The sequence below is a fragment of the Setaria viridis genome, chromosome 6 (genome assembly GCF_005286985.2).
Source record: "Setaria viridis chromosome 6, Setaria_viridis_v4.0, whole genome shotgun sequence".
Taxonomy (NCBI): domain Eukaryota; kingdom Viridiplantae; phylum Streptophyta; class Magnoliopsida; order Poales; family Poaceae; genus Setaria; species Setaria viridis.
Window position 1 is genome coordinate 30,482,475 of NC_048268.2, and position 51,578 is coordinate 30,534,052.

Here is a 51,578-nt window from a genome sequence, read left to right on the forward strand (position 1 = left end):
GTAGCCGGATAGTGAGAGATCTTTCATCGAGACTAGTTTCCTAATGTTGGATGAGAATCGACTTGGTACTCTAATCCGCCGTAACGATTGGCACACTACCTTCTTGTCATCTAGTGTCAAGGTGTAGCTAGCCGGGGGTAGTTCATATCTTCCACTCACCTTATCGATAGGGTGAAGGTCTTATCTTATATTCATGGTTACTAAGTCTTGTCGTGACTTCATGGTATCCTTTGTCTTGGATGATGTCTCCAAGAAGAGATCGATTGTGTTATCAAACACATTCTTCTTCTGGTGCATACCATTGATGGTATGGCAGACCTCAAGGTCCCGCCAATATGGCAAGTACTTGTAGAAGATCGACAGCTTCTTGAATGGCACACCATCGATATGTGGCTTATCTCTATTTCTCTTCTTCCCATCTTTTGTCATCTTCCCATAAGGAACTTGGATGACCCTGACCATGTTGAAAACATAGTGCCCAACTCGTTTTTCTTAAGCAGATTCTAGGTCAGGCTTGCCGCCAAAAATATTATAGAACTTCTTACTTGGGTACCTGTGTCCTTCCACCAAGAAGTGTTTGTACCCAAAGTAAAGTACCTTTCTAGAACCTTCTAGGAAAGACCATACGGTGTCATCAATGCACACAATGCATCCTATCTTACCTTTGACCTGTCCAAACAAGACAATCAACGCTTGGTAGTCATTGATGGTGATGAAGATAATAGCTCTTAGATTAAATTCCTGCCATGTAAAACTGTCAATGATGTCAATACCATTGTTCCATAAAGTTTCCATCTCTTGCATCAAAGGCTCAAGAAAAACATATATATCGATGCCAGGATGCTTTGGTCCTTGTATAAGGATGGATAGCAAAAGGTACTTTCTCTTTTGGCACAACCATGCTGGCAGGTTGTACATCATCAAGATCACTGGCCATGTGCTGTGAGTGCTGGTCCTTTCACCGAACGGATTCATTCCATCCGTACATAGTGCAAATCAAACATTTCTTGGATTGTTTCCAAATTGTGGATACCGCTCATCGAACTTCTTCCACCGGCGAGCATCAGATGGATGTCGAAGCTTTCCGTCATCCTTCTTGCGCTTATCTGAATCCTACCATCGCATCAATTCATCGTCCTTTGGGTTTGGGAAGAGATGCCTAAGGCGATCGGCAACAGTGAGGTACCACATGAACAAGGCAGGAATTCTACTCTGCTTCTCAGAAATGCCTAAAGTAGTATCTTCTGGCTCAATAGTGGCAACACTATTCCTTGCACCCTTCCTCTTCCTTTTATTCCCATTGGTTGGATCTTGCCTGTCATCATCACAATAACTGGAATTATTTTTGTACTGACTTGCAGAACATACAGGATATTTGTTCAAGCCTTTGAAAGTATCCCTGCGGTACAAGATACAATGATTTGGACATGCATGAATTCTTTCCACACCCATCGTGAACGGACTGACAAGCTTCTTTGCTCGATATGTGTTGGCGGGCACTCTATTTGGCTTTGGAAGCCACCAAGCCAAGATATGCAGCAGATCATTGAAACTATCGTCAGACCAGTCGTGCTTAGCCTTTAGAAGCAACAACTCAAGTATGAAACGAAGCACGGTCCAGTGTTTTGGACATCCCTTTCAACACTCGTACACATTCTCCTCCGTTGATTTCTTCACTGTCTCGAAGTTTCCTAATGCCTTTGCACCAACCAATAGTTCCGCTTTGGTTTGACGCAACAACTACCTCAGGAAATCACTGTCATCAAGTTTATCGTCGCCACTACTATCATAACCACCATTGTCACTACCACCACCATCGCCACCCTCGTCAACACCATCATCTCCATCGGAGCCACCACCACCATCATCGCCATCACCCTCATCAAAACAATCATAAGCATCAAACATTCTATCAAACTCGACATCTTCCATGATTTCGTCGAGCAGATTCTGAGGGGGTGCTTTCTCACCATGATATGTTGAGACCATGTAGTCTTCAACAAAACTTTGAACCGTCACATGCGATCTTATTGTAGTTGTCTCCCCAAATACTCTCATGTTCTTGCAGATTTTGCATGGACAATCCATCATTTTTGTCTTTTGAACCATTGCATTATTCTTCTCACCTTTAATGAATTTTTTAAGTTCTCCACATAAATAGGCATCCGTTCTTCATGCTTGGTACATCCATTTCCTATCCATCTCTCTGAACAGCAAAAAAAATTACACCATATATATATAATTACACACATGTAGTATTTCCTAATAAAAAAAAATGAAAATATAGAAATCTTGGAAAAAATGAAAAATAATTATTCATCATCCATGTCAACTTATTTTGTCCCACAAAATCTTGGAAAAAAAATGAAAATTATATCATGCATGGGTCAATATAGAAAAAACCAAATCTTCTTCTCTCTCCTCCATGAATATCTTGGAAATTCATCATTCATGAATGAGGCTAAACATCAAATTTGAGTACAAATGATTAGATAATCTTGTTCTCCTACCTAAATAACCTAGCTTCATCCAAAAGTTTGAGGTAAATGGAGCTCCAAATGGCTAATCCACACCTTGAAGATCTAGATCTATCTAGAGGTATATGGAACTCCATTTGAGCCTAAAACCTATGCAATAAGCTTCAACAATACAAGGAATTAGCAACAACTTACGTCCTATAAGCTCCAACTCCAAGGAAAAAAGTTGAAAACCTTCCCCCACCTTTTTCGCTTTTTCGATTTTCGAGTAGCACCTCCCCCGAGCAGTGATTGTACTGTTGGGAGGAGAAAGAAGCCCAGTTGGCTGCTTTGTCGCCCATTTCCAGGGGCGAGTGATGCCGTCACCCATCCCTGGAAAGATCATTTACGGGGGCGGGTGCTGTCAGTGTTTTATACCCGGCAACCTACCAATGGGTATCTCGAGGTAGTAGATTGTTTGGTGGGGGATCGCTGGATATGGAACTCGAAGGTAAAAGCGAGGACACAAGACACAGATTTATACAGGTTCAAGCTGCCAGAGTAGCGTAATACCCTACGTCCTGTTTGGGTGTTGTTTGGTATTAAGGATTTGGTTCTCTGTTGTGGTTCTATGAGGCCTTCTCCAACCGATCTAGGGACCCATGTCCTCCTTTATATACTCCAGGGGGCGGGATTACTTGTCGGTTACAAAGAGGAGTTATAGTAGGATTACATGGTATGAGTTCTAGTAGGATTACATAGGAATTCTAGTAGGATTCTGCCTTCTTCCTTCCTTGCGGGTACTGGGGATCTATCCCCGATAACCTCCCGAGCGCTTCATAGTCGAACGCAGCAGTCTTCGAGTACTTTTCAGATCCTCGCCGAGTAGTTTTGGTATTCTTCGAGAGTACTTTGTCTGGCTGAATCTTCAAAGTTCCTCAAAGCTACCATGAGACTATGGTGTGCTCAAGCCCTTGATCATCTTGATTTTTTAATCTTCATCTATGGAATGTGATATGGAGGGTAGCGGAAGTCACACTCTATATGGAGTAGCCCCTGAACCTTAGGTTGAATCGAAGAATCAGGCTGAGGGTCAAAAAAATCTTGAAAATAATCAATCCTTGGAATGATTAAATAATCAATCCGAGGGTCTAGCAAGCTTTAGTCTTCACACCAGTTGTCGTCTGAGTAGTTTTGCAGCGTCCAACCTCTGAGCTTATGCACCAGGTGAGCCGTAGGAGCCACGTCGAGTAGTTATTTGACACTTAGCCCCCAACTTGGAAGCTAGCTGAGCCATTGGAGATATTCCAAGTCATAATTGGCGCTTAGCCCCCCCAGCTTGGGAGCTAGCGGAGCCATTGGAGGTACACTGAGCGTCCTGGAGAGTTATCCCAAAGCTTGACTTGCAAAAAGAGATGCATACATGATGTAGCATATTTGTAGAATATTTAAACTACTGAAATTTATTCAGTGATGAATATAATGTAAATGTTGTGTGTCATGCTCTTGTTTTGGCCATATTTCTCCCGAGTAGTTATACGTTTAGGCTCTCAGTCCTTATTTAGCCATTGCCACTGCGTGTGAGATCTTTGTCTCATGTACGCGTACTGGTACTGCTGCTACGCACCTGAGGTCTTTGTCTCGTGTACGCGTCCTAGCGTTTAGTCATGATAGAAGATCCGAGGCTTTCACGCATTAAGGCGTATTCTGCCCGAGTAGATTAGTTGACATTATGACAAAAAGAGAGTGTGATTGCGCGTAAAGTAGTCAATGAGACTTTTCTGCCTTTTGGCGAGGAGTGCATGTGTTTGCCGCGCATAGGATTTGTGCCGCACTAGGGTGTAGCCACTGTGAGCCTCCAGCACTCAATGCACCAAACTTTGTGGTGGAGTTTGCTAATTCGGTGTAACAAGCCTGTGGTGGAGCTTTCGGAACTCAGTGCACCAAACCCGTGGTGATAGCATCCGTAATTCGGTGTACCAAGCCCATGACAGTCGGTCAATATGCCCCAGGAATAATTGGCAAAGTGTAGCTCTGGAGGGTAATTTCCGTTGAGAGGCGTACACAAAAACGTACTCAGCGTGTTGCCCTACATGCGGAAAACAAGCCGGAAAAATTATACAAAATAATTAAAAAAGTGACTTAGCTTGATTCATGGACGATTGTCGATGAAGCCGTGGCGGTCGTCATGAAGCCGCGACGGTTGTTGATGAAGCCGACTAGTCGGAGACGATTCCGACTAGTTGCTGATGGTGTGAAGTCTGCCCCGACTAGTTTTCTAATCGAGACGAGTAGTCAAAGTAGTTGAGGTTGTCGCTGGTGTGTCGGCTTGCTGATTGTAGGTTTTGCTGCGCGAGCTGAAATCCTGTTTGGTACGATTTTTGGTGTACATGGCAGCTTCCCTGGTACATCTTCCTTATCCGTGTAGTAATTTTACTTGAATTGAATTTCCAACCGCAATAGCAATTTGATGCTTTGTCCCATCTTGATACATGTGTTGTTACTTGATGTTTGCAATTCGGCTCTGATTCAGACTCTGCTTGCAGTTTGGCTCTGATTCGGACTCCTTGACTGGGGACACGGAGCACATGGAGACTCCGTTTTGGATTCCGTCTCAGCGTGACGCGCCCCGTGTTCACATGACACCGCAAAAGATTGACACACTGCCTGCCCGTCTTGTCGGATTCAACTTGGACAGGGACTTGGACAGGGACTCGTGGCTTCTGAGGATGGAATTGCCCGTGATCCAATTGTTTTCCCAAGCTTCTCACTTCGAATTGGAACTCAACGAATTGCTTCTCATGGAGTAGATCAATTTTGAAGATGAGGTCCTTCAAGCTCGTCCGATAGATCTCGACGATCACCCCTACCTAGCGCGCCAGATGTTGGTGTTTTATACCCGGCAACCTACCGAGGGGTATCCCGAGGTAGTAGATTGGTTGGTGGGGGATCGCTGGACTTGGAACTCAAAGGTAAAAGCGAGGACACAAGACACAGATTTATACAGGTTCGAGCCGCCAGAGTAGCGTAAAACCCTACGTCCTATTTGGGGTGTTGTATATTGCGCCCTATGCTTGGGTGTTGTTTGGTATTGAGGATTTGGTCCTCTTTTGTGGTTCTATGAGGTCCTCGCCTACCGATCTAGGGACCCCTGCCCTCCTTTATATACTCCAAGGGGCGCGATTACTAGTCGGTTACGAGGAGGAGTTCTAGTAGGATTACATGGTATGAGTCTTAGTAGGACTACATGAGAATTCTAGTAGGAATCCATCTTATTTCTTCCTTACGAGGACCGGGGATGCCGTCACCCTCCCCTGAAAATTGCCCCAATTTGCAGCGGCGGGTGGCACCATCACCCGCCCCTGCAAATGTTTCTCCAGGGATGGGCCACAGCTACAGTACCGCCCCCGTTTTGTTTTGTAGATTTCGACCTCCCTTATAAAAAACGAAGCGCCCTACGAATCGTTTTTAGTAGTGTGAACATAGACATGGTTTGCAGCGTAGACATCGAGCTACAGGACCCGTATTCAGTAAAGAAATTTGCCTGACTCCCTTCCTCCCTACGTTTGTTCATAAATGTGGCCTTGTTTAGTTACCAATTTGGGAGTGGCAAAATTGGCATTTTGCCATAAATGCGACACAGTAGCGTTTCGTTTGTATTTGTGAATTATTGTCTAAATATTAACTAATTAGGCTTAAAAGATTCGTCTCGCAAAGTAGAACAAAACTGTGCAATTAGTTTTTGATTTCGTCTACATTTAGTACTCCATACATGTACCGCAAGTTTGATGTGATGGGGAATCTTCTTTTTCATAGTGCCAAAGTTGGGAGTTGGGGGTGAAGTAAACAAGGCCACATGTGTTTCATTCACCTACGTTCGAGTAGGGGTTACATCCGTACGCCATAGATATTATTTAACTCGGGGCTCTGTTCGGCGCGTCTACAACATCTAATTTTGCTTCTGGCGTCTCGTGTTCGATCGCCCAAATGTGTATGATTTGGTTGGAGCCGATTCTCACAACACACTGGAAGTGCTCTAAGTAGTCAACCTGACTAGCATTTTTGCTCGTTTCCTAGCTGATATAAACACTTTATGTTGATCCTAAATACATCATTAGTGAAAATAAAATAATTAAAAAATGATTTCTTTTATTTATTTATTAGATGTTATTCAAAATAGCTTATCGTAGATTATGCCAATGTCATAAAATGCTTAAATTTACGTGTGGAGAGTGTAGAAGATTTGATATTACTCCCTCCATCCCAAATTACTCTTTGTTTTATTTTTTACATGTATGATTTTTGCTACGTATTTAGACATAGAATATATCCAAGTGCATCGCAAAAGTTATGAATCTAGAAATGCTAGAACCAACAATAATTTGGGATGAAGGGGTAGTTACTTCAAGCACCGTCATTACTAAAATACCGTTATTCACAATTTTAAAATTCTAATATTTGCTACAGATCGGTTTGTGTTATGATGGTCAACAAAGGAGGAATAGAATAAGAATAAGAAGATAGAGGACACAAGTGCCATTTCTAAGAATTTTGGCCAGGGGGTCGAATGTGTTCTTGGTGACGGTGGTTGCTACGCTGTTGCGGCCACACGAGATCAGCAATTCAGCGGGGGCCAATGCTTAACAGAGTTTAGATTATGAAAAGATATAGATGGTCAGTTGCCCACTTCCATGCTTAGACTCCAATTTAACCTTAATGCTTGATGCATAATAATACTCTTTAAAATAGCAAAACTGAGAGTTGCCATGGCCCATCCTAGCCCTCACTGAGCATAACCAGAAATAACAAATCAAAACCTCAAAAAATAAACTAACAAATCAAAATTCCCCATCAGCAAGGCCGGAACCGCAAGCCGATTGTGATCGGCAAGCCGTGGCTGTGATCTACCGCGCCGGGCCCAGGAGGCACGACGGATAGCGGAGGGGTGGATCCTCAAATCTCAATGATGCGCGGCCAGGCCCACCTGTCGGGGGGCGGTCCGACAGCGCGCCAGGCGCAATCATTCTGGCTGGCCGTCTGCACTCGCCACTTCCTCCAGCCGCGGCGACGCCGGCGAGGTGCGCGGGCGGGGCCACGCGCTGCCGCAGTAATAATTCCCCGGTGATTGGCCGTGGCACGCGGACGCGGCTCCCACGGCGACACAGGATGCTGGCCTGCTGGCCTGGGACTACAAGGCCGGGCCCGGGATTGTTTGCTCCGATCCCTCGCCTCCTGTTCGCGCGAGCGGCCCGCCGGGCGTTCGCTCTTCTTCGCTGAGATGGTCTCGTCTTCTACCATCGTTTTCGTTTTAACAACGGAGAGGGAGATCGGAGACGCGACGGGAAGGTAGAAGAAGACCGTGTTCTGATGCCAGAATACAGTGTTCGAGTGCCTGTCGCCAGCCGATGGAGTTCCAAAGCAAACCAGGCAGGGGGCATTGCGCTCGCAAGACGAGCCGACGGAGTCCCGAGCCAGGCTTGGGTGCTCTCAGCTGAGCGAGGGAGCGTTCTCACGTGTGAGAGCTGATGATTGACTGCTTTCTTTGCCATGATGACATATTGACAAGTAAATGCAATGGTCCCGATCATCGTCAGTAATAGCATGCATGCGACCAAGCCGGCACCAGGTTGCGCATCCCGCATTGCAAATTTGCAACACGCTCAACGAATGGTATGGTAGTCTCTGACGGTCCGACGCAGCAGCAATGCAGCATGGCCGCATGGGCTTGGGCGTGCATGCAGCTGGGGATGCATGTCGCCCTCTCCTCACCAGCACGTGGCCACTCACGTCTTGCCCACCAGCCCACCGACCTCCACTCTGGCCCTGGCGGCCACCCCTTCCTCGCCCACCAGCCCGCCGATCTCCACACCAGCCCAGGCGGCCACCACAACCCCCGTCGGCTGCCCTCCCTCCCCCTAGCCCCCCTTCCTTCCAAGCAGGGTTCCCAACAGCCTCCAAGCTCCTATGGTGGAGGGAGACGAGCGACTCCGACGACGATTTCAATGACTTCGCCGCGCTGCCGTAGTCCTACCGCGACGCACTTTGTTCGGACCCTGCCTCTGCCTCGACATCACGGGCCAAGCCGGATGCCCTTCTGATGCAGGCGGTGTCGGAGGAGGTCCCGCGCTGTGTGGACGTTGGTGTCTCTCCGCAACAGGATCTGCGGCGCCAGCTCCGCTCCACCATCATCCCCACCCCGAATAAGCGCCCAGTGGAGGGAGCTGCCCCTGGAAGTGACCGTGAGGCTGGCCACCAGCCTCCGCGCCGCCGCAACCGCCGCCCGCGGTCGCAGCTGGTTCACAGGCTGCCCCACCGCGCCCCGGAGGGCCGTCACCCGTCACCACCGCGTCGGCGCCGCACCGAGCGGCAACCATTCCCTTCCCACCATCATTCCGAGGCAGCCACCCCGATGACCTACGTCCCCGCCCATCTTCGGCTCGACCCGCGACCCTCTGGGAGAAGGCGCTTCTCCCCTCCAAACACCGAGGGGTGGTAGGAGATCCTAGGGCGGCAGGTCGCCCTGCCTCACGCTCCCCTAGGACATCTCGGTCCCCGAGGCTGCTGCCGTCGGAGCTTGCCGACAAATGCTTCAACTGCCTCTCACTACCCACCGTCGGGCGGACTGCAGATTACCGACGCACTGCTGCAGGCTACACCATCTTGCCCGGCACTGCAAGAGGCCACGTCGACTCCCCAATTGCGCCACCACCGTCACCGACGGCAGGTCCTCGCCGCGTCGCTTCGTTCGCGCACGGTGCGACCCGAGCAGCCCCGGAACTCCTAGGGGATCAAGAGATTCCACGCCGCCTTCCCTGGCCGGGGAAAGCCGCACCTCGGGAGGCACCGTGGCCGCTGCTGGTGCTGATGCCCATCAGACGCGCAGCTTCGCCCGCGCGGAGGCGGCCGGACAGCTTGGGGACACCACGCGGGTCGCAGGAGAGGACCCCACCTATGCCGGGTGACCACAGGGAGGCCTCACCATCACCGATGAACCTCAACTCTGACAGCGACCTTCCTCCGGGCCACCCCAGCCTCCGCCCACGAGGGAACCCCTTCTACCTTGACTGCGACGCCGACATCAACGTGGAGGAGGCGAGATTGCACCTGACCCTGGTGGCCCAGGTGAGGAACGCCACCTACACCCACTCCGTTAACGCTGCACATTCGATGATCTCTGCTGCCATCGGCGTCGAGGCTGGCGAGTTCCGGGACGCGCCTTTCTACCCGGAGAGCTTCATCATCACCTGCTCCACACAAGTAGCCAGGGATAGAAACCTCAACTCCGTCATCCCAATCGGCAGCACCGTTTTGGCAACTCGGCCATGGACCCGTGTGGTGCACGTGGCCTCTGCTACGCTAGAGTTCTAGGTGGTGCTCGAGCTCGAGGGGATCCCCCCCTCCCACACACACACCTGGAGCTTGAACACGACGCGTACACTACTGGGTCGAGCACACCGACGTGGCAATGCTGAACAAGACGAGCATGGATAGGTTCAGGGTTACTGCCTGGACGACTAACCCCAGTGCCATCACCACCAATGTGCCGCTGTTCATCACTTAGGATGAGGTGTCGGTCGTCTACGAGGACCCCAGCATGCAGCTCATCTTCGGCAACCTTCCACTGTACCTCAGGGAGAAGAAGGTGTCCACCTACTCAGTCATCATCCACCTCAGAAGCACTGCTGACTTTTCCTCGCGGACTACTTCCACCTTGCCATCGCCACCTCCTCCGACGGCGACAGCGGCCACGACAGCAACCCGGATCGCGGGTATGGCAAGACGCGAGGTGTCGGGACGCGCCTCCAGGGGTTCCCCTTCTTCTGCAGGGTCATCAATGGCAGCGGCGCTGCCGCATCGACCACTGCGCTTGGCAGTCACGGGGAGTGCGGCCACGCACGCAGCCTTTGTCAGCAAAAGCAAAAAGCGGAAGATGCCGCTACAACTGTCTCGAACCCTAGCGCAACGGACAGCCTCCCCACTTTCCAAAAGAAGCAAGACAACAAGATAGTTCCTGGCCCGAGTAGCCAGATGGCAGTTGAAGACCGGGTGCCACGGAAAGCAGTCTTCGTTGACAAGGTGGACCTGGCGGGCATCTGTTCGGTGGATCGCCACACGACCGGGGATCACTGCCTCACGCTGGATCCAATGTTGATGGAGTTCGAATTGTGCGTGCCGTCAGGACCACTTCAAGTCGTAGCTGCGCCGGCTCCCCCAGCCCTTCTGATCCTATCAGCCACCAACCATTCGATGGGTTCGGAGGAATTGACACAGGCCGACGCGACGGCGGTACTTCTGGCTGGTAGCACGGAGGTGGCTGTCCTAGCCTACAGCAACCAAATCCCAAAGGGACAGGTGGGACTGACAATAGTGGCGGATTCCACCTCTTCGCCAAGCTGAAAAAGACAGCACCTACCAGGTGGGGCACTTATAGTCAAGTGAGCCGCTTCACCCGTCTTCCCCTGGTTAAGCCCACCAGTCATGCAGCAGGTCGCAGACCTCCCAACTGATTCAGTAGCCAAACTGGGCCACTTGGGAGACAAGGTCGTGGCCCATTCTACGACCCAGCCTAAAAAGGTGATCAAGCTGTCGGTCGAGGAGGAGGCCCAGAAGCTCGACAGGTTTGCCGCTGCGATTCAAACCAGAGTCCCTTCCCCATTGGCTCCACTGGCGCCTAAATGCCCATCTACACAAGCGGCAACGGCCTCAACTGACCCCGTGAACAACCTCCCTCCAAGAAGACGATGCCTAGCAACCCAATCCATGGCGAACATCCCAGCCTCTAGAAGGGGAGAAGTTCTCATGATGAAGCGCTTCGGGGTCATGCAAGAGGGCACGACCATCACCGGTGATGCTAGAAAGGCATACGATGAGCTCTACAAGGCCAACCTTGCGCCAAAAGAGTTCTCAGCTATCCGTGAGCTGTTCCCGTCAGCTAGATCTACGGTTGGATTGAGGGGTCGCAAGGCGATCTTGGCGGCGGCATGATCTGTATGCCCATTTCTTCACTAGGCGGTTATTTTGGGTTCCAATGGATAATTTCTCTATCCTAGCTTGGAACGTGCGCGGCCTGAATTCGAGGGCATGGCGCGACACAATGCGCACCCTAGTAGATGAAACTAGGCCAGGACTTGTGTGTTTGCAGGAAACAAAGTTAGCCTCTGTAACTCCGGAACTCATGTTGTCAATGTTGGGTGTGCAAGTCGCCGATTTCGCTTATCTCCTGGCTGCACACACGTGTGGTGGTGTGTTGATTGTTGCAAGGTAGGGTGAGGACGCCCTATCCAATGTACACCTTGGTTGTTTCTCTATGACAGTACAATTTGAGTTGGGCACGGACCAGGGCAATACGGCACCTTGATGGCTTACTTCTGTCTACGGGCCACAGGAGGACAACGAGAAGCTGATATTCATGGAAGAAATGGAGGCAATCAGGGATGCCTGCCCTGGAGCTTGGTTGATCATTGGTGACTTCAATCTGATCCTGGAAGAAAGCAACAAGAACAATGCAAGGATAAACCGAAGGAACCTGAGAAATTTCCGCCACACAGTGGCTATGCTGGAGCTCCTTGACCTTCACCTACATGCTCGATCGTACACCTGGAGCAACGAGCAAGATTCTCCGATCCTCATAAAGCTTGATCATGCATTAGTGTCAGTGGATTGGGAGGAGCAATTCCCCAATTGCTTCTTGCAAGCGCTTTCATCTGATGCTTCAGACCACTGTCCGTTGCTTCTATGCACTAGTGCTGCATATCATCCTAAGCTTCATTTCCACTTCGACTGCTTCTGGCTGAAGCTGGAGGGTTATAAAGATGCAATCACCTGAGGGTGGCACTTCCCCCATGAGCATCATGGATCCGTACAAGCGCATTGACCAACTTTACATGAATCTCATCCGTGAGTTGTAAAGCTGGTCTGCGAAGAAGATTGGCAACATCCGTAATCAATTGCTCTCGGTCAAGGAGGTAGTTTTCAAACTTGATCAAGCACAAGATTTTAGAGTCTTGTCACCTGAGGAGATTGAGCTCCATCGAGAATTGAAACAAAAGTGCCTGGACCTCTCGTCTCTTGAACGGACTATTGCTCAGCAACAGTCCAGAGTTCTATAGCTGAAAGGCGATGCAAACACCAAGTATTTTCACGCGATGGCTAGGGATGGGCAGAGACGGAAGAGAATTGCATCGCTGAGGGGCGGTGACATCATGGTAGCACAACATGATGAAATGGAGCAGCTAGTCCATGACCATTTCTGCAATCTTTTCGGACAAGCTACAATAAGGTGGAATTCGGTGAACTTTGAGGCTCTCAACATACACCCGATGGATCTGCACCATCTAGATCTTGCCATTACTGTTGAGGAGGTATGGGCAGCCATAAGAGAGATGCCAGTTGACAAGGCATCCGGCCCTGATGGGTTTACCGTCGCGTTCTATCAGTCTGCGTGGTCAGTCATCAAAGATGACTTCATGAATGCAGTAAACGCCTTCGAAGAAGAAAAGGGTCAGCATCTGGAGCTCCTAAACAATGCGCTAGTTGTGCTCTTGCCTAAGAAACTTGATACTGAGGAACCGGGGGACTACAGGCCAATCACTTTGGTTCATAGTTTTGGGAAGATCGTATGCAAGATGCTGCCAATCACATTGGCGCTGCATCTTGATCAGCTCATCGCCAAGAACTAGAATGCGTTCATCAAGAAATGGTTCATACACGACAACTTCAAATATGTGCAACGCGTCACAATTCTCATTACAAAGAAGAAGATCCCCAAGATTCTCCTCAAATTGGACATCTCCAAAGCATTCGATACTCTCTCATGGCCTTTTCTACTTGAACTCTTGGAAGCACTAGGATTCAGTTGAAGATGGTGCAGGTGGATCTCAATCATATTCTCCTCCTCCTCATTTAGAGTTATGCTCAACGGCCGGCTAGGGAAAACAATACACCACATACGTGGAGTCAGATAAGGTGATTCTCTGTCCCCGATGCTATTCATCTTGGCAATGAATGTGCTCAACAGGCTGTTCATAGAAGCAGCCAGCGCCACAATCCTGCAGCCTCTGGAGTTGCTAGCAATCAAATTCCAGTGAGCTTTTATGCTGACGATGTCATCTTGTTCGTCAGCCCCTTAGCATAGGAAGCACGAGCAATCAAGTGCATCCTCAACATCTTTGGGGCAGCCTCCGGTCTACACACAAACATGTCCAAGTGCTCTATCACCCCAGTCTATGGAGTAGGGGTTGAACTTACTGCGTTCCAAGAGATCTTGGGATGCCTGGTAGTGGATTTTCCAGTTAGATACCTTGGCCTCCCCCTGAGCATCAAAAAGGTACCTAAAGCACACATGCAATCCTTGGTCAATTCGGTAGCAGCAAAGGTGCCGCAATGGCAAGGTCTGATGATGGCACGAAGTAGGCGCCTCATATGGGTTAAGTCAGTGCTCATGTCGGCACCTATCTATGCAATGATGGCAGAAATCTTACCACCAGGGGTGCTCAAAGAAATGGATACAATCTGCAGGAATTTCTATGGGTCGGGCGGGACAACAATGTTCATGGCAAATGTATGGTAGCTTGGCCGATAGTTTGCAGGCCAAAGGAACTAGGCGGCCTTAGTGTAACTTATTTGAAGCTCTCAGGCTATGCTCTGTAGGTCAGATGGTTGTGGCCACAACGCATAGATCAAGAACGAGCATGGGCGGAGTTGCCACTACATGTTGATCCAACAGTAAGACAATTCTTTGACTCCTCCATCATAATCCAAATCGATGATGGAAATAGGGCACTGTTCTGGATGGATAACTGGCTAGATGGACAGTCGATCAATGCAAGAGCACCAATCCTATGTAATGCAGTGGCCAAGAGGATACAATGAAGATAGATAGTTGGCGAAGCTCTACAAAACAACCGCTGGATCAGAGAAATTAGAGGCGCCCTTTTAGTACAGGTGATCGTTTAATATCTACATCTTTGGAACCGTTTCGAGTCGATCTCACTCCAGGATGGGGTGGAAGACAAAGTGATTTGGAAATGGATAGCCACGGGTGACTATACGGCCAAGTCTGCATATAGGATGCTACACCAAGGTTCTATTACCCTGCATGGACATGATCTGATTTGGAAAACTTGGTCTCCATTCAGGGTCAAGATCTTCCTTTGGTTGGCTTTCAAACAAAGGCATTGGACAACAGATCATCATCATCGTCATGGTCTAGATGCCATTGCAACATGCTCGCTCTGTGAATAGGAACCAAAATCGAATGATCACCTATTCATGCTATGTTCATTCACCAAGGAAGTCTGGTTGAAGATCTCACATGCTATTGGTGGACAATGACCCTCCCTACAAGGAAACACTATCCTACAGGATTGGTGGATTCAGGCTAGAAGGTTGTGGACCAGGCAAAGAAGAAAAGGATTAGATACCTTGATCGCCTTGGTCACTTAGGAAATATGGAAAGAAAGAAATGTGCGTGTGTTTAAAGGTGATCGCTTACAGATGGACCATCTACTCCAAGAGATCAAGGTAGTAGGAGAATTCTGGATCAGGGGAGGAGCATTGAACCCAGGTTGTCTTGTTCGCGAGTAATCAGCCTAAGTTTTCATAGACCTAGCATACCTTCTTAGGTCATCCATACAGTTTCTAATAGTCTGTCTTAACCGAACTTCGTTGGCACTCATGGCGTAGCGCATCATTGTAATTCTAAAATTCCTTCTAAATACAAAGATGCACAATTCTCTTCGATAAAAAGCTGGGGACGCTGCCAGCGGAAACAGCTAGCTGCGCAGGCTAGCTAGAGCCTAGAGCTGATGAGCAAGGCGAGGCGGTCCTTCTCTCTGTCATCCATCTTGTGTGGTCAATCATGGCACACGCTCCGAGTGATCATCTGTCTTCCCTATTTGTCTCTCCCTTCCCTCCAGTCTGGAGCCGGCCGATCAAAGCTTCGTGCTGTCGTACATGCGCTGTTGAACGGTCGGTGGCTCAGATCAATCATTGGCCTGCATGCAGCCAAGGGACACTGTCGCATGGCAGATTGAACGCGGACCGCGCCGGGCAACCACGAACCTCGGTCCACGGGACGAGACTGCGGGAGGCACCAACAATCTTCGTATTGACCCTTGTTTGTCATCGATCCATCATCAGTCCATTCGATCCAGCCGCTGCCAAACACAAAAGATGCATGAGAACTAAGAAATGACGTAGCCATACTTGATTGGCTCATACCTGCATCGCATGCTGGGAGAAGTGGAGAATCAAGAGTGGCAATGCACAATGCTCATGTTCAGTTCATGCCTTTGATTTCGTTGATGATTTCTACTTGCAACGAGTATGCTTGCGAGATGTGTGATGCTGATATCCCATTTCAGAGGGACGTGTCACGTGTAAGGGTGGTAAAGTGACCTCTAATTCACCCTAGCAAATTTAAGGATCGGGCTCAATAAGGGTTGGGCTATAATATTATATGATTTTGAACTAAAAATATATAGGGCTAAGTTAGATTGTGAAAAAGATATGAGGATCATGATCCATTACCACCCGTCACGTGAGGCCTTTTCCTACAAACTAGGACCGTGGAACACAAGCTCAACCCTTACAAAATTCAAAGAGTAAAATACACCGGCGGTCTGTGAACTTGTCTTGTGGTGTCATTCGAGTCTCAAAATAAATTTTCAGATCTCCAAACTTGTCAAGGTGCCATTTGGGTCCCTAAACTCTCGAAGTGCATATTTAGGCCTCCAAATGTCCTCTGTTTCATTTGGATCACTAAACTCTCAAAATACATTTTCAAATCTTAAAACTTCTCACCCATACACTTGAACTTTTTACTGTAAGATTTCTATTCAATAATGGATGGACCTCCTCCTTTCCCTAGCTAAATATCTTCTTTATTCTTTCCCCTACTTGAGCTCATCTCTAGCCGCAAATCGGCCCCGCCCAACCCTCCTATTGTGTCTTTGTCGGTTGCCGCTGCCATATCTAACCCACCACCACCGCTAAGACCCTTGTAACCCATTGATTCATGGCATCCTAGCCCCTACCCCCCGCCCAACCAACCTCCTTCATCGCCTAGTGCCCACGACCAGCCTCACAGCCCCATGCCTGCCACTTTCGCTAAGCCTGCCTTGTACCTATAGCCTTCCTAAATCTAGCAATGGAGAGTGTTGGAGTATAAGTGAATTGTCCACTTTTTTCTATCAGTTTAATCTTTTGGGTTGAACTAGTTAGTGCATTCAACTCAATATGGTATTAGAGCCAGATGTCTTGAGTTTGAATTCTGACGGGTGCGATTAAATAAAATAATTGCAACACATTTCAATCTCCACGTATGCGGCCTGAGGAAGCCTGTACGTGAGGAGGAGTGTTGGAGTGTAAGTGAATTGCTCATCTTTTCCTATAAGCTTAAGATTTTGAGTTGAACTGGTTGGTGCATGCAACTCAATAGAGATAAACCTAAGCACCAAAACCCCACCCTAGAACCCTAATCTCGACGGGGGTGGAGAAAAAGTTCGCATGTCCTTGGACTTGTAGGAGGATCGGATTATGAAGGAAACATTGGGTGTGAAAGAGAAAGGCAACACTCAAATAATATACGCCTTTCCTGATTCCGTATCAATTACTATAACTCATGCACACGTAATCTGCCACAGCTAAAATCATTAATATACTTTGAATGACACTAAATTAAACTTTTAATACTTAATGCCATTTTAGTGGCATATAAATAATTTGAAATAAAAATTAATCAGTTAGTATATGCCATCGGCATATAAATAATTTGAAACAAAAATTAATCAGTTAGTATATGCCATCGGAAATTGCATTGACAAGATTAAAAATTCAGTTTATAATGGTATTAAAGGGTTATTATCGGTTTTAGGAGTGGCATGGAGCATGGGCCCTTTAACGCATAGCCCATTTACTTAAAAACGCTGCGAAAAGGACGTTTTACTCCCGCGTGTTGTAACCCGTTCTGTCGTGAATGTTAGTTTCACGATGGGATCCGTTACTTATTGTCTTATGTGTCTGTATTCTTTTCTATGTGATTTTTTTTTGTTAAAAGCTGTCAGATACACCTGTCAGGGTGCTACCAGCCGCAGTAAAAAAGGTGTTTTCCTTAAGCTGCTTGACAAGTTAAAAGCTGACATAAAGTTACATGGAACATATCGCTATCATTTTATAGGGAAAACACATGGTGCAGAATCACTTAATTCAAATTTCAAAGTCGAACAGTTCGATGTGGCAGATGTAGAGTACAACTTCAACACTACGAGTACTACTTTTGTTCCAAATTGTACGTTATTCTAACTTTCTTGAAGAGTCAAACATTTTTATATTTGATCAAAGTTACAGAGAGGATTACAAAGAATTATAGCACCGAATAGATAGACTATGAAAATTTATTTAATGAAGAATCTAATAGTACTTATTTGGTATCATAAATATTAGTATTTTATTATATAAATTTGATAAAACTTGAGATACTTTAACTTTTCAAAAAAGTTAGAATGACTTATAATTTTGAAATGGAAAGAGTACCATTTATTCAAAATTCAAAACTAACCGTTATACATGGCTAGTACCGCTAGTCAAAATTTTAAATTGTATAAAATATCTATATTGCACGAGTACCGTATTACACCAAAATTGTACATATATATTAACAATCACAGAACACAAAAGATAAAGGTATAGAAAAAACTGATATTGCACACAATACATCTAAAGCTTGAGTACATCTTTATTCACTTCGTGTTTTTCTCGCAATTCAACTTCAGCAGCAGATTAATATTTTTAACTATTGCGCTCCCCCCCCCCCCCCCCCCATCCCTCACATAACATTAAGGTACACAACATGTACAACTCAAAAATTGCTTAAAATAAAAGTGGTTGAAAAATACAGAAAATTTACACAGAAGATTTACCAGACGTACCACTATGTACCCACCGTGTATAACTATCAAACTGCCCCTTAAAGATTAAACATATATTGCAATTTTTGGACTAGTGCAATTTGCTACCATGTAAACTAATTTCATATGCATCCCTCCCCTCTCTTAGACCATTAAGGAACATCTAAAACTTGGAATGCCCAAAATAAAATTTTACACATAAAAGGTTTACACGCAGACAAACCACTATGTACTCACCATGTATACATACAAACTGTCCATTAAAGATTAAACACATATTGCAATTTTTGAACTAGTGCAGTTTGCTAGCATGTCTAAGGTGCATCTCTCCCTCCTTCCCCCTCTCTCATTCCCCACAAACCATCTGGTATCTTGGCAATACACAGTTATGCAATGAGGTGATTGATTCCATGAATTTGATTTAGCATCCTGCAAGAATGTTACAAACATTAGTGGTTTCCACATAAATTAAAATTACTAGTATAGCACATTAGCAGCTCACGCAATGCAATTTCGTTGGGAAAGAATAGAACAGGCAAAGCAAAGGAGAGTTATGACAGTAAAATAACAAATGGCAAGCTACTATGAGACCGTTTGTTACTTTTGCTTATTTTTAGCACATATCACATCGAATGTTTAGATACTAATTAGGAGTATTAAATGTAGATTATTTACAAAACCTATTACATAAGTGGAGGCTAAACGACGAGACGAATCTATTAAGCCTAATTAGTCCATGATTTGACAATATGCTGCTACAGTAAACATTTGCTAATGATGGATTAATTAGGCTTAATAGATTTGTCTCACCGTTTAGCCTTCCTCTGTGTAATGAGTTTTGTAAATAGTCTATGTTTAATATCTTAATTTGTATCTAAACATTCGATATGACATGTGCTAAAAATATCTAAACATTCGATATGACATGTGCTAAAAATAAGCAAGGGAACCAAACGTCCCCTATATCACAACAATCTGCCTCCTGCTACCATAAACAACAAGGCTCCACATGGTACGTAGAAAAAAGAGATCGACTACACATATTTCATTTTATTTTCTTCCATACATTATTGACCCACAAATCAAATCTATTAGTATCTCCATCAGACCAGGCTAGTTCACCACTGCTTATGGCAGCGACGGAATGGACAAACATTAACAAACCGTAAATCTTTTCAAGAAAGGCAAATTGTATTATCAGTGAGACGTAGCATAAATCAATTGTATATATTGCACACTAAACATAATATTTGGCGCTCAGTTTAAATATTCAATTTATGCAAAAATGTCGTAACGTGCAAAATTTCTTTTCGGTGCATTGAACAAAACTATTCCAATTACCTATCTGAGAGGCATATGCTTTCAGAAGGATGGGATTAATAAAATTAGATGGTTGGTAGGATATATATTAGTACTAAAACAAGTCAAGTGGTACTTCTTTCATTGCTCCCAGATAATTTTCCTGAAATCTGAGATATATTGCGCACCAAGGAAGGCTCAAGGATTAAAAAACTAAGATGCACATATCTGGTGGAGCTATTATCTTGCCGCACGCCAAGAACTAGAGAAGCACGATCTTCAGAAATCCAAGACGCTCGCCAAGCATCAGGATAGCAAAACCGAGAAAAAAAGTGGATCGGAGTTACTCGTGGCTGTACCTGTCGAGTGATGCTTGAGGGAGCCTCTGCTCGAGGGAGGGAGACGCGGAGGTGACAGAGTGACAGAAGAACGCGGTGACGACCACATCTGCCATGGAAGGCTTGCCGATCCCTTGGACTGCCTGGACACGTCAACGGCACCAAAGGGACGGAGCTGTGTCGGGGAAGAAACCTCCGCCATCCATGTCGACGGAGCGCGAGGGACGGAGCTGTGTCGGGGAAGAAACCTCCGCCGTCCATTTCGACGGAGCGCGACGTTCCGTGACTGGAGCTGGCCGCGCAGGAGGTAAGCCCCGCCACACGCACGCGGCCGACTCCTCACTCAGATCTGGCGACGCCTGAGTCCTCACCTTGATCTGGCGCCTTCTTCGTCCTTTCTCAGATCCGGCGCCGTGCGGTTCGCTGCGTCGCCAGACCGGTACGGCTGGTGGCGCGGATGGCGCCGAGCATGCTACGGCCACGGCGGCGGACGGGAAGCAGTCAAAGGAGAGGCTGCAGCACCGCGGCAGGCTGCCGGCGCCGCTGGCCGAGCTGAGGCTGGAGTTGGGCGTCGTTGTCGACGACGCCGTCTCACCGTCCGACAGCCTCTTCTCCCCCGCCGCCGCCAGCATCGCGAGCCGCGGCAGCGGCGGGGGCTGCTTGCCTGAGAGCGCCGCGGCAGCGCACCACCAGCTTTAGGAAGAAGACAAGATATAGCCTGGGCGTTGTCGATCTGCTCCAGTCGCCGCCTCCTACGCAGCATCTTCTCGTCGAGCTCAGCCGCCCACCGTTGTGGCGCGGTCGATGGCGAACCAAGATGATGCGGATGGGGCAGGCCTGGCCCTGGTCGCCAGGTCGGACATGATAACGAGCCGTCCCTGATCCGCTGCCGCCTGGTCCTATTATGGGCCCTTCTGGGCTTCAGGCACCCGCTGGCATCACACGCTCCTTGCTTGAGCCGAGTGTTAGAGCGCACCGCTTGCTTCTTCCTTGCAAGGGCGTCTGAAAAAACTGACACCACCCAACCGGAAATCTAACGAAAAGTTCCATGCAAATTCCTGGTCCGTGTTGCTCGTGCTTCAGCGTCAATCGGTTATGCTCCGCTTCACCGAGCCCAAATCGAGTTCGGAAAACCCTGTGGTTCACGATCGAGAACCTGACCTTGCATATCTGTCCATGAGTTGGATTTCACACGAACGCCCTCTTGTGAGTTGTGACCCGTCCAACATGGTGCCATCATAAGAGAAAGGCCAGCAGTTTTGGCGTCACTGAAGATTCGAGAGTCTGGACTAGAGAGACCGTCCGCTCAAGGAGCGAACCGCAGCGCGCTAGAGGCTGCAGGACAAACAACGTTTCCTGATTTCCTCCATGCGGACTGCCCTGCCGGCCTCGGCTCCATGTGATCCCAATGGGTCATGGGACATAGTCACATAGGACAGAGAGCACGATGTGGAATTGGTTAGATGCAAGGGAGGATGCGTGGCTCTTGTGTAGAGAAACACCACCAAGTCTCCATATGACCACATCTTCCATGTCGCGACGTACGTTATTCGAATTGTCAAAAGCTGCTGCTCTAGGGCTTTGATCTTTCAAATTTCACACGAAATGGAAAACCAGCAGCTGCTGGCGCCCGGACGGCAGCACAGGCTGAGCTCTCAACTACAAATGGAGCTCTATCTCCCTTTGCAGTTCAGGTACACGGATCGGATGCTCTCTCCGGGGAAAGCTCGCGCACGCCACACAAATGGAGCACGCGCTCTGGCTGCTGTGGGCGGCGACGCTCGGCGTCACGTCACTCCTCTACTACTACCTGGCCAACACACGACGCCGCTTCGCCACCGGGCGACGGCGGCAACTACCGCCTGGCCCCAGCCCGCTGCCGCTCCTCGGAAACCTACTCGACCTCCGCGGCGGCGGCGGCGGCGGCGGCAACCTCCACCACACGCTCGCGCGCCTCGCGCGCACCCACGGCCCCATCATGCGCCTCAGGCTTGCACTCACTACAGCCGTGGTCGTCTCCTCGCGCGACGCGGCGAGGGAGGCGTTCACCGAGCACGACCGCGCCCTCTCCGCGCGCGCCGTCCCGGACATGGCCTGCGCGGCCGGGTTCGCCGACCGGTCCGTGATCTGGCTGCCGAGCTCCGACCCGCGGTGGAAGGCCATGCGCGGCGTCGTGGCCGCGCACGCCTTCTCCCCGCGCAGGCTCGCCGCGGCGCGCGGCGCCCGCGAGCGCAAGGTGCGGGAACTGGTCAGCTACCTCCGTGACCGCGCCGGGCAGGAGGTGGAAGTCGGCCGGGCCGTGTACGGCGGCGTGCTCAACCTCGTGTCGGGCGCCCTGTTCTCCGCCGACGTGGTCGACGTGGGCGCCGAGTCCGCGCAGGGGTTGCGGGAGCTCGTGGAGGAGATCATCGAGGCGATCGCGAAACCGAACGTGTCGGACCTGTTCCCTTTCCTCCGGCCGCTCGACCTGCAAGGATGGCGTCGCTGGACGGCCGGGCGCTTTCACAAAGTCTTTCGCGTCTTGGATGACATAGTTGACAGGCGGTTGGCCGATGCCTCCTCCTCGTCCGCGGATATGCAGGGTGACTTCCTGGACGCGCTCCTGGAGCTCGTGTCCACAGGCAAGATGACTCGTGACGACGTGACAACCATCATGTTCGACGTGTTCGCCGCCGGGAGCGACACCGTCGCGATTACCGTGGAGTGCGCGATGGCCGAGCTGCTGCGCAACCCGAGCATCATGGCCAAGCTTCGCGCCGAGATCAAGGGCGCCATCGGCAGCAAGGAGACCGTCGAGGAGCCCGACGCGGCGAGCCTGCCGTACCTTCAGGCTGTGGTGAAGGAGGCGATGCGGCTGCACCCGGTGGCGCCGCTGCTGTTACCCACCGGGCCACGGAGGACGGCTTCGAGATCGGGGGCTACGCCGTGCCCAAGGGCTGCACGGTGATATTCAATGCGTGGGCGATAATGCGGGATCCGGCGGCGTCGGAGAGGCCGGACGAGTTAGTCCCGGAGCGGTTCTTGGGTAGGGAGGACGGGACGGGCTTCAGAGGGAAGGAGCTCAAGTTCATCCCGTTCGGGTCCGGCCGGAGGCTGTGCCCCAGCCTACCCATGGCGGAGCGCGTGGTGCCGCTCATATTGGCGTCGCTGCTGCACGCGTTCGAGTGGCGACTGCCGGACGGCGTGTCCGCCGAGGAATTGGACGTGAACGAGAAGTTTACTACTGCAAATGTGCTCGCCGTCCCCCTGAGGGCCATGCCCGTTGTGATAACCTAGCGTGGTTATCTAATGCCCAATAATCTACGTATGAAGGATCAATAAGGAGTTGGACTCATCTTGAGTGGTTGCCTACACAAGCAATTGGTGAATCTTGCCGTCACAACACAATTTAGAGTCTGGACATACATGCACGCTCACCCTTATGAATATAGAACATTTAACTATAGATCAAGTGATACATTATTTGGCCATGCACGAACATATATCTATGCTTTGTCAGGATGAAGCAAGCCAAGTGATTGTAGTAAAAGACCTATAAGCCAAATGATCACCTATATTCACCTAAAAGTTCATCCTTTCACCAAAGCCAAAGATGTCAATCTTCAGAGCTTTGGATTACCGAAGAGGTGAATCTTGCCATCTATAAATGGAAAGGGCAGGGACCGACCTTAGAACACTCTAGCTGAGGTTCTGTCCATGAAGTGAGCGAGGTGCTATAGACTTGTCCTGTTGTCCAGGGAAGTGGTGCGGTGTGTTGGCCGAAGTGCTGCCGGGTACATATGCAAGTGGACCACCCTAGTAACACTAACACTTGCTCTTAATTTACATTAATTCTAGTATCCTTTATAGTATGCATTGTGTATTGGTCATTTGGTTTGCCTTTTTCTATGGAGAATATCTAGATTTTTCATGTGGAATGACACTCGTGCAGAGCAGAGTAGCCGGTCATGGATCCGGAGGAGCGACCTACTAGTAGCAGGTCAAGGTGTCATTACTTGCTGACTCAACAAGGGCTCAGCTCTTCTAAAACTTTTGTTCTAGTAGAGACAGTCAATGTCAGAGTACCTCTCTTAAGTGTGCAAAAATGTGAAATTATATTTCACCCAAGTGACTCCTAAGTTGGGAAAAGCTTGTGGTCATGTCTAACACCTAAATTTTAACTTTATTTTTTTCCTGTTTGTTGAGTGTATATTCACCCTGCTTTTTTATTTTTTTTAGTTCACAACAATGATATCCATACAAGGCGTAGGGGTTGGTGACAGGAGGGAAACCGCGTACAATACAAGTACAATGATCATAATAGTTTATAGCTGGAAGCAGCATGCTGCTTGCATTTTTATTTATATTTAATATCAAATGTAATGAACAAATAAGATTTAAAGTGGTTGCTGATGAAATAATGAATGCATATTTATAATTTCTTGGGTAAATTTATGGCGATTGTTATAAATGGGTTCTACGTTGGGCCTGACACTAGCTATCAACGTTAAGGCAACGATGTTTGAGAGAGATGCAAGCCAGCCAGCCATACCGGCCGGCACAGGAGGGCCAAATCATCTCGTCATCGTGGGCAAGGGAAATCTTGCTAAGGCGAGTGATATAACCAAGCCGAGCAAGTTTTCTTGTGCCATCCAACCGCCGACCTTACTAAGCATGACGAGATGAACAATTGCCCGAGAACCAAACACACCTTTACTGTTTGCTTCCCCGCAAGAGTCTGAAAAGCATTGTAGTGCTATTGTAAGTTCCTCATTTTGCCTTTATTCATTTTCTGTTTTCTTTCCTTGTGGTACTTTAGATGGCTAACTCGTGTAGCAATGCTCGGTGCTACTGGATCTGCGAAAACGTGGTAGTGATGATTGATGAAGCAGATAAACCTACTGATAGAAAGAAAATAAATCCTACATCAAAGATGTGTACTGTTCACTCTAGAACTAGTGACTGATCGGACTGTTGAACATTAGTGCCTTAACTATGCCTCTACCGACTTTGAGAGGGCTTGTTTGACTCTGTGGAGAACATGGCAAGAAGGGAAACGCACCACGGTAAAAAGCTGCAGGGAAGCGGGGTTTGCAAACCGGATTTCTTTGCAAGGGTTCGAAGCTGCGATAGTGAATGGCGCCAAGTGTTCGACGCTGTAAGGCAAACGTCCGTAGTTGGCATACTTTGACTTTGATGTGTCCATGATACAAAATTGTCAGAGATCGATCTTGATTGAACAGTGAAATGCAGTGAAGATGGTGAAGGCGCACGCCATATAGAGGAACTTTTTACACAAGATATTTTTCAATTTGAGTAGTACAAAAAATCTCTGTTGTAGATGAAATAAGTTCCACAGTTTCATTGGCATATCAAAATATATCTGGCCCAGACATGACCAACGTTTCCAGCCACGGCAGTCTTTCTCTACAATTTTGTCTCAAACACATGAAGAAATTCGAAGAATTCGGAAACCACATGATGGCACGGCATGTGTGCATATATAGGTTGATATAGACGGATGGATTCCTTCTCGTACAGGCTAGGCCGCACAAATGGAGAGCGAGCTCTGGCTGCTATGGGCGACGCTCGTCGTGTCTCTCCTCTACTACCTGAGCAGCCTGAGACGAGGCACGGGCACCCCGCGGCTGCCGCCGGGACCCAGGCCGCTCCCTCTCGTCGGCAACCTCCTCGACCTGCGCGGCCAACTCCACCACACGCTCGCCCGCCTCGCACGCGTCCACGGCCCCGTCATGCGCCTCAAGCTGGGGCTCACCACGGCCGTGGTCGTCTCCTCGCGCGGCGCGGCGAGGGAGGCGTTCGCGAGGCACGACCGCCGCCTCGCCGCGCGCGCCGTCCCGGACGCCGCCCGGGCGCTGAGGTTCTCCGACCGCTCCATGATCTGGCTCCCGAGCTCCGACCCGCGGTGGAAGGCCCTGCGCGGCATCGTGGCCACGCACGTCTTCTCCCCGCGCGGCCTCGCCGCGGCGCGCGGCGTCCGCGAGCGCAAGGTCCGCGACCTGGTCGGCCACCTCCGAGACCGCGCCGGGCTGGAGGTGGACGTCGGCCAGGCCGTGTACGGCGGCGTGCTCAACCTCGTGTCGAGCGCCTTCTTCTCCGTCGACGTCGTCGATGACGTGGGCGCCGAGTCGGCTCGGGGGCTTCGGGAGCTCATGGAAGCGATCATCAAGGCGATCGCGAAGCCGAACGTCTCGGACCTTGTCCCGTTCCTCCGGCCGCTTGACCTGCAAGGATGGCGCCGCCGGACAGCCGGGCACTACTGGGAAATCTTCCGCATCTTGGATGGCATAATTGACCGCCGGCTGGCCGAGGCCTCCTCCTCATCCAAGGTCACGCACGGCGACTTCCTCGATGCGCTCCTCGAGCTCCTGTCCGCGGGCAAGGTCGCTCGTGACAACCTGACGACCATCCTTTTCGACGTGTTCGTAGCCGGGAGCGACACCATAGCGATCACGGTTGAGTGGGCGATGGCCGAGCTGCTCCGAAACCCGAGCATCATGGCCAAGGTGCGCATGGAGCTCGATGGCGTTCTCGGCGACAAAGAAACTGTCCAGGAGCCCGACGTGGCGAGCCTGCCGTACCTCCAGGCCGTGGTGAAGGAGGCGATGCGGCTGCACCCGGTGGCGCCGATACTGTTGCCGCATCAGGCCGTAGAGGACGGTGTCGAGATCGGCGGCTACATGGTGCCCAAGGGGAGCACCGTCATCTTCAACGCCTGGGCGATAATGCGGGATCCGGAGGTGTGGGAGAGGCCGGAGGAGTTCGTCCCGGAGCGGTTCTTGGACGAGGCTGCAAGTGTGGAGTTGAGGGCGAAGGACTTCGAGTTCATCCCGTTTGGGGCCGGACGGAGGCTGTGCCCTGGCTTGCCCATGGCAGAGCGTGTTGTGCCGCACATAGTGGCATCATTGCTACATGGGTTCGATTGGCGCCTGCCCGAGGGTGTATCCAATGAGCAATTGGACTTGAGCGAAAAGTTTACTACTGTAAATGTACTGGTCGTCCCACTTAGGGCAGTGCCCGTTATGAGAACCTAGTTGTATAGGGTCAATGCAAAATTGCAAATAAAGGCGTGTTTTTTTTTAATTTTAATGGCACCGCCGTGGATGAATGAGCAAATAAAGGGCATTTAACTAGCATGTCGCATAGTTTAATGTTGGAAAATAGCGAGGTGGCCAGCGCAAATTGTGTGGGCCAGAGTTAATATAGACTTTGATACAATGTAACTAAAATAAAAACGGATGTGTAGCGCCGGACGTCCGATAATTTTTTAATCGGACGCTCCATCGTAACATTGAAAAATAACTATCAAAACATCAAAAATCAACACTTGAACATGAGAACATGCACTAAAAATAGTTTTGGAACTCATGCACGCCATCCATCTTATTATAGGATAAAAAATTCTCGTGCGCAGTATTTCATCATGTTTCACGCAACATTCATCAGAAGATAAATTTGCAACACCTTTACGTGAATGAAACATCTCTCACTTCGTGCAACATTCAAAACAGACACATTGCAACAATAAAAATCACAAGTTGAAACATCCCGAATAGAAACAATCTTGCGATCTCGGCCAAATCAAGTATTGCAACAACAAAAAAACATCTCTTACAACATTGCAACAACAAAAAAGCATCTCTTACAGCATTGCAACAACGAAAGAAGAAGAGGCCGAAACAAAGAAAACAACCATATGCAACATCATGAACAAGTTGGTGCAACACCCAATTGCTAGCAAGTCGGACTGTTGCAAACAGATGAAACATCAAAAGCCAACTGTTGCAACATCCAAAAATCTCTACTGCAACACTAGGAGGTACCTATCGCAACATGGAGCCGTCAGTAGGCGCGAGCTTCTACTGCTCCGGTTCGCTATGACGTTGAGCATCACACTGAGGAGATGGAGCCCGCTCAGATCCACGATGACCAACCGGAGGGACAACCGTCCGGCGCAGCCACCGGTGTCGCCTTCATCGCCGAGAAGCCTCCAGGGGTGGGAGGAAGGCGCGGCGCGACGGGGTCGTAGATGCAGAGGCCGGCGCGCTCCGCGAACAGGGCGCTACGGTGGAGGACGAGGAGGTTGCCGTGGGACTCCACAGGCGTGTACCTGTCAAAACACATCCGACGCGAACACCCACCGCGACCGCCATGCGACCTCCGCGTGGTGTCGCATTTGGTGCTCAAGGCTCTGTTCATGGAGGAAGAGCGACGCTGTAGGGCCGATAGGCGGCGGGGATCCGGGACCTGACACCAAGGAGCGGCGCTAACTTGGCACATTCAACACGGCAGAGGAGGTTGCCATCGTCTACAACCACGCCACTGCGACTGATTGAGGAAGAAGGATATCTAATTTTTTCTAAGCTCAATCGGTGGAAGGTGGGACCTAGGGGCAGTAGAAAATGAGTGGATGAGAATGAAAGCATGTGTCCTGAACGGTGGAAGGTGGGACCAAGAACGTCCGATTTTTCTAATCCTCTCCGGATGTCAGGTTCCTAGCATTTCCGAAATAAAAATGGCAAAACAATTGTTTTCATCTTAGAGCTTCCCGACCTAAGTCAATCTATCAACAACTACTCTGCCACTTAAGTTAAAAGTATGAAATGCGAAAATTTAAAGGAGTGAGTTAGAAAAGATGCAAACTTGACTCAATAATTTATTCCGTGGTATCGGTAGGTAAATGTTACCCTTAGTTCACGTGGAAGTTTCCCAAAGGTACACTTCCATTCACCAAGTCTCTCCTAGTCAAGAACTTTGGCTCACCACGAAGTCTCCCAACAAGACGGATGAGAAGCTTGTCATGAAGGAAACTCTCACCACTCCCTTCGTCGTCGCCGCTCCACACCATACCAAGCCTAAGCTTTAATGATTTGCCAAGGAGTGCTAGAGTACCAAGTTTATATGGTTGGTTCGCTCTAACAAACAAGCACAAGGAAACAAGCACAAGGAAACAACACCTTGCTCTATCACTCTCTAGGCCTAATCTAACACTAACCACTCTCTAAATATGTGTTAATTGTTTTGGGTGACTAACTTAGCAATTTTGTGGTATGTACGTGTCTTCATGTACCTTAGACTCCCTTAGACTTTAACACTCTTCAGCAACTCGCTTGTCCTTGCTAATATTCTCAAGTTATACCTTGCTCACTCATGGCTTTGTCGTGCCCCCTGACGCTGTAGAGATCACAGCTCCATCATTTGCAATACCTGAGTTGATCCTTTGTCATGTCCCTTTCTTTATGAAGACTGCACTATGTAAAAAAATTGGCGACGAGTATACAAGTAATTCCCTGGTATGTTTTGTGGAGAAAGAAATGTTGACCTCAATTACTATTGAAGTGATCGTGGACCATTTCTATAAGATTAAAGAGCATAGAAATGATGAAAAATCGTATAGATGATGAAGTCAAGCAGTACCATTTATACCTTTGTTGCCTTTTTAATTTTTCCTTTGTTGATTACATTATAATTGGTTAGTTCTAACACTTTTTTAGAGTATGCTATTTTAGTATTTTGTGAAAATGATGCAAAGGAATATTTCATTTTGCCCTCTACAACGTACAAAGCATGCATCATCGTTATGCTATTGAATGTGGTAAAATGTCATTTTGATAAGATTTATTTAATTATGTCTGACTTTCTATGTGTTGATATTGCAAGGAATCAGTGCTCGTAGCCTAAGAGGGGGAGCCTAAGAGGGGGAGGGGTTGAATTAGGCAAACTTAAAACCTTAACCTATGGCTTCCACTGCCATGCATCAAAACATACACTAGATCATACTATCTAGATGTGCTTCTATGGTTAATCTAGTGAAACTTCCCACCCAAAAGGACTTTTACAACCTAAAGTCAATCCTATCATGATACTACTCTAGAAAGTAAAGGTACTCAAGTTGCGGAAACATAAAGGAGTGGGTTAGGAAGGATGCAAACTCGGCACGACGAATTTATCCCATGGTATCGGTAGGAAAATGTGACCCCTAATCCATGTTGGAGCTCCACCAAGGATATGCTCCCGGTCATCAAGTCTCTCTCAGTCAAGGTCTTGGGCTCGCCACAAAGGCTCTCGCCAAGTCATATGAGAAGCTTGCCACAAAGGCAAGGCTCACCACTCCCTCTCTTCCAGTCACCTTGATGTCATCTCCACTACAGAGCTTCTGCATGAAGGAAGAGGTCTCCTTGTCCCCCGCACATGATCGTCGCCACCACTCCACACCAAGCTGGAGGGTCAAAGACTTGCCGGCGAGCCACCAAGGCCCCAAGGTGTCAGCACACCAAGCTTACAATGGTGGTTAACTCTTTAAACCAATCATAAGGTACCAACACCTTGCAGTCACTCTCTCTAGGCCTATCCTAGCACTAATCACTCTCTAAGCATGTGCTAAGTCTGGGATCAATCACTTTTGCACTTTTGGTGGCATGGATGTATTCTTAATGAGTCTTGGTCTTGAATGCACTCTTGGACACTCCAGCAACTCGAAATGGATGAGTAGAGAGGGTATAAATAGCCCAAAGGCCTCGAAGAGCCGTTGCACCAAAGACTAGTAAAATCTGTGAGCATCGGATGATCTGATGGTCACATTTGTAGGCATCGGATCATCCGGTGCCCCCTGCTAACGCATATAGCCATTGGACCCCCTGCTCAAATTCATCTGACGCTTTATTCGATGCACCGTCAGAATATCCGGTGCTGAAGGGGTTTCACCCGGAACCTCTTTGGATGATTTTAAAGTAAATATGCTTCATCCGACGGTCACCTCCACAAGGCATCGGATCATCCAGTGCTATAAGTCTTTTTCTCTCTGCTCTGTGAATTAATTCGACGCCTTGTTCGATGGCTGCTCTGATGGATAGCGGGGCACAATTAATCAATGATCAAAGACCGAACTGAAATACCCAGACCAAAATCGAAATATTCGATCCTAAATTCAGTTCCTAGTTCTTGATAACTGAAATAAATTCAGTTTTTTCGGTTCCCACCCTTGGGTCCCCAATTTAACCTAGAAAACGAATAGGCCCAATAGTACTTTAACAGACCAAGCTAGCCCAAGAGCATAACTAACCGTAACACACACGGACACACCTCCCTCAAGGGGTCAGGCCTCATCCACTCATCCCTCCCTCCCAATCTCATCCTCACCCCGTTGGCTGCCGCCTCCCACCCGCGGGGGGAGATCGCACGCTCCCTCCCACTGGAGGTGAGCCGGTGCACAGCCGAACGCCCACCTTCCTCTCCTCCGTCCCTCCATGCTTGCCCGCGATGCCAGGCTCCATTTCCCTTCCCCTAACCTCTACTCCTCCAAGCTCCAGGTCATCGCCCGCCTGTCCGCTCGCGCCGCACTCGACGGCACCCGGCCAGCGGCCGCCCGCGCGTCCCTGGTGCTTTGATTCTTATTGGTTGCTCGCGCTCGGCAATCAGATGGTGGCAGCTCCTTTCTCCTTGTCTCCTTGAGATCGCAACACGTGATACATTTTGGAAGCGATTTTCTTTTATTTGTATTTCATCGCTGTTATTTGTGTTTCATCTGTGCTAATTTGTGTGGATTTTGTGTTGATTTGTGCCTCAATCCTGTGTTGTGATGGTTGATTCTCCGTAATTTTTGGATGTATTCTCTGTTGGCTGACCGAGACCGAGACCGAGACCGAACTAATGGAGACCGAATTCGTCGGTCTTGAAAATTTCTAGTAACCGATCGGTTCCGATTTTTGATAATTGAATTAATAAAAGACCGCGATCGGTTCAGTTCAGTCTAACCAAATGCCCACCCCTACCGATGGACTGTCGTACATCTGGTGCTACTGTTGAATACTGTCATTTGAGCACCATGAATATAGGTACTTGAATACCATAGAATAATTGTAGATACCATGGTTTGAATCCTACAATACCATGATTTGGATATCAAGAATACCATCATTTTGGATCATCCCATGATTTAGTTTGCATTCTTGTGACCTATAAAAGTTACAGGATACAAGCTAGACAAGCCATTTGCCTCAATGACTATGTTGTCACTCAATCACCAAAATCACAAACTATGACCTAATGGAGTCATGTTTCTTACAGATATCTTTTTATCTTTGTTCGTGTATCCATAGTACTTGTTTTGTGCAGGTGTGGAGGGAGAGGAGGCTGAGGGGGCATGTGCCCTCCTCCCCCCTTCCCCAATGCCAAGGACACTCGCTGGTGTATACCAATTTTTACCACTAGTCCATTAATCCATGCTCCACACGGGCTAATAGTTCTAAGAGATATTGTAGTAGAACGTTGTTTAAAAATTTGAACGCTAGCTAATAATAAAATTTTTTAATCGAGACATTTAGAATCATACATTGGTTTTTTTGATATTTCTGTATAATAAACATTCATATAATTATTTTAAGATTTAGATGTCTGTTTTATATTTTTTTAGTAATGAAGTATGTAAGTAATTTAGATATAAATTTAGAATGGTATTTTAAGTTATTTTTTATAATGACATTCATGGGTAGAATTTTAGATGAAAATTATGGAGTTACTTTAAATTATTTTTATAATGACAGAGCTGGAAAATTTAGATATAAGTTTAGGAGTTTATTTTAGAATATTTTTATAATGATAGTGGTAGGTAATTTTTAAAAATATAATATAATAGACTAAGATTATGATTATTAGAGTATACAAGATTGATACCGGATGTTTATGATTTTTGTGGCAGTTCATAGGATTTATCTTTTTTTCTAGCGTGTCTCGCTAATGCGGAGTCTCCAATTGAAAAAAATCAGGGTACATAGCTAATAATAAAAAATGTTACCTTAAAAAATATAATAGATCAATGACTATGATTGTTAGAGTCTACAGGGTTGATACCCTAATGTTTATAATTTTGTGGTAATTCATAGGATTTATCTTTTTTTCCTAACGTGTCTTGCTAATACAGAGCCTCCAATTGAAAATAATGAGGGTACATAGCTAACAATCAAAACTATTACATTGAACTCTCTCATTTGTTAAATATTCTAACACAATATATCATAGATATATACTTATTATCTTCACATAGATTTTAGTTAGTAATTACTTATAACATTTCCATCCACATTTATAATATTTCCTTTTTTCACTTTGCATCACGGTTATGCACTAGAATTTGTTTAATAGACATTAAATTTGAGCTATATTTTTAACATAGAAATCTATATTCTACTCACTTACACTATATATTTATAAATGGTGACGCACATCATGGATAATACCTTGATTATTTTTTTCTATACCAACAATATAAGAAATAAATAATTTAAAATCATATACTGCTGTTCCTTAGGGTATATTTTTAATGAAGATGATTTGGATTCAAATTTAGGGTTATCACATTTTATTTTTAATAATTACGTATGTGCATAATTTTGATCCAAAATTAAGGGTTACTTTAAATATTTTGTTAATACAAATTATTATTTTATAATGACGTAAGTAGGTAATTTAGATGAAGATGAGGGGTTACTTTATTTTATTATATATAATGGCAGAGGTGGGTAATTTAGATATAGATTTAGGGGGTTATTTTTGGTGATTTTCATAATGGCATAGGTGGGTAATTTTGCGAAAACATAATAGATTCAATGGCTATGATGATTAGACTACTGTACCGATGGCTAGATGTTTTGCTTTTTTGAGAGAATTTCTAGGATTTCTCTCCTTTTATAGAGTGTCCACCTAGAATTCCTAGATAGTATCAAAAGAAGCATCCAATTAGTAATAGTAAGATAAGATGTAAATTAAAGAATCAAAGAAAAACAATTAAATTTGACCACTATTTTGGCTTTGTTTCCGATTTTATGAGTGCACCACTTCTTGGATTTTATCCTGAATCGGTCATGTATGACTATAGATGCTATGTAAAGAACGATTGATAGGCTAGTCAAACAGCAAATAACATTGCTGAGCACACAGTACTTCACGTGTGGCGCGCCTATATACCTTCAGAGTTCAGATCATCTAGACACCGGCAACTCCAATCGCTCCGAATATTTTTTTTAATAAACAAGTGCTCCGACTCTCACATGCACACGGATAGAATCCTCAATCCTGACTCCTCTCTACAGACCAACTAGCTAAGCCACACAAATGGAGAGCGAGAGCTGACTGCTGTTGGTGACGACGCTCGCCGTCTCGCTCCTCTGCTATCTCGCCAGCGTCCGACGCCGTTCATCAAGTGGGGCCCGGCGGCCGCGCGGCCTCAGGCCGCTCCTGCTGATCGGCAACAACCTCGACCTCTGCATCGGCAACCTCCACCACACGCTCGCTCGCCTCGCGCGCGCCCACAGCCCCATCATGTGCCTCGAGCTCGGGCTCACCACGGTCGTGGTCATCTCCTCGCGCGACGCGGCGGCGGAGGCGTTCACGAGGCACGACCGGCGGCTCGCCGCGCGGGCCTTGCCGAATGCCACCCACGCGCTCGAGTTCTCAGAGCGCTCCATGGTGTGGATGCTGAGCTCCGACCCGCGGTGGAAGCACCTGCGCGGCGTTATGGCCGCGAACATCTTCACGGTGCACGCCGCCCGAAAACGCAAGGTGCGCGACCTAGTGGGCTACCTCCGTGGGTGTGCCGCCGCGCCGGGTGAGAGGTGGTCGTCAGCGAGGCCATGTAATGCTGCACTCTGAACCTAGTGTCGAGCACCTTGTTCCTCGGTCACTTTGATACTGTTTCCACTAAGGAGTTTCTTCATGAAGGAAGGAGGTCTTCATGTCCCCCGCACAAGGTTGTCGATGCTGCTCCACACCAAACCGGAGGGTTGAAGACTTGCTGGCGAGCCATCAAGGAGCCGGCACACCTCTTGTACAACGGCGATTCACTCTAAAACCTGATCACAAGGTTGGCACACCTTGCACTCACTCCTTTCTTGGCCTATCCTAGCACTAATCAATTTTCTAAGCTTGTGCTAAGCCTTTGATGCATCACTTAAACACTTTTGGTGGCTTGGATGTGTTCTTGATGAGTCTTGGTCTTCAATGCACCCCTTGACACTCCAGCCACTCCAAATAGGCGAGTAGTGGGGGTATAATTAGCCCCAAGGGCTCAAAGAGCCGTTGCTCCAACGGCTAGCGAAAAAGTATACCATTGGATGTCCCAATGGTCTATTTTTAGCCTGCATCGGAACATCCGGTGCATCTAGCTATTGGACTCTCCGCGCCCAAATTTCTCAGAAATTCATCCGACGCTTTATCCGATGCCCCCATCGGATCAACCGATGCCACTATTCACGTCACATAGCCGTTGGATCCCCTGAAGTCATTGCTCCGATGCTTTCTCTGATGGTGCCGTCAGATCATCCGGTGCTAAAGGATTTCTAGCCAAAACCTTCTATAAAGGATTAAAGAAAATATACTTTGTTCGACGCTCCTTTTGTGTATACCATCGGATCATCCCGTGCTATTGAGCTTTCTCTATCTTCCAAGCTTGTCCCTTAGAATTCGTCCGACGCTACTAGAAAAGTGACTATCGGAACATCCGATGGTTGACTTTGTCTGGTTTTCTCCATAGCATACCAATTACTCCGATGCTTGTTCCGACGCTTTTCAGGTGGGGCATCGGAACATCTGATGGTGCATTTTTCATTCCAAATCATCTAATGCAAACACCAAAGATACCGTCACTTGGACCAGCAGCGACACGATTGCCATCACAGTGGAGTGGGCAATGGCCGAGCTCCTCCGCAAACGGGACGCCATGGACAAGGTGCGCGAGGAGATCAAGGCCACCATCGGCGGCAAGGAAGCCATCGAGGAGCCCGACACGGCGAGCCTGCTGTACCTCCACACCGTGATGAAGGAGGCGATGCGGCTGCACCTCGTGGCACCCATTTTGCTACCCAACCAAGCCATCGAGGATGGTGTCGAGATCGGCGGCTACACGGTGCCCAGGGGGTCCATGATGATCTTCAACGCATGAGCAATCATGCATGACCCGCCGGCGTGGGAGAGGCCAGATGAGTTCATCCCGGAGAGGTTCTTGGACCTGGAAGTCAAGGTAGACTTCAGAGTGAAAGACTTCAAGTTCATCCTGTTTGAAGCTGGCCGGAGGGTGTGCCCCAGCATACAATAGCGGAGCGTGTGGTGCTGTTCATACTCGCGTCGCTACTACACGCATTCAAGTAGCGCCTGCGGGATGGCATGTCCGCCGAGAAGTTGGACATGACCGAGAAGTTCACCACCGACAATGTCATGGCTGTCCCTCTCAAGACCGTGCCGGTCGTCATCTAGATGCTGCTAGATGTTGGAATTTGGGCAATTGGAGGGCTCAGACAATGCCATTTTAATGGCATATTGGCAATTTGGCAATTATGAAGCAACAAATCCATTGATCGATTGTCCTCAATCCCATCTCAGCTAAATGTGTATACTCCTATAATGTGTCGCTTTGGTCTTGACACCATTTTCCTATATGTTCGGCAACTTTGTGATTGGTTGGTTGGACATTTCCGCGTTTTTCTGTTGAGTAAAATATACAAGTGGTACATCAACTTGGCAGCAAGTGTCATCCAGGTCTCCAAACTTACAAAATGCACATCTAAATCCCTAAACTTGTTAATCGTTTCATGTGACGTCCAAATCTCCATAACTTGCATTAAACGGCATGCATGCTGACGTAAACATGGCATGTAGGGCCCACATGTTAGGTCCACCCATCTTCTCTCTTCCTCTCTGTGGGGACTTGGGAGGATGAACTACGTTGATGATTCGAAGCTCGATGTGGCTGGTCTTCTCGTTTCGCGCAGAGCTTCAAGTTTGATTTGGGGATCGTGGAGCACCTTCTAGTGGGCTGGGCGTCAATTTCTCGGGGGAGCAGTGCCCGATGCCCAGTTTCTCGTGGAAGATGTGGAAGCAAAGGCGGGGCTCAATAGCGAAGACACTGTGGACCGCAGCGCAGGTGCTGTGGATCCAGCGGCAGATCTTGGAATCGAGTGTGTCCTACTCGAGCCGTTGGACGTCACCAATGTTGAGCTTCTCGACGCTGAGCTCCTTTTGTGCATACCATCGGATCATCCCATGCTATTGAGCTTTCTCTGTCTTCCAAGCCTGTCCCTCGAATTCATCCAACGCTACTAGAAAAGTGACCATCGGAACATCCGATGGTTGACTTTGTCTAGTTTTCTCCACAGTGTACCAATTATTTTGACGCTTGTTCCGACGCTTTTCAGGTGGGGTATCGGAACATCTGATGGTGCATTTTTCATTCCAAATCGTCCAATGCAAGCACCAGAGCTACTATCACTTGGATGGTCTCTGTATTTTTTCTATCATTTGGATGCTTCAATACCATAGAATAATCCTAGATATCATGGCTTGGTCACTTAAATACCATAACTTGGATACTCGAATACCATGACTTGGATGTTAAGAATACCATCATTTGGACCTTGCCATTGTTTGGTTTGCATTCTTGGGACCTAGAAAACCTACAAGGTACATGCTAGACAAAGCATTAGTCCCAATGACTATGTTGTCACTCAATCACCAAAATCACAAACTATAGCTTAATGAGGCCATGTTCGCTACACAGCCATGAGCCCGACGAGGCTGAGTCCTCCACCATGCGCCAGGCTGAGGAGGTGCTCTCCTTCATGGAGCGTGAGGTCGAGCGCCGCAACCGCAAAGCCGAGCTCCTCGCCCTCGCGCGCCTCCACCCGGTCTCCACCCTTGACCCCTCCTCCTTCCTTCTCTCCTCTCCCGCCACGCCACCGCCGCGCCTACAGCCCACCATGCCGCCCTCGCCACCGCCGGGAGAGGAGGAGGGGCGTCGCCGTTGGGTGAGGAGGGGCGCCTCCGCCAAGACAGGAGGAGCGGTGCCGGGCAGGGGAGAGCCGACGGGAGAGAAGGAGAGGCGCCGCCGCTGGAAGAGGAGGAAGGGCGTCGCACTGGGAGAGGAGGAGCGGTGCCGGGCAGGGGAGAGCCGGTGGAAGAGGAGGAGGGGAGCCGCCGTCGAGAGAGGAGGAGCGGTGCCGCCGCTGGGAGAGGAGGAGCGGTGCTGGGTAGGGGAGAGCCGGCAGGAGAGGAGGAGGGGCGCCACCGTCGGGAGAGGAGGAGGGGCGTCGCTGCTGGGAGAGGAGGAGCAGTGCCGGGCAGGGGAGAGCCGGCGGGTGAGGGAGACGGGAAAAAAAGAAGCGAACCGGTACAACATAACCAGTGGTAGTGGGTAATTTCTTCCAACTTGTGAAAGCTAAAGCTCCAGAAAGCACTTACTCTCTTACTGTGAAAAATAAACTACATGAAAGTAGCTTTGTCTGTAAGCTAAGGAGTATCCCTACCCCTTTGGTTTGACTTCTAGCTTCTTTTTTTTTTAGCCACAACACCAGAAAGCCAAAACCAAAGGGAGCCTCAGTCGTTGAATTTCCGGATCCGTTGTACCATGAGAAGTTTGTGCGTGTTTGCTGTTTTGCTTCAGTCGGAAGATGCCGATCGATCGACCATATGAACAGCAATCGGGATCCTGCATTTTTGCGGCATGAGAGTTACGGGTGTTAGGCGTGAAATCAACAGGAGCGGACAGGAGTGAACACATTCTGGATCTCTGAAGTCTGAACCCGTTACTTGAACGTTCAAGAACTCTTGATGACTTGGGCTACACCTATCCATCCATGTGTGTGGTCCAAGCCATATACACATGGGCATTATACAAGGCGCTAAGTCCTAGAGCAGATCCAATCCAAGATAACAGTTACACATATTCTTGCATTATTTCTGGTCCCTGAAGTTCTGTCATTTTGTGTAACAAAGAACTCATCCTCTCTCTCTTTTTTTACCATGGGTTCTAATTTTTTATAATTTATCTACCTTTGCCACAATAAAACAAATTAACCTTTGAGTGTATTCTAACTTGGTTGCCACTTTTCAAAAATTTGCCGATGGATCTGCATTGAATAAATGTACTATTAGTGTTGATGTTGGGAAAAAATAGAAGAAACGGAGTGAATTCTTTTCAAGTTCTGTATAGGCATTTTTTTTGGCAAACATCCAAGTATTACTAACTTATACTAACATTTTTCAATTATGATATAGGCAATCATTGATCTCATTCTGTTGATAAAAATGTAAGAACTATAACGATGCAAACATATTATAAAAATGGATTCACGGTTTATGAAATATAAGCATTTAACTGCATAAGCTTACTGACTCTACCATTCTGGTGCGTTCACACGTGCATTGCCTTGGATAGTTGGATGGAAGCAAGTGTCGTTGAATGGGGGAAAAAAAACCTCACGCATTCGTATGGTTGAATGAGAAAAAAAAAAGGCCTTGCGTGTAGGCTTGTGCGTGCACACTGTCTAGTGAAAAGGGTGTGCAAATGCCAAAAGGCTATAACTATCATGTTTGACTGTGCAAATTCTCTTATCATGTTTGACTTCACCATTTTCCATGTCGTGCCAGAAAGAATTCCTGCCAGATCCAGTACATTTCCACGTAGAGAACACGAGTAGCAATCAAGGGCACCAACCTCTCTGCAGACTAGACTGACTTCTCACATGCACGGATTGAATCATGCCGGAACAAGCTACCAGCTACGCCCCACAAATGGAGCGCGATCTCTGGTTGCTGTCGGCAACGCTCGCCGTCGTCACGCTGCTCTACTACGCCAGCCTAAGACACCGTTCCGGCGCTGCACGGCGGCCGCCGCCCGGCCCTAGGCCACTCCCACTCATCGGCAACCTCCTCTCCCTCCGCGGCAACCTCCACCACACGCTCGCGCGCCTCGCCCGCGCCCACGGACCCGTCATGCGCCTCCGGCTGGGGCTCTCCACGGCCGTCGTCATCTCCTCGCCCGACGCGGCGAGGGAGGCGTTCACGAGGCACGACCGCCGCCTCGCCGCGCGCGCCGTCCCGGACACCGCCCGCGCCCTCGGCTTCTCGGCGCGGTCCATGATCTGGCTGCCGAGCTCCGACCCGCTCTGGAGGACCCTGCGCGGCATCGTCGCGACGCACGTCTTCTCCCCGCGCGGCCTCGCGGCGGCGCGCGGCGTCCGCGAGCGCAAGGTCCGCGACCTGGTGAGCTACATCCGTGGGCGCGCCGGGCGGGACGTCTACGTCGGCCAGGCCGTGTACGGCGGCGTTCTCAACCTGGTGTCGAGCGCCTTGTTCTCCGACGACGTGGTCGACGTGGGCGCCGAGTCCGCGCAGGGGTTGCGCGGGCTCGTGGAGGAGCTCGTCGAGCTGGTCGCGAAGCCGAACGTCTCGGACCTTCTCCCTCTGCTCCGGCCGCTGGACCTGCAAGGATGGCGGCGCCATGCGACCGGACGCTTCGAGAAAGTCTTCCGCGTCCTTGACGGCATGATCGACCGCAGGTTGGCCGAGGCTTCCTCTCAGGACAAGCGCGGCGACTTCCTCGACATCCTCGTGGAGCTCATGGCCGCGGGCAAGATCGCGCGCGACAACGTGACGACCATCCTGTTCGACGTGTTCGCCGCCGGGAGCGATACGATGGCGATCACCGTGGAGTGGGCGATGGCCGAGCTGCTCCGCAACCCGGGCGCCATGGCCAAGCTGCGCGCCGAGATCGAGGGCGCTCTCGGGAGCAAGGAAGCTGTCGAGGAGGCCGACGCGGCGAGCCTCCCTTACCTCCAGGCCGTGGTGAAGGAGGCCATGCGGATGCACCCCGTGGCGCCGCTGATGCTGCCGCACCGGGTCGTGGAGGACGGCGTCGAGATCGGAGGCTACGCCGTGCCAAAGGGCTGCGCGGTGATCTTCAACACGTGGGCGATAATGCGCGACCCGGCGTCGTGGGAGAGGCCGGACGAGTTCGTCCCGGAGCGTTTCTTGGGCATTGAGAGCAAGGTAGACTTCCGGGGGAAAGACTTCGAGTTCATCCCGTTCGGGTCCGGCCGGAGGTCGTGCCCCGGCCTGCCGATGGCCGAGCGCGTGGTGCCGCTCATACTGGCGTCGCTGCTCCACGCGTTCGAGTGGCGCCTGCCGGACGGCGTGGCCGCCGGGCGGTTGGACGTGAGCGAGAAGTTCACCACCTCCAACGTCTTGGCCGTCCCTCTCAAGGCCGTGCCCGTCGTCATCGCCTAGTTACTGCATGCAGTCTGGCGTGTGCTTAGAATCGACAGCAGTATGCCATAGATGTAGTCTGCTTCTGCAGATGGTAGAAATGGGCAATTGAAAGGCGCAAATAATGCCACTTCGATCATCACTTCAATGGCATTTGCGATTTGGCATGTGTGCACCGACAAATCCAATGATCACTTGTTCCTATCATGTCCGCTGAGAAATACTACTATTATACATGCATCGAGTTGTGGGTGGTGGTGGATTTGACACCGTTTTCCCTGATATTCAGGAACTTCAAACTCGGAAGTTGGTCCCCGTCGCCGTCCGATTTGCAGGCTTTGCAGTTTCCTGAATCCCGATCCATGCCGATAACAACACAACTATACAATTTTTTTTTTGGAAAAATAAGCAGAGCACTGCTATGGCATTTAAGAGAAAGCATGCGAGTCTTACATAGGTACGATATTACATAAAAGATATTACACAACTCATGAAACTTAACATAATTAAACTAGAAATTCTCCAACTCATGAGTCCCATAATTAATTTTTTTAAAAAAACAAAACTCGACTATGCTATATGTTGTAAAAGTTAGTACTACGTGTTTGCAGTTTTGGTTCAGTCTCGAGGTGCCGATCGATGAACAGCGACCGGGATTCTTTGTTGTGCGGGAGGCCGGGACTGGCGTCTGGGGCTTACGACTACAAGAGGGATGGCGTCTGCGAGTGAGGTCGACCGGATTTGGCGTTAGTGGTTGCTACTTGTGCTCCGTCGCTTTAGGAAAAAAATTCCATGAGGACGGTCCCCAAATTCTTCTATGTGAGAATTCACTCCCGATGGTTGCCGTGTGGTCACAGAATGGATCCGACGCTCGCGCTGGCTCGCTTGGCTCCCTCTATCGCCCGCTTGCTCAGCTCAGCAATCGGCTCATAGGCAGAATTTCATCTGGCTCCAAACATCTGGAGCCCTTCTCGTCCCGTGCGGTATGGCTTCTCCTACAAGTTGAAGATATGGCTTCTGCAAATCTGCCTAATATGACAAGAACGAATATATTAGACAAACGATTAGAAGACCACCCCGAGGCACATATTGATAAGTCAACACTGAGAATCGTTTAGTCTAGAAAGAGCCACATTACATAATAACCAAGCTATGAAAATATTTTGTAAAGTATTATTCAAAGAATAAATGAGTTATAATCTCATTCTCTGAATAGAACCTTCATTCTTCATTATTATATTAATTTCTTTTTATTAAATTGTCTTTTTAAAGTATATTATCATGATGTAAGCAATACAAAAATTTATATTTTGAGTGGTATTTTTGCCTTCTAAACACTCTTATGAGGGGCCTACAACTAGTTGATATACATATGAGAGTATATTAAATTCACAAAAAATCAAACTTCTCTCACGTCCATTTTCAAAGTCATTCTTATTAAGCACAGCAATAGAGGATAGCATGTCATTCGACCTTCTTAGTTTGTTTTATAAGTTTTCATCCAAGCACCTTCTAAAAAGTTAGCCTCCGGTTTCATAAAGGAATTTCCAAAACTGTGCATTGTTGTCCATTACAGATATTAAATCGTTCCACATAGGAGAATTTGTAGGTTTGCTTTTTAGTGGTGTAATGCAATGTTGTTTCGTATATTTGTTCTTAACAATTTCTTTGCTAGAGCTCTTCCCCTTTCTAATTTCCATCACCATTTGTAGAGGAGGCTAACCTCAAACCCCTCCTGTTAGGTTTACTAATTTTGCACCATTTTACCAAGTGAACTTTTTTCTTGGTCACTCACCCGCTATAAAGATCCCTTTGTGGTTTTATCCATTCTCTTTTGGATATAGTTTAAGGTAGGAGATGTACCAACGTATAATATATGGTATATTGCTTACACGAGCATTTATTAGAGCCAACCCCCACCGTCGACTCCAATCAATTGGGACAATAACCTACCAACTATCTAGCTAGTATCTCGAGCAGTTTTTCATCCATCCAAAAGGAGGCAGCCCATAACTCGCATCTTGAACCCAATTATACTCCGGTCATAATGTTTCTTCCTTTTATAAAAGATATTGGATATATATTAGTGATTTCCAATGCAACTCTCAAGCCTTAGAATCAAAGCTTTGCTACAAATATATATGTATATATACTGTTGTATTTTATTTGCTTCTTTTATTGTCCCATAATTCAGCTTACCATATGATGAAATAATGGGCTTGACCCATTCCAATTTCAGAAATTCCAAATAAATCTCAAAGGCCCATGTGGGCGTGAGCAAGTGGTTGAGTGGTGCAAACCTTTAGTCCCACATTGCTAGTGGAGGAAGAGGATAGCCAACTTAAATATGGAGGTTGTCTTCACTCCTCGAAGCTATGTGTGTGGGGAGAGAAGGAAAGCTCCACACACGCCCTTGCTCACCTCGGCGGGGCGGGGCGGGGTGAAGGGCGCGGGCATGCGGCACTTGCGTGAATGGTCCATCGAAATCCGGCCCCTCGCCTTGCGGGGGACGTGGTTTCCTCCTTTTTGAGCCGCGGTGAATAGGAGAGCAGGAAGCGCTCCGCGTGACTGCTCAAGGTCTTCACCACGGCTCATCTTTCATCCCAGTCCGGCATTGCGGCGGCCCATCAATCTGTGATTTCAGCATGTTTTCTTAGATAATGAAGTTGTGCTTGCTGTTGCCTAGTATGTTAGAAAATTGCATACTAGATTTTATTCCTGTCATGATAAATCTAGCTCGAAAATTAATCATGCAGTTGTCTAATTTTCCAACACCATATTTAACCTATGTTCTAGGAATTTAGAGAACATGATACTTGTCCTCCTTGACAATTACTTGAAAGCTTTGATAGAGTTTAATAGGTTGGTGCTCAGGGCATAGTTTCCATGGAGAAGACCACATTTTTTATTTCCTCTTCAGAGAAAGGTTTAGTAAGAAAGTCATTATCCTCTTGGGATATGTTTTTCAAATGGGGGATATGTTTTTCAAATGGGCTCCAGCGTGGGATCCATTTTAATTTCTTGGCTATAATAGGACCAAAAGAGCTCCTAGTAGTGCTAAAAAATGTTTTCATGATTTCATCACCTTCAATGTGTTCTGAGCTAAACATAGAATTCTTTCTCCTTTTCCCCTGCCTCATTATGCACAATTCCAACCTTTACAGCCATTTTTATTTCTGGTTCGATCCTGAACATATTGTCGTCTCAAACATAAACAGCCAGATCGAAATGCCACACGAATACATCGAGTTACGTAGCAAGACTACAGCAAACACAGTGAGACAGCCCCAGCCCCAACCCCAAAGGCGCCCGCCACACGGAATTGGACCACGCAGACAAGCGTCTACGATAGATACACAAGCACATCAAGACCGAAGGCGTCGTGGCGAAACCTCCGGATCACATCCTCCTCCACGCGCCAATCAGCACGGTCCGGTCTTCTTGTTCACGGCGTTCCTCCACCGCGCGGCGACCTCCCGCTCGATCTCTAGGACGCTCTTCTTGGCCACGACGCCGTCGTCCGACTGCGCGGCGGTGGCGCTGGAGACCCGCACGGCGTGGGTGGCGCGGGCGTCCAGCTCGCGCAGGATCTTCTGGATGTCGTTCACGAGCCGCTCGGAGAGGCTCCGGCTGAAGTCCTCCCTGATGACGACGCGGAGCACCGCCACGTGCTCCGCGTCGGCCGGCATGGTGTACGCCGGAACGATCCAGCCGAACCGCCGCAGGTTCTCGGAGATGTCGAACACGCTGAAATGGTTGCTGTCCTTGAGAGAGAAGGCGACCAGCGGCACGCCGGTCTCCTTGGAGAGGATGTCGAACCGGCCAGTCGCCGCGACGCCTTCCCGCAGAACGGCAGCGTTCGCCTTGCAGTTCTGCATTATGTTCTTGTACCCCTGCAGCAGAATGGTGGCACCAACAATTAGTTTTTATCATTCTGTGCCTGGTACACATATTGTCTGAATGAAACTATTTCGGAACCTCTGAAAGAATAATGGAAATACCTCGAAGCCTAGGCGAATGAGCTGATAGTATTGTGCAATGATCTGACTAGAACCTGCAGAAGAGTTTCTAAGCCATCAATTTCCTGTAGTATAAGGAATATCAAAGGAACTGTATCACCCAGAGACCTGAAAGAGATACCTTTAGAGAAGTTGAGCGTGAATGTAGGCTGGTCTGTCCCTAGGTAGTTTATATGGAAAATGAGCTCTTCAGGCAAATCTTCCTTGCTCCTCCAAATTACCCAACCAACACCAGCGTAGACAAGCCCATATTTGTGCCCACTGACATTGATGCTCTTCACTAGCGGTAGCCTGAAGTCCCATTCAAGCTCAGGGTAGAGGAAAGGCGCTATGAATCCTCCGCTCGCAGCGTCAACATGAATCGGCACATCCAACCTTCATATGATGTATAACAGAGTAAGCATCTCGACAGAAATTTGAGCAGAGTATGTTGCATTGCTGTGTTTTGCAGCAACAATTCTGGTCATACGCATAAGAAAGATATTGAATGCAGTGTTCGGGATGATTTCAGGAAAATACCAGCTATACAGTGTCAAAAACATAATTAAAAAAGAGTAACATGCCAGTGAGCTATGGTGGCACCATTGGCTATGTTCATTTTTGGAAATAAGTTTTGACTTACCCCATGGTCCATGGCACAGACCATGTGTTACATAAATACATCAAGCAGGGTTCTTTTTCAGAAATAAGTTGGCGCCTTTGCTTTCACGAAATTTGTTAATAAGACCTATTAAAACTTGTAAGGATGATTAACCACCACTTCGAACCCCAAAAGAAACATCAGACTGGTGCTGCTAGACCAATGAACCATGTTGTTTGCGTTGAGAAGGTAATACCCTGGAGGTCTAGATAGCTGATAAAATGCTTACCCAGTTTCCTTGTTCTTCTTTGTAAGAAGGTCATTCAATAGCTTAACATCTTCAAACTCCCCGGTGAGAGTAGATCCCAAGATGGCCGCAACACATATAGTGTTCTCATCCACCATCTCAACGGCCTTGACAGGGTCCATGACATAATATCCTTCCGATAACTTAACCTCCTTTAGCTCTACTTCAAAATATCTTGCAAATTTCTCCCAGCAAACCTAGGAACATTAGAAATCACCAGAGGCATCTTTCAGACATATGCTTTACGATCAACTTCTTTGATAATTTATACAAGCATATACCTGAACATTAGCACCAGTGACAATGTTGGGTTTGTCATATGACTTCCCCTGTTCCTTCCTCCTGTTTTGCCATTTCCTCTTGAATGCTAGGCCTGCAAGCATAATTGCTTCTGAGGATCCCACTGTTCCAACTCCAACAGCCGTCTCATCCTCCTTAATCGGTGCATTGAACAGGTGAGCTATCATATTTACGCAACGGTTCTGCAAAGATATCGGCAAGCAATAAGCAAATGTGCAACGGTAACTAAAAATGCAGAAGTATGTTAGCAAGTAACAGTCGTGCAAATGGTCAAAGCAGCATTGGCCAACGGAAAAATGTCAGTATCATTAGTTATTACTGGATTAGATCACTTAAACACACCTAAACACCTGTTATTACTTGCCTACAACTCATCATCCCAATCCATCTGAATTGAACTATCTGTCAATGAAACCATTCAGTCCGGCTGTTACTATTAACTAGTGCTGCAGCAGCAGCAGAAGAAGAAGAATCAGGGAAATGCCAATTTATTTCAAGAAGACCAATTCGACAGTATCCGAGAATCAACAAATTCTACCCCTAAAAGCCATCAGAGAATGCTCTGCCCTTTCTTTTCTGGCAGTGAATCAGGGCATAAGGCACATTGACGAGTGGTGTTTTCTACAGAATTATCATGTAAGCCAGTAACTGTCATGCAACCACTGTATGTTCCCTTCACAAGTCCTTTTTTTTTGGCAGCTTGACGTTTATCAGGTATTCAGGTTTATGCATAAACACGTTTAAAACTTATTTTTAATGTGTAATCACCCTGAAACTTTTAATTGGTATGACTTATCCAAACTCAGGTAGTACTTTTTTAGGGTGTTTTGGTTCGAGGAATAGGGTGATCCGTCAACTTTCCACTCCTCAAATATCTGTTTGGTTTGAAGAAGAAATGAGTTGATCAGTCACTATCTTATTCCTCACAAGCACATGGTTAGCTTAATAATTACAAATGGATTCATCTCCAAATTAATGGGCTGACCATGACTGACCATTCCATTCCAGATGGAAACCAAACAGTATATTGATGCCTGAACCGCCGAATGCTTCGTGACTTCAGCTCAGGCAGTCCGTGCCTTCTATAGACAACGGACAGACGGAAGCATAAGACTGACAGAAACATGTCAGCAAACTGAAATCAGCAAGAACTAAAGCAAATTTCTAAGGGGGTGTTTGTTTCCTAAAATTTCTATCACATCGAATGTTTAGATACGAATTAGGAGTATTAAATATAGACTAATTACAAAACCAATTGCACAGATGGAGGCTAATTTGCGAGACGAATCTATTAAGCCTAATTAATCCATGATTTGATAATGTGATGCTACAGTAAACATGTGCTAATGATGGATTAATTAGGCTTAATAGATTCATCTTGCGAATTAGCCTCCATCTGTGTAACTAATTAGTTTTATAATTAGCCCATGTTTGGTCCTCCTAATTAGCCTTCGAATATTCGATGTGACATGAATATTCGATGTGAATCCAAACACTCCCTAAGACTCTGAACCATTTCCAAAATCTTTTTTAAGTAAATTCCAAAATCTTAAGCTTTGGCAAACTCAGGTACCTTTCTGACGTGTTCACACAATCTCACTCAAACTTTTAACAGATGACTCATCCAAACTCGGGTACTTTTTAAGTCTGAAGGCTGAAACCCAAATGCTTGGAGACTTCAGAGTTCAGAAGGTCAGTAGTCAGTACCTTCTATTCGTGGCAAATATCAGGTCCTAAAAGATTCGAGTCCAGGTTTGCACATGTCCATGGCTTGATACAGACAATCAGGTAGACGGAAGCACAAGGCTGACAGAACTTTGTCAGCAACTTGAGATCAGCAAGAAGTAAAGCAACTTTTAAAGACCCAACTCTGAAGAAGCGATTCCAAGACTTCAAGCTTTGGCAAAAGTAGCTATCTTATTCCTCACAAGCACATGGTTAGCTTAATAATTAGAAATGGATTCATCTCCAAATTAATGGGCTGACCATGATTGACCATTCCATTCCAGATGGAAACCAAACAGTATATTGATGCCTGAACCGCCGAGTGCTTTGTGACTTCAGCTCAGGCAGTCGGTGCCTTCTATTGTTGGCAAATAAAAGTTGTAGTCCAAGGCGTTCAGGTGTCCATGACTTGATATAGAAAACGGACAGACGGAAGCATAAGACTGACAGAAACATGTCAGCAAACTGAAATCAGCAAGAACTAAAGCAAATTTCTAAGACTCTGAACCGTTTCCAAAATCTTTTTTTTAAGTAAATTCCAAAATCTTAAGCTTTGGCAAACTCAGGTACCTTTCTGACGTGTTCACACAATCGCACTCAAAACTTTTAACAGTATGACTCATCCAAACTCGGGTACTTTTTAAGTCTGAAGACTGAAACCCAAATGCTTGGAGACTTCAGAGTTCAGACGGTCAGTAGTCAGTACTATTCATGGCAAATATCAGGTCCTAAAAGATACAAGTCCAGGTTTGCACATGTCCATGGCTTGATACAGAAAATCAGGTAGACGGAAGCACAAGGCTGACAGAACTTTGTCAGCAACTTGAGATCAGCAAGAAGTAAAGCAACTTTTGAAGACGAACTCTGAAGAAGCGATTTCAAGACTTCAAGCTTTGGCAAAAGTAGCTAGCTAACTAGAATAAGATGGTGCGATTCAGAAATTTCAAACTTTGGCAACACTTGCTAGCTAGAAGGCGATGGTGTGATCTGTAGGTAATAGTAGGTACCTGGAGCTCTGTGGTGACTGGGTACTCGTCCATGTCGACGTAGTTCTTGTTGATGGATCCCATGATGAGCTTGTCGCACTCGGGCTCCATCCAGGTGGTGACGAAGGAGGCGAGGTTCAGGCGCGGGTTGCCGTCCAGCATCAGCTCGTCGTTGATGATCTGGAACGCCGCCTCCCGCGGGATCGACCGATCCGGCATCCGGTACCTGCACCAACCCAGCCAGAGGATCATCAGTTGAGTACCACGCGCGCGGATCGACGAAGCGATAGCGAAATCGTGGCCCCGGGGCCGGGCCGTAGCCGGTGGTCACCGCGGCAGCAGCTCCCGCACGTAGCGCGACGCGAAGGTGCTGGCCACGGCGTCGTCCCGGCCGATGGAGTTGGCGTGTGAGAGCACCATGGCTGCTGCGGCTGCTCACGCTCCCCTGCCGTCTGCCGATTGTCCTTGCTCCCGACGTGGGTAGGTTCGGTTTGTGTGGTGGTGGTGGTAGTGGGAGTGCCCGAGTGGTAAGCTGGTACTACTAATCGCGGCGACCTGGCCCAACCACCGGCCTCCGCGCGGCCGCGGCGTAGCACTGAAACGGAATCGCCGCTGCCACTACCAGTACAGTTACAGGTACACAGGGAACTGACCGTGGGAGCGGGTCGCGGACGTAGCGGGACGCGAAGAAGGTGGAGCTCACCGGCTCGGCGTCCGTGCCGGGCCCGGTCGCCGCCACGGTAACCACCATCTCGTGCTCGGCTGCTCGCTCTACTCGGCTCCGCGTACGTACGGCCTACGGGGCGAGCGGACAGCGACGGCCGGCCCCGGAGAGGGGAATCGATTCGCCCGTGGGCGGAGGCGGAAAGGCGAGGGCGACGCGTCGGTCGGGAGGCAGAGAGCGAGTGCTGGTGCGGGGTGGCGTGTCGCGGTGCTCTCGTGGCCATGACGGCGACGTGGGGGTTTTAGCCGGGCGGGTCGGGCGCCGGCCGCCGGCTCGGGACGCAGCGCGGGCATTTTTTAGCCGCGCGCTCGCACACGTATGCGTGGCCCGGCGCACGCGGCCGCGCGGCGAGGGGTCCGCGTGGTGCCGCGGTGGCGTGGGGCAGGCGATGGCGCGCGGTTGTTTATTGCGGATCCCCATGCGCGATCGCTCGCGTCGCGGCGTCACTGCTCGGTCCTGCGTGTCGGCCACCCGTCGGCGCGAGAACTCGGGTGCCAGCCACAGCTAGCTCTGTCAAAGTGTGAACAGCACGCGGCAGGACACAGACCCAGGTCGACCCGACTCGATCGAGTTGCCGGATGAAACGAGTGCGCGGATTCCCTGCGGATCCCGTTAGTTCTGGTCGTGTGTGGTGTGGTGTGGACGAAGTGATGGACTCTGGAAGTCTGGAGTGTTGTTGCGCGGAGCGGATTAGAGCGACGGTTTGTTCAGGGAGGATCAAAGGGAGGAACAGAGGGGTCGACTAGCTTTTCTATCGTGCGATTAGGCTCTCAAGCTTTATTAGCTGATCAAATGCAGCGGATCCCACCACATGCGCTGCTGGCGCGCTGGGTGTGGCGTTCGATGTCGAAGCCCCTGTAGCTGTAGGGGGTCGCTTCATGGGGAAGGATGTGTCGGTAGCGAGTAGCGACCGAAAGTGGATTATCTGCGGCGCGTGGCTCAAAGGTGCAAACAAAAACTACCTGTGGCACCCGGCCCGTCTCGACAAATGCTACCAAGTTTTTTTTTTGACAGCGCGCGCAAACACAAACGTACAAATATAGAGATAGAGTATACACTGCACACAGTATTCCCTCTGTCCCTGCCTTTTGCGTATAGATATTTAAATGCATACAAATATATATAAATCTAGAAAAATCAAAACGACGTATAATTTGAAATGGAAGGAGTAGATACGAACCCTTTAAAAATGGTGGACATGTACACTGGACCCGATGCGCCGTGCAAACAAAATGGACGCAACCAGAAACATGGTAGTTTCCTTGGTTGATACAAACTTACTTTAGATTCTACTCCCTAATTCTTCGGCTATACCTTCCTAATTCACCGATAGGGTGATTCTGGTAGAGAGCAGGATGGATGAAGAACAGATAGGAAGTGATTCTGGTGGAGGTTGAGCAATGAGTAGTGGGTGCGAATTTTTTTAAGTGCCGGCTCTAAATGGATAAAGAATTATTGTCAGTTGCCCACCAAAATCTGATTATATTGTTTAGTAGGGTTATATGGAATTCGCCCCTGCACCCCTTCCTGAAGAGTAGGGAGACAGGGAGAAGGGGGTTGGGAGATGAGGAGGAAAGAAGAGGTACGAGATGGGGATAAAGGCGTCAGTAGGATTGGAAAAGAACAGAACGAATTGGTATGCTTGTGCCGATGGTATCCTTGGACTTATGAGTATGTTCATATTTGATAGTCTTGAACTTGCGAATGAGGTGCTCCACTCTCCACTAAAATAAGCTCCAAAAATTTTATGGAGTTGAGCTGCTTCAAAAATGATGGAGTTGGCATATTTAGCTGGCTCCACTCATCTTCACCCTGAAATTTGATGAACTGTATGACCACACGTAATCCATTTCCTACTTTTTTTTTCCGTTATCATTTGTCACCCGCATATCATGTCAAGACTAAT

The 51,578-nt window shown here is 48.2% G+C and overlaps 3 protein-coding genes and 2 pseudogenes across 4 annotated transcripts; 4 read left to right on the forward strand and 1 right to left on the reverse strand.

Moving 5' to 3' along the window:
* Nucleotides 1-21,540: 21,540 nt before the first annotated feature.
* Nucleotides 21,541-24,091, forward strand: LOC117861601 (cytochrome P450 76M5-like; annotated as a pseudogene).
* Nucleotides 24,092-25,505: 1,414 nt separating this feature from the next.
* On the forward strand, nt 25,506-27,084 carry LOC117860036 (cytochrome P450 76M5). Its single transcript, XM_034743241.2, has one exon. The coding sequence runs from the start codon at nt 25,536-25,538 to the stop codon at nt 27,033-27,035; it is 1,500 nt and encodes a 499-aa protein (XP_034599132.1). The 5' UTR covers nt 25,506-25,535; the 3' UTR covers nt 27,036-27,084.
* Nucleotides 27,085-34,110: 7,026 nt separating this feature from the next.
* LOC117861899 (cytochrome P450 76M5-like) lies at nt 34,111-36,246 on the forward strand (annotated as a pseudogene).
* Nucleotides 36,247-39,197: 2,951 nt separating this feature from the next.
* On the forward strand, nt 39,198-41,271 carry LOC117860243 (cytochrome P450 76M5). Its single transcript, XM_034743503.2, has one exon. It carries the CDS (start codon nt 39,526-39,528, stop codon nt 41,050-41,052), a length of 1,527 nt encoding a protein of 508 aa, XP_034599394.1. The 5' UTR covers nt 39,198-39,525; the 3' UTR covers nt 41,053-41,271.
* A 2,899-nt stretch (nt 41,272-44,170) lies between these two features.
* LOC117861090 (glutamate decarboxylase 1) lies at nt 44,171-49,758 on the reverse strand. Of its 2 annotated transcripts, none has more exons than XM_034744573.2 (7): nt 49,602-49,758; nt 48,970-49,174; nt 46,219-46,419; nt 45,920-46,134; nt 45,172-45,425; nt 45,033-45,085; nt 44,171-44,924 (listed from the first exon to the last, which is right to left on the reverse strand). In XM_034744573.2, exons 1-7 carry the CDS (start codon nt 49,697-49,699, stop codon nt 44,454-44,456), a joined length of 1,497 nt encoding a protein of 498 aa, XP_034600464.1. In that variant the 5' UTR covers nt 49,700-49,758; the 3' UTR covers nt 44,171-44,453. The 2 variants fall into 2 exon arrangements, with proteins under 2 accessions (XP_034600464.1, XP_034600466.1); XM_034744575.2 differs by lacking the exon at nt 49,602-49,758 and adding an exon at nt 49,280-49,571.
* Between the last annotated feature and the right edge of the window lie 1,820 nt (nt 49,759-51,578).

What these genes read in the sequence shown, in the direction of transcription:
- LOC117860036 (XM_034743241.2), top strand. Translation starts at nt 25,536, where the DNA reads ATGGAGAGCGAGCTCTGGCTGCTATGGGCGACGCTCGTCGTGTCTCTC.
- LOC117860243 (XM_034743503.2), top strand. Translation starts at nt 39,526, where the DNA reads ATGCCGGAACAAGCTACCAGCTACGCCCCACAAATGGAGCGCGATCTC.
- LOC117861090 (XM_034744573.2), bottom strand. Translation starts at nt 49,699, where the DNA reads ATGGTGGTTACCGTGGCGGCGACCGGGCCCGGCACGGACGCCGAGCCG. An exon ending in CACGCTCAACTTCTCTAAAG is followed by an intron (nt 45,086 to 45,171) that starts GTATCTCTTTCA and finishes ACTCTTCTGCAG; the next exon opens with GTTCTAGTCAGATCATTGCA. An exon ending in TCATTCGCCTAGGCTTCGAG is followed by an intron (nt 44,925 to 45,032) that starts GTATTTCCATTA and finishes ATTCTGCTGCAG; the next exon opens with GGGTACAAGAACATAATGCA.